Source organism: Juglans microcarpa x Juglans regia, chromosome 3D (genome assembly GCF_004785595.1).
Source record: "Juglans microcarpa x Juglans regia isolate MS1-56 chromosome 3D, Jm3101_v1.0, whole genome shotgun sequence".
NCBI lineage: Eukaryota > Viridiplantae > Streptophyta > Magnoliopsida > Fagales > Juglandaceae > Juglans > Juglans microcarpa x Juglans regia.
Window position 1 is genome coordinate 28,743,548 of NC_054598.1, and position 72,089 is coordinate 28,815,636.

A 72,089-nucleotide genomic window follows, 5' to 3' on the forward strand; every position below is an offset into this window, starting at 1 on the left:
TTATTTTACGGCTTTGATTAAAGTATTCCCAACATCCGAATTTCTATTTTAAGAAAAAGATTTAATAGATAAACAGTAATTTTTTAAATATAGATAGTCAGTATTCAATATTTTATTCTATTATATAAAATAAATTAATTCTTTCAATCATGTGCACTTTCTCTTGTATTCATATTTGTTATAATTTTAAATAATAATTTTTAAAATAATTTAATTAATTAAAAAAATATAAAAAATAATTTTAAAAATATTATCATATCCAAAAAAAATAATTTAGATTTTTGTTTAAAATATTCACTAGAGTAATATTTCAAAATATAAGAAAAAATAATGACCAGTTAAGATCTCGTTTATTTTCAGAGATGAGATGAGTTAAGATTAAAATTAAAAAATTAAATAAAATATTGTTAAAATATATTTTTTAATATTATTTTTGTTTTAAAATTTAAAAAAATTAAATTATTTATTTTATTTTGTGTAAAAATTTAAAAAAAGTTGTAATGATGAGATGAAAAATTCTTAAAATTTTCAAAATTTATAAATAGAAGTAAGAAAAAAAGAATAAATACATAATAGTAAAATATTATTTTTATAGAATAGGAAAAAGATAAAAAAAATGAGATGTATGAAGTTTGGAAAAGATAAGTAAAATTTAAGAAAACATTTTAAAGAATGTACTTTTTAATTAAATTATAAGTAATTTTATGGAAAATGAAATAAAAATGCTCATACTGTTGTAATATTATTTAGCAAACAAAAAGTATTATTTATGACTTTTTAGTCACTATCATTTGATATCAAATTAAAAACCACAAAAAAATTAAATATATATAATAATACAGGTAATGATATTTTAATTGGAGGATAATAAGACAAAGTTTGAAACTTAAATTACATTTTTGATGAAGTGTTTATATATATATATATATATATATATATATTCATATAATTGCTGAAACAGTATAGCTAGCCTCCAAAACATGAACTGTTGAACAAATTAGTCATGTAATTGATCCCAAACAGGCATGAACAAGATCAGGGATCGAGGCGCAGTGACATGATTAATTGTCTGCTGCAGGTAGATGTTACACGACTCTCTAATTTGAATGTAATCCATGCATCAGGTATTTTAAATGATTTAAAATAGGGCCATTGCGACTCATCCCTACCAGGGCCGGCTCAATAGGTTGTGGGATACTGCTGTCCATTCCTAGATTCGTGCTTCGTATACTATATTTGATTTTTTATTTTTATTTTTATTTTTTATTTTTTGTTATATTCTAACTAAATTAAATGAATTGTTCTGATTATTATCTATACATCACATGTTTAATAAGAAAAAAAATCGCGTGTGATATATATATATATATAGTGTAGAGATGATGATCAGCAAGATTTTTCTTTTAAATATCACTCGTTTAAAACATGTAAAATATAAGAGAAATAATAGTTATAATTATGAATATATAAATATTATACAATTATTTTAAAAAAATTGAATAAATATAAAATTTATATAAAAAAATTAATTTTTATAATAAATCATATTTAAAGAGACAACTCTTGTACATTATATAACTACATGCAGTATTACTGTTAGGAAAATAGAAAGGACTGTACAGTTGAGTCATGAAAAGCTTTTGGTGAAGAGTACTCTTCGTAATGACAAAAAAGGGCCCTGATATATACAGTTTCCTTCAATTTGGTAAGTTTCAACCGGTAGGGAATTTCTATGGCAACGAAAGTTTACTCGTACAAGCAGCTAGAGTTTTGTGATTTCACTGATTTTGAGCTATTTCTCAGAAAGAGGTACTTGGAAACTTGCACTGATCATTGAAAACCTCATGAACCCAATTAAAATTCAGGAGGATTAACCCTAATTTTGGTCTGTGTTTTGTTGGCTCAAAAAGCCAAGGAAAAGTAGTAGTCTCAAGTACCAAAACATCCAGGAAATTAAAGAAGAGAAAGAAGCTGCTGCGATCAAAACATGGCAAAAAAGGAGTTTGGATCATGAAACTCACAACATAGCAGCTAGCTAGAAAGCTTGGCAGGGCATGCAAGAACCCTAAATATGGCTGGCTATATTTTTGCTTACTTGTTTGCCCAGCAAGCATAGTACTATCTGACATCATGAAGAGTTCATCATCAAGAGCTTTGCTTTCTGGAGCCAGCCGGAGATTTAAGAAAGATGAGGTAGCGAACGCAAAAAATTTCCACTTTTAACATTGCTTGCTCAAATGAGCATCTCAGAAACATGCAGCGGCAGCAGCATGGTCAAATATAGAGATCGATCATGAGACAAAGATCATGATCATCATCAATATTGCCATGTGTGTGCAGCTAGCTCATGTTGGTTGGAATACTCATTTGAGCAAGAAAAGTTACAAAGTGGATTCCAAAATTCTTTCCCCCATCCCATCCCATCATCTCATCTCTGTCTCTCTCGATCGAGTATATCAGCCATAGCTCATGGCCTGGTCATATATATATAAGAAGAAGCTGGCCCCAAACCAACACGAGAGGATTAGTTCAAATGGCAAGGGCAGGGAGGAAAGTAAAATAATATTATATCATGGTTTTCCCCAAGTTCGTTGGGATGAGTACTGACTCACTAAAGAGAGTGGTGTATGTGTAATGCGCATGCAATGGGACAGTCCAACCCGACGACCAAAGAGTAAAGAATTGTAGTTGTTGATGGAATGGCAGCTAAAGATCGCTTGAGCTCAACAACCAAAATCCAATAAATTATGAATTTATGTGTACTCATTATGATATATTCCACTTATCATTCATCCCTTTGTACCCTTTACTACTACAAATTTGTAGTACTAAAACCCATGATCTTTAGTTTGCATGATCTTAATTTATAATATTTTTTTTTAAAAGGTGGTTTTGTTGTCATTCCATAAAGCATATTTTTGTGAAAAAACATATATAATATTATTGAAATTATTAAGTTCTTATAAATACATACAAATAATTATTTTTCAATTGTCTGTGTATATATATATATACTGTTCTCTTTTTCAATCATTAAATAATTCAAACATGCGAAATACTTTCATGAATAAATGAATTTTTCTTTAAGCTAGCACTTAATAATTTTGTCATATATGTAGTTTGGTTATATAAAACCAAACTATCTCATCTCATCTTATATAATCATTATAATTTTTTCAAACTCACACACAAAATATAATAAATAATTTAACTTTTTCAAATCTCAAAATAAAAATCATATTAAAAAATTAGATTATAACAATATTTTATTCAACTTTCAACAAAACATCTAATATAAACTGCATAACCAATCGAGATTCTACTAACGTTTGTAATTGACTTGTTGTTTGAAGTCAAAGTTGTATGTCCTCTTAAATAAATGGAATGAGATCCTTTTTATCAAAAAAAAAAAAAAAATGTTCCATCTAATTGTAAAAATTCTTCTCTTATCAAGTTGATATGAAGATCTGATTTGTGTGGAGATTATACTAATAAAAAACTTGGCATATAATATTAAATGCTATTATATATAGTGTATCTATTTTTTTTATATTATATGTTAATAGTGGTATGTATCACTTGTTGTGAAATCTGCTATAATTATAAATAAAATAAAATAAAATAATATTTCTTAATTGATGTGACATATATACCTCTACATCTGATCTATATCATTATTAATATTTATCGAAAAATGAGTTTGCAAATATAATTCTCCCATGCATGGCTAATTAACTCAAAATGCCACAACATAATTAATTAAGCAAGGTCAACCTTTCCTACCTACCATACCTACCTACCTACCTTTTAATTTATCTTTTCGGTGCTAGTTTCTGGCGTTGTCTCTTGCTCGTGGTAATTAGGTTCTTGATTTTCTTTAATTTCTTGAGGTGGCTTTTGGACCACGTACTCAAGGAAAATGATAGATCTCGTTTGTTTGTTATGCAGATGAGATGTATTTAAATAAAAATTAAAATTTGGATAAAATATTATTTTTTTAAAGTTAAAAAAAATTAAAATTTTTTATTTTATTTTATATAAAAATTTAAAAAAATTATAATGATTAGATAAAATAAGATGAGATAAAAAATTTTATAAAAATAAACGAGATTAATTGGCGTCTCATTTAACATTAATATTTGTCAAAATCAATTAAAAAAAATTATTTTTTTTTAACATTTTTATAATTTTCTAATTAATTAATGAAAATGATTTTTCATTTCTAAAACTCATAAATTAAAAATATATATTTTTTTGGATGGTTGTTAAATAATGGAGTGCTCCATAATTGTGTGCATGACTCAGTACCATATACTTGATCATCTTAATCAATGTTCCCTTGTCAATAAAGTTTCCAATAAGTATTGATTAAAGTACTTCCTTGTATTATATAATAATTATTTCTCAATTGATAAGTAACATTTCTTTTATTTGATACCCTGTCATGGATGTTTAATCATTGTGATTATATTTATACTATGTTTTTATCATAAATAAAAGTAAATATTCATATTGTTTCCCTTCTTCTAGAAATTTTCTAATTTTTTTTAATTCAAAATTAAACCAAACATCTTCAGATTAAAACGAAAAATACATTATTTTAATTTTTCACCAGATCATGATAAAAAAATAAATAATTTTTACAAAATTCAAAACAATTTTAAGGTGATATTGCTAATTAATCTTGTATGGTATATATTCAGGAGTACTATTGATAGCCATAATTATTTGTTATAATTATATTTTTAAATAAAGATATTTTATTAAATCATTAAAAAAATATTAGTTATTTAAAAAATAATTATAAAAATATTGTGTGTTAATACATTTGTTAGTACTAGTAGGTAAGTAATAAAGGTAGGCGGTGGCAGAAAACTGTAAAATGGAAAATTGACAGGACCATCATACCTATTTATTTCCCCGCCCAAACTGTAGTGTCACCCTCCACAGCCACTGTGGAGAGTCATGTGCGGTGCAGCATAAGGCTGATATAAATCATTACTTGGGTTTATTTTAATTCATTTTAAATTAATTATTAATCAGATTTATTATTTTTTTAAATATTAAAATTTATCTCAATTTATTTTATATATTTTAATTTAAAAGACTAAACTCATTTTAATAGAATTTACTTAATATTATTATTCACAATTCAATTCATTTCAATATTTAAACACAGAGGATTACCATTACATATATCCCTCATGTCATTTTGGAGGCGCAACTTTGGACGGTGTGGTTGGTGCTGCAATCTTAAGTTGTCGTATATAATAATGATATCTATACAATACATCTTATAATATTTTATATAATATATATTTTAAGATGAATATATTTTTGTATAATAATATTATTTTTATAAGATATTTTATAAAAATATCTCTTATTTAAAATATAATTATATAAAATATTATAAAAAATAGTATAATTTATATAATATGTTAGATTTATTTTATAATAAAAATATTTTTATAATATAACATATTACATTAAATCTTATAAATTTATAAGTTTATTTTTTAAAAATATATCAGTAAGTAAAATATTTCTCAAAAAAAAAAAAAAAATTGGATACAAGTAAAAAGTTTCCTTCCAATTGCCCATAAATGAAGGCAATCAAAGCAAATGGTAATTGGAGCCTATTTAAGTCACCGACATACACATATATTGTTTTTGATATGAGTATTTTTTTATAGAGTAATGATATATATATATACAATATATTAGACAACACATTATATAATAATGTTATAAAATATAGATATTTTTATAAAATTATTTAATTTAAAATATAATTATGTAAAATATTATAAAAAATATTGTGTATAAATCATTTTTCTTCTTGGTATAAATCTGTAAGAAATGCTAGTAGTCACATGCAAAAAACAGCCAAAGTACACTTTGTTATTCGAATAAGAGTTTTGTTAAGTACAAGTAAGTTTACGTACTAATTTGCGTATTAATATTATTGTTTTTATATTCTAAATTTAAATTAATACTGTTTTTAATAAAATTTACTTTCTGACCAATCATATTAAATGAGTACACATATTAATATGTATAATCGTTTATAATTAAATTTTTCTTTCGAATAAAAAAGAAAGAGGTAAAGTTGCAGATTAATGCATATATCAAACTTTGTAATAAATTAAACAAGAAACAAACTATTAACTCCTAATAATATATATTAGACATGATGATTTGAATCGTAGATTAAGATATGGTGCAAATTTAATTCAGGTAGGTAAAGTAATTTTTTTTTTTAACTCTTATGGGGACCCGTCTCGTGATAGCACTGCTCAAAAGTAGGTGGCCTTTGCAGAGACTTCAGGGTGTGTGTTGCTAGATCCGAAAAAAGGTAATAAATAGGTTTGCCTTGGGACAGCGCGCCCACGCCACTCGGCACTCATGCATGCATGGATAATACTTTACCCTTCATGCTGCTCACTGACCACTTTGCAGAGCGGTGCTCAGCTCGTTTATACAGTTAGTATTTTTGTGTTTTTATTTTTTTTAATATATTTAAATATTTTTAAAAATAAAAAATATATCAATATATTTAAAATTATTTTTTAATTATTAATAAAAAATAAATTTCAAAACAATGGTCAACTATAGGCGGCATGATTAGCTAACGATGGCATGATTAGCTATATATGGGGATTTGGGATTAGCTACACTTGTGGTCGTACCGACATAGTAGGCCCTTATCGAGCAATCTCTACATTTGGACATTTGAGGGTTTCGATTTCGCACTTTTATTGAAACTTGCTGTGCTTGACTTTAAGTAGTACGTACGTTGTTTGGTAGCTAGGTGCAATTAATGAAGTTTAAGAAGAAGGATTGTCACGAGATTTTTATTGTATATTAGTCTTTAATTACGAAAATCAGAAAAGCAGTACAGGAATGATGATCTACCTACCTTTCATGATTCCTTGTTTCCTTTTGGTTGTTTCTTCTTCTGTTTTTCTACAACCATGCACACTCAATCAATGTCCAGGTTTAGATCAATCACTTTTGTCTTTATCGAAGACATAAAGCATCTAGTTTTGCTCCCTTTGTTCGGTTTTGGTTTTTTCTTTCGGTGGAGTAGTAGAAGAAAGAATTAAGCAAGATTTATTTTGTCATTAAATCAATTATCTTTATAAATATATTCATAAAAAGAGCTGCGCATCGGGATGTGCAAGTTATATATAATATGAAAGAGTCTGCTCTGCTGTCTCAAAAATATTGCTTGATTTGATCGCTTGGTAAACTTTTTTTTTTTTTTTTAACCGAATGACAAAAAAATAATTTTAAATATATTGATATATTTTTTATTTTTTAAAAATATTTAAAAATATTAAAAAATATAAAAAAATTATTTTTATAATTAACAGTAACACCAAACGGCGGAGTATAATATTATTCTATAGAAAACAAATCCAAAAGGAATCATGAGATATCAAGACCTATCATTTCATGGGTACTGTTGCAAGTTGCAGATGCATTGTGAGCTCTAGGTTACAATTAATACAAGGGGCGGCTACTATGCCGCCCCATTTTGACCGCTGGTATACCGTAAATTTTTTTTTTTCTTTTTACATTTTTTTACATATTTAAATATATTTAAAAAATAAAAAAAATACATCAATATACTTTAAATTACTTCCTTAACCATTAAATAAAAAAAAAAAAAATTTGACTAATAGTCAAATAGAGGTGTCAAATTGAAGAGACAAAGTAGACTTTCTCTTAATACAGTATGCATGTAGATCCATTTGACAACTACAAGTTCGGTACTTCATTTTGGATTCAATTAATGCTTGTTTTCTACGGAAAGGGATATTTAGGATCTCGGAGGAATAAACTCATCGTGGATCCAAGTATGAGGTTTTAAGAATCAGAGTTTGATTAGAAAGCTCAGAGATTGAACTCATGGACACCTAATGGATAATATAGAGAATAGATAACGTATTTGATAGATCAAGAAAATTATTCTATCAATTTATTTAAGGGTTATTCAAGATAAATTTTGAACCTAATCGTTATCAACATCTTCATACTTCTATAAATAATACCTAAAGGTAATATTTTTGTCATTCATTTATATACTTAAACATGGTATACAATCCCGCACGGGTATAATGGTAGTTTATAACCTTACTATAGGGGTTAAATATTATATTTGTCCAGATGTGATACTCTGATCTGATATGAAGATGATGTATCAGTTTATGATATGCCAAATAATTTTTGAATAAAAAAGTTTTCTGAAAGTTTTGCTCTTATATCTTGAAAGAAAAATGCTAAACACAACCGGTTGGAGAAACCGTCGGGTAAACGTTGCCCATGTGGCATAGAAGAAACGGTGTCGTTTATATCACTATATATGCACTGAACTTTCTCTTCTTCCAGCCCACTCTTCCCTTAGACAGTTAGACTCACCACTCCTCTTCATCTTCTTCTTCATTTTTGTCATCTTCATCCCTTCGTCTTCCCACGGACCACACAAACTTCTCTGTGCTATTTCTTCAGCGTCTTTCAAGCCTCTCTCCCAAAGTCCTTCATCTTCGTAGCTTCTTCTTCTTCTAACTCGGATTCAGAGCCATGAAGCCAGAAAATCTTTGCCTCACCCAAAAAATCTGCTCTTTTTTTTTTTTTTATATTACAAAAGCATATGGAAGTCAAATGCACGCATTGAGGTCACAGAAGCACAAACCCAATAATAGCCAGAACCCCTAGTCACCAAAATCCTCAAGAATATCCAACTAAAGAAGTTCTACGAAGACAAACTCTGTTTGAAATGTCATGGACTAATCCAACCAACAATACCCAGATGCGCAAATCAGTAAAAGAAATAAAATAAAAAATAAAAACTCCTTAATTCCAAGCATATTTAATTTAGTATGAGAACGATTATTTACTTAAATTTACAGAGAAAACAAAGTTAATGCCAAAATCATAAATAGAGAAAACAAAGTCCAAAAGCTTTTCCATGGACACCCAAAAGCATAAAAGCAGGTAATGTGGAGGGAGAGGAAGAGGGAGAAGAAAACAAAGTGGAGAGGGAGAGGACGAAGATGGAGGGAGGGAGGGAGGGAGGGAGGGAGAGGGCAAAATAGTTAGGAGGATTGATGGACTTTGAAACATAGAACACCGAAACTCAAAATTGCTTTTGATCCACAGGATGGCAAGCCATAGGATGTTGACGTGTCAGTCGGTTGTATTACGGTTTCGCATGGGCGGTTGTACCTAGCAGGATTGATCTTGAAAACATGTTTTGATTCTACATTCTGAAAATAAATGTTTTGTTATGCATTTTAAATTCTGTAAATGTTCATGTTTATATGCTAGTATATATTTTTTACTTACTTAGGTATTGATAACTCACCTCTTATCTCTATAATATTTTTCAGATGATTTGAATATTTCAGCTGAGGATCAAGATTATGGAATATGGGTGAGATGAGTTAAGCATGATGGATTAAGCATAGAAGGTTTATATGAGTATTAAGGAATTTTATTCAATAAATTTGTTGTGCTCTGATGATGTAATATATTGAGAGGTTGGCGTTTATATTAAGAATTTGTGGTAAGATCTATGTGTAGTTGAGAGATTGAAGTTTATATATGTATTGTAATATATGATTTTAAGTCAAAGGTAGTAACTCTTTGATCCCATTCAAGACCGGGGTGTTGCAATTGATATCAGAGTCAGGTTTGAGATTATGCAGACTATAATATTTGAAATTTTGGATATTTGTGGGCTCCAGGTAATAATTTTTAAATTTGAAGTGTAGATATTTGTGGACTGTAAAAGACGATTGTATTTGTATTTAAGGTTTTAGAATCTGGCAGGTTTTTGGAAATATGTTCTAGGAAATTTGAGGTCTTAGATTTTGTGGATTTTATGAACTGATTTGATTTGGTGCTTAGCTTTTGATCTAGTAGGAAAGTTTGTCTTAAGGTCAATGTTTAGAGTAGTTGAGCTAAAGTTTTGAACGTAGGCTTTAAATAAAAATGGTGAGGCTTATTTTTTTTTAACGAAATATTGAGGAGTATGTCTACTTAAATCTGGTTTAATATAAGGGAAAGTATGAGTAAGATAAGAACGTTCCGATTTGTTGCATACATATACTATTTAGTAGTTATAGTTACTTTTAAATTATTATTTTTAATACCCTCCTTGAAACGTTTAATTGAGTATGAGTCTTCCAGGATGGTAGCTCGTTATCGTGTTTGGAATCTTGCAAACCCGAATGCAACTAGTGAGAGGGGCGGATGCACTATAGAGCAGTTTAATCAGATGCACCACTCATTTTCAATGGGCGAGGTGACCCGACCCTAGCAGAGGATTGGGATCAGGACATCGAAGAAATCCTTTGTGTCCTTAATTGTACTGATGAGCAGAATGTATTATACTCCACCTTTAAGCTGACCGGAGAGGCTAAGAGATGATGTGATATGTTGGGAGGTTGATGTTTATATTAAGAATTTGTGGTATTGCTAGTTATTATTTTAAGTAGTTGAGTTAAAACAGTGAGATCTATGTGTAGTTGAGAGATTGGAGTTTATATATGTACTATAATATATGATTTTAACTGAAGGGTAATAACTCTCCGATCACATCCGAGACCGGGGTGTTACACTTCTACAATGTCTAGTCTCTTTGTTGAAGAAGAAGTGTGTAATATAAGGTTACATGTATGCAGTCACCGACATCCTAGATCAATGTAGCCAATAATGGTACCCTCAAAAACTTATCTTCCAATTGAGCTTTTTATCAAAGGTAAGATGGAGGTAGCTAGATGATCGGTGCAAAACTATAAGTTCACAGTATCGTAGTTTTATAGTAAAGTGATGAGAAAAGTATCGTCCTCAGGGATTGGTAACTTACTTTTGACAAATACCGAAATTATACTAATATCGACTTTATTTAGAAAAGTTACTAAAATTTTTGTAATTGCAAATTAAAATAACATTAATTTAAAGAAAATACTCAAAGCAAAAGAAAACTGTTGTTCAAAGATCAAATTAATGGGAAAGAACTTCTAGGAAATCGATTTCACCTAATTCCTCACTATGCTTTACTCATCTATCTAACTAATTGAATTTAATTCTCTCTATTTGTTAGCAAATCTCTACAAACATCCAAAAGCCTCTTTCGATAGTCAATTGAAAATTATTCTTGTTCATCATTATACACAAGAGTATGCAAATTAATAAAGCAAGAAAGCAATAAGACCAATGATTTTAATACTACATACGTTCATACAAGTCTTTCGATCTCTATATTTACCTATGCCAAAATATCCAAGATCTATCTTATAATTTCCTTTTTCGATAACAAATCACAAGATTAAAATCATCTAATTAATGGCCAGTTAATTAGAAGTAATAAGATCAGAATAAATCAGACAAATATAGAAGATAATTACTTCAAATTAACATAGAAAAACAAGCATAGTTTGGAACTAGATTACATCATTTTCCTAGAATAAAGAAAATTTAGTTCATGTTAAAAATTAAATTGAACGTAAATGAATTCACCATAATTTTTCTAAGAGAATAATAGAAGAAAATGAACATTAAAAATGCTCCTCGCAGTCCACACTGTCGTCCAAGCCTCTTAGTCCGCAGTCTTCTTCTCTGCAGCAGCTTCTTCATCCCTTTTCTTTCGTACGCATCCTCCCGCCAATAAAACAAAAGAAGCCTCTACGTCCGTGCGTGCCAAAAAGCAAATTAAATTTTTGAATCCCCCTTTTCTAAAAATGCAAATTCAAACTTTCTGTCCCGTGCGTTCAATAGCCAAAAACCAATTTGAATTTGAATCTCATCCAATCCATTTCATGTGTTATTACGTCTAGCCCTTCCAGCGTCCAAGAGTCTAACTAAAACTTGCTTCCTTCACATTGCATGCCAAGTCAAACTCAAAGAGGGCCCCAACGTATTGCTCCAAAGCCTCCAACGTCTAATGCTCTCTGTTGATTTTGTTTTTTATTTATTTTTTTTTTAAAGTATCAAACTCTTCATTTAAATGAGAGAGTTTCTAGACAATAAGTTTCTAAAATTTAGATCTTCATTTTCTTCAAATTTGAAATAAAATTTAATGACAATAATAAAGCCTAAAATCAACAAAAAATAAATAAAATTAGACTAAAAGTTGAAGTTAAGAAGTGATAAAATATAAGAAATTATACAAGTTATCACTAGACAATACGTGCGTTCTTGTTCTTGAATACAACTCCTATGAGATTAGCTTTCCTGAAATCAAGACTACATAAATTAAGCTGCATTCTGAAAAATTTACACCTACAAACAATGAGCTCGCTATTAGTCGACATATATTTATACACCTAAAACATTTATATCGCTCGTCTTGGTATGATCAACACAATATTTGCTATCTTGACACAAGGTGAAAAGTCATTTATCACTTGATATTGGGCCGTGTCAGCCAAGCTTTCTATATCGTGCCACTCCTAACTGTATTTTGCTTGTCCAACTATTTTCTCATTGCCCGCCTTTGTTGAATCTCTTCCCTTGCTTCGGCGTGGTTCTCACAGTTTCTTCACTCTCTCCTATTTTATCTTCTTGTTTTTTTTCAATACAAACTTGATAAGAGAAAAAAAATAAAAGATAAGAGTCCGAGAGAGAGAGAGAGAGCCCAAAAGCCAGCCCCCCTTTTCTATATATAATACATCGTAGTATTCTATATATCCATGTCTTTTAAGCTTGTCCCTTTTTCTTGTCTCATCGGTGAAGCTTGTTGGTTGCTTTAATTGGTTTGGGTCCCATAACTAGGTTTTGTCCCCCAACACAAGCTATAGTATAGACGATTTTCATACGCTTGGATGATTTCAGCGATTCCTGCTTGAAAAAGTACTTTTAGAGTAACATTGTTAAATTATCTTTTATTTTCGATTTTATCATCTCCATTATACAATTAATGCTACACATTCTAAATAGTTTCACAAGTTAACTATCTAAATAAAATTCTAATATGTACGTACGTGTTTCTTGATTTTATGTTAACCAAAGTTAAAATAACTCAAAAAAGCTATAATTAAGGTTGTAACCACATCCTCAAATTAAGAAAAGCCAGCTAAAGCAAATGTTTAAAAAGTCTTATTTTAATTCCAAGTCAAGAGAATTAGTAGCTTCAAAGTGCGGTTAGAGATATCAAAATGCAATGGCTCACATGATCCCTTAGCGGCATTCATCACTGTACTTCCACTTGACATGACCTATCATAATGATAAATAGCTCGTCTCGCCGTGACATTTTTTAGAATTCTAGTGCTAATTTAATTAATGTTAAATCTACAGACAAATTATATACTCTAAATTTACACAGAAAACGTCTAAATATTTTCATTTTGTTCTTCATATGGGACTGTTTAATTCACACAAATGAACTCTAAATATCCTTAGGTAAAAGATTGCATGAAAAATAAAGTATATGAGATGAACAATAAATAACTGGACGTCTCATTTGTGTATCACTGACTCGGAGAGCAATTAGCTTGCCATAAATACCATCCGCCTGGCTAGATCTAGAATTGAGATTTCCTACAATTTTTTTTATAAACCAATCACATTCTATAATTTAGAGAGATATAGACACAACATATATATGGATCCCACAACATTAAATCCTAGAGTCCACATTATCTATTGGCAGTATTTAATGCAATGAGGTTCACATTAGGTATCTATCTCACTACAAGAAAAAGCCATTTATGCGGCCAAAGAAAATTGTGGCGAGCAACAATTGGATTGCAGAAGTCGTTTTTTTAATGTAGCCGTGTTTTTCTTCTAGAGAGCGAGTAAATCACTGCTAAAAAGACTATTTGCGGCGATAATATGTCACCGTAAATAGAATCGCTAGATACAACCTCGACATAGCACGTTATGGGTCTTTAACGGCGACATTTTCGCTATATTTGCGGCGATTGTTAACGGCCACAAAATGTCATGATAAAATCCTATGCGAATTCCCCCATCTTACTTTTTCTCCATTCTTTCTTTTCCTTCTCCCCCTTTTTTCTTTTCCCCCAGCTTGATACTCCCTCTCTATTCTCTGTGAGTTTGCTGCCGCCCTTCCCAAGCCGTGCCATCATCACCTCGCCGAGGAGGTGAGTCTCTCAATCCTCCGTCTGTTTCGAATCTCTATCTTCTTCTTTGTGTGTGCGCCTCTCTCTCTCTCCCCTTTATCTCTCTTCGTCCATTTCTCCCACTCTATTTTGCCCTAATAATTTCTCTCTCTCTCTCTGTCTCTCTCTCTCTCTCTTGGTTCCATCGTCGTATGTGGGGGATCTCGACTGGAGCATGGATAAGGGGCTGCTGCTCAATTAATGGGTCTGTGTTTTTCAATTTTTTCCCTCCCGTTTTAGATATATGTATTGCAAGCATTTCATCTGAGCATAGTGCAATTGCCTTCATTTGTTTGTTTTGATTTCGTAGATTTGGAGTTCTTGTGTACTGTTTGGGTAAGTTCACTTTTTTTTGGATATTTTTCCTGATTGGTTGTGAATATGTTACAAGTTGATTGTGAATCTATTACAAATTGTGGTGCTTTATCTACATTACGGACTTTTTGGTGCTGAATGATGGGTTTGGATTAGTTTTTAGACACTGATCTACAATTGATTTGGGGTTTAGGGAGCTTTGTCAAATGTTGTTTTGGGTGATATACATCTGAGAGTTCATGAAAGTGGGTTTTATCTGTATTGCTGCAGAATTTCAAATTTTAAAGTCAGCCTGTTCTATGGTCTATAGTGACTGTAATATTGCACAACAATTGGATAGACTTTTGCACTCTGTTGTCCCAAAATCGCACTATCTATATAGTTTTTGGTTCAACCTCGGGATCTCTTTTGCATGATGATGCACACAGCTTAGAGGATCAAATCAAAGATGAAATCAGGGGTTTCCTAGATCTTATAAAAGAAATATTACTGCAATTTGGTTTTAGCAAGTATGAAGTAATCTCTCTACAAGGCCAGAGAAAACTATTGGAGGTGATGATATATGGGAGAAAGTAACATCTGCCCTTAGCAACATCTTTGGATGATAAAGGGTGGAGCTATGAACTTGATGAAGATGGTAGTGCTTTTTATGGCCCAAAGATAGATCTTAAGATTGAAGATGCTCTAGGAAGGAAGTGGCAGTGCTCAACCATACAGGCAATTTCTGAACTCAAAATTTGCAGAAATTAATGTGTTTATGGATTGATTGGTTAAGGTTAAAAACCTAATTTGAATTTTATAAATGACCTCTTATGGTTATTAATAAATCTTTTTTTGGCAAACTTTACAGGTTGATTTTAATTTACCGTAGCGGTTTGACATCACATATGTTGATTCGAACTCAGAAAAGAAGTGGCCCCATCATGATCCACATAGCAGTTCTTGGATCCTTGGAGCGATTCTTTGGAGTTCTCATTGAACATTATGCAGGGGATTTTCCTTTATGGCTTTCTCCTGTCCAAGCTCGAGGTTTACCAGTTACAGACATCCAGGTATATATTACACATGCTTCTGAATTTCAGAATCTATTGGGTAGATTTATTGATCATTTTTGGTTGCGCATTTTGAATTGCCCTTTTTGTAGATTGCATAATTTGAGGCATAATTTCTTCATAGTAAATGGCGCAAGGATATTTGAGAGATATTGTCTCAATATTTAGGAAATTTGAGAGACGTTGCAAGGATGAAGATCAGGGTCCAAACAATGACCTCCATTGGGTCACAATGCTAACTACTCGCACTTTAAGTAATTCCCTTTAACATTTGACAAATCCTCTTATGCCACTTGATCTTTATTGATGATCTTGAGGATTTTAAACAAACAAGACTTTGGTTTAGACTCTGAAGTGTGTAATATATAGTAGAATAAGCTGGTTTTTTTTAATGTTTGTATCATTCAGTTTTTATGTTGGAGCCTAAAGTTTTATGTTTGTTTTGGTTGGACTCATTACATTCTGTCACACTTGTTCATGCAAGAATCATAAATAAGACTTGTTCATTCTCTCAGACTTGTTCATTCGGTTATATGTCATATTTGTATCTTCAACTTTTATATGATGTTTAACTTTTAAAGGTCATTTATTTTTATTCTTTTGGCTAATTTTTATTGTGCTTGGATTTTTGTTAATTTTCCTCGAAATATAAAATTAGTACATGGCTTGGATTTTGATGAATACGGTTTTATTCTTTTATATTCTTTTTCGGGATAATTGTTCTTTGCGGTGAATTAGGATTTGCCGCATATATTTTTTTAAATGTTTAACTTTATTTTTGGCGAGCACTACTAGCTGCTAGCCGGAAATAATTATTTTCGACTAGTACTCGCCGGAAATAATTATTTCTGGAGAACTAATCTAGCGCCAAAATTGTTTATATCTAGGATGAAACTATTATTTCCAATGGAATTTATTTGTGGCAAAAGATATTCTATGCGACGAAACTGAAAGGCCACTGCAATTGATCAACCCAGACTTGTTTTTCTCAACTAGTTTGCCGCAAATGAATTTTGATCAGGTGAAATATATTGCGACAATTTACATGCTTTTTGCGGTGAACTTACGTTACCGCAAAAGGCCATATTTCTTGTTGTGTCTCTCTCCGAAAAATATAAAAATACACCTGTTCATGTCATTTACATGTAGAATTTGTATTCTTCCATAAAATATATCCTAGTTATAATAAGAGTTCTTCTACTCAGCAGCCCTACATCAAACACATGCTAATGTGGATTTTTTTTCCCCCTCAATAAGTATGTGGTGTAGGACTACTTACTATAATTTTTCTAGTTATAATCATAGCCTTGCCAAACCAAAGCAAGTCTACCGAAACTACTAGTAAAAAAAAAAAAAAGAAATTCACGGGAAATGATTCAACCCATCACAATATGAAGCAATATTACCGGCCTACTTCTTAAAGGGAAAGCTGCGAAGTTTACTTTGTGCTAATAATATGTCAATCAGTACGTACTGTCCCAATAATTATCACAATGAGGGAAGGATCTCCATCAGCACTAAGTAATTCGATGATTGTTGTTAAGAGGTCTGAGGACCATCGAAGTACGTAGCAAGACACAATATCAGAGATATCATTCAAGGTAGGGTAAGCAATTCACACCGTTTCTCTTGCAAAAATAGCAATTACAATTTCAATAAAAATGAGGCTCATACAAAATCAACTGGCTGTAAAGAGGAGCATGCATGGGACTCATGTTACTAGGACCAATGTGTTGCTAAATCATCCAAAGGGATTTCAAAGGTGAGAATGGGCCATGAAAGAGAGGCCCATATGTATTCTTGATATGTGTGTGTGAGGCCCATATGTATATATTCACTAAATAATTTTTTAAGCACAATGTTCTTCTCTTGTTAAGCTATGCCCTTTCTATTTTTTTCTTTTAAATAAAATAAATTGTAATAGTAAGAATGTCATAATATTATCATTCATCTTCTTACCAACATTACGTGCTTTTTATTATTACTTCATTATACATTTAGTATATTTCTCGTCTCTTTCACTTTTCGTTCGTTACTGCTTTGCTCATTATTTGGCCAACCCTTAACTACAACTTCTTTACCCTTCTCTTGCACTTCATGTGGTGCCTTGTTTCTTGGAAGGACCTAGTAAGGATCCATGGTGTCAAGGGTGCCAGTCAATCGGCTACACCTAATGTTCAAATTGGGTTAAGCATGCAATATTCACTAGGAAGTGCATGAATAGATATCTGGTTTGTAGAGAAAAAGTAAAGGTTTAATTTGAAAGCTAAATGTTATAGTACCAGAAGTCTAAAAACTATATATATATATATATATATATATATATATATATTCTTAAAAATATCCACAAGTCACTTCATACCTTCAATAATTACACACATATCTAGGTGTTCGTTTCGTACACCCAAAATAAGGCCAACCGACCATATATGGTCGCGTGGCCATTAACTAAACATACATCTCCCAAAAGTTCATAGGTTTATATGATAGGAACATGCCTACGCGTCTATTGCTTGGGTTGAGTTGGTTATTCATCCTTAGGTATCACTCCTGGATCTACCTTTGCATGCATCAAAATCTATGATTTTCACATTGAAATCATAGGTACATTAGGCAGCTATGGCAATGCCCCTAATGAGAAGCAATGCTCATGAATATGCAATGAACAGTTTCACGTAACGAAATTGGTGAACACATATATTAGTGCATGACAAGGAATCACCCTCATAGACAAAAATATACGTATTCGTAAATATGGTGAGGAATCACACTCTCAGTAAAACACAATTATATAAGCATGACGAGCAATCAACCTCTGAGGAGTTACCATCTGTACAAAACTCAGTATATATACATATTGTCGAGGTTAGGAATCATCATCTTCTTTAGCACATATAAAACTTATCATATTCATCACATAGATGTTCACATCCATCACAAAGATATTCATAACACAGACAACCATCGCTTGAAGGGCCAACATGGGAAGCCGCTCCACTATTTGAAATTGGGGAATCACTCCCATCCGACCAACGTGCAAGCTAACTCACCTGTCCACAAACAGGTTGACACTCAAACAAAAATGTGCATGTTGTACCGGGGAACGTCTACCTGACTAAGCAACTCAAAGACACCACATGTGATATGCTTGGAGGATCCTCCTCTCCGTCTACCAGGTGAGGACAAGACGATATTGTCTCACCCCAATCATCATGGAGACTTTCTCCACCCGTATTAAGCCCATGGAAATGGACCACACTTCAAGAATGTTCTAAGAAATCCTCATTCTCGTCCATGATGATTGACACACGATAAGATTACTCACAGAGATACACATAAAAAACAATCGAATTCAAAATTTCAGAAAACACGAAATAAAAATAATCATAAACATAATGGCAAAAAGATTTATTAATTCATAATCAAAAAGGGGGAGATTACAGAGTATGCATTTGCCAAATTCCATAACATCCTCACACAACATTTACCAGTCATTGTTTAACATTGTCTTAAAAGCAAACCTACCTCACTGCTTTAGAATTAAGGTGCTCTGCATTGCTTCTTTCTTTGTCTCCTTTAAAGTCACTTGTTTTCATCAAAGAATCTAATTCCAAGGGCTCTTAGGGGTTTACATCTCAAAAGTGAGGTTTTGGCTTTTACCTTAAGTCTTTTTATAAAATGGCATCATCAGGTGTCCTTTTGGATCTAGATGTGCTTGAATATGAGTCATTTAATCTCGATCTTCCTACTACAGGATTACAAAGATAGACTGGTAGGGCATGGTTCGCATCTCCTTACAGCCTGCTTTACATCCAATCCTTAGTCTCATTCGAGTGAGGGTCTTCCACGTGGTGTTGGACCGTAGCTCTATGTTTAGACTTACGATCTGTCGGGTCGTAATATTTTCTGCAGACCCATTCCGGATGTGACTCTTCAGATGGAGTATGGGCTTCTGTGTACGACACTGCCACGTTCTGAGCGCTTCCGTGTTATCCCGGAAAGCTTGTACGTCTACAAGGGTCTTGTCCTTGATCGTTGCTCACATTAGGCTCGCTCCTTGCCTTTGTATGAATGGGGCATCTTTCTAGATCTACAGGCCTCTTCAACTCCTCGTTCTCCCCTAAGTGCGTTGGGTCACTTTTGTAGCTCGCCTACCATAAGGTGAAAAGTTCTTTATCATTTTGCGACAGGACGTGCCAGCTAGGGTTTATACATTGTGTTGCTCGCCTATATGTTGGACTAGCTGCATTTCGAAGCACCCACGACTATTTCTCACCATTTGAGATCGAAACATGAGATGACTCCACATGTCTTTGATGTCTGCTTCATCTAGGTTGCCCGCTGGTTGTGCTCTCTCGTATCCTAGCTCCTTCGATAGGTTCAACATCGTAGGACTTTGTTGAATCCTCATCCTTGTCCTTTTCCTTCTTATAACACCATGCTCCTCACAGTTAATAATAAAGTCATTTTTAGAGATTTGGGGAGCCGGGGTGCTATTACTAAGCTTGACTTAAAAATATTTTTCTTTTATTCTAAAGGAAGCACTTGGTATAAAGATTTCTTATAATAAATACAATGTTCTGTATTAAAATACTGAAATCATGAAAAATATTGCGCACAAGCATTTATTAAAATTTCTTGAAGTTTGTGCTATAAAAATCATAACTTAAAATCTCTATACATGATCTAGGCCATTGTCACGCCTCTCGGGACCAAGTCTCGTCCTGCAGCCCTACCTTCATAATTATTCTGGCTTGGGGTGGTTTAAAAACATAAAACAAATTAAAATGAGTCAAAGGCTCAAAAAATATTTCATACTAAGAATTAAAATATGATCAATCATATGTATGTTTATGACATGCATGACTTATCTTGACTTATCTGACCTATCTTAGTTATCATACTGGCGCACACACTTAATTGTATGTGCAAGGTTGTGCATCGGTCTCACATCTTGTGGCCACAAGGGCAACTGCTTATATAGTATTCTAGCATAATATGGTGGACTCAACTTAGATCTATGGTTTGCACATACATCCATAAATTGAATTGGTACCATGCATCTAAATAACCATCTTATTAACTGATCTGATCTGATCTTACATTTTATCTTATAAAAGGTTACGTGTCTTATACAACGTGAGATGCATAATATCTACATAACTGTAAAATGCAGAATGAAACATGATGAATGACGTGCTTGCAATTATCACGACATGCGTGGTACATAAACATTAGCTTCCAAAGAACTAGCTTTAATAATAATAATATATATAACTAGCTAACATGTACTAATCCAATATTTCAAGCACGTAATCGGTCACCTATAAAATATGCACGTAATGCATAAATTTCTAATTAAACACGTACTTTGTAATTAAAATCCTAAATACATTAATTAACCTATATTTCCATAAATCTAAAATCCTTGAAACCTTAAAATATTATTTCTCTCCAAACGTTGATATAATTAAACCCTAAAAGTATTTCCCCCTTCAAACTTATATTTTCTGATCAAAATATCATAAAACTATCAATCCTACTATTAACACTTATTAGACACATGTAATTTTATAATTCAGATATAAGTCACTTGGGTTTTAAGTGAGAAAGTTTCAAACTAGCCATTTGATCTATGTACATCGGAGGGGGAGGGAGAGATAACGCGAAGAGAGAGAGAGAGAGAGAAAAACTAACATGAGGGAGCAACCAAGAGTGGTGGAGGGTAGGGGTGTAGAACCAAGCCCGATTTTTTTCCGATTCGGTCTGAAACTTTGAATCCGGGTGTATCCAGACTCCCGCCGGGGGGGGGGGGGGGTAAGGTAAATCTGGATCCCGTTACGGATCTGGTTTTAAGACTCGGTTATCCGTAACCGGATTTGGTATTAAAAAAAAAAAAAAAAACTCTACAATGATTTCAAAGGGAAGGGGAATTTGAAATCTCCTACAAATCAAGGTTGATTTTGCCGTTTGTGCAAAACAAAATATTGGGACCTTGGACATAAGCAAAACATTAGTTTATTTTGCATTATTATTAATTATGATGTATTATTATTTATTTTACTCTTTGTAAATTAATATTTTGCATTGTGATGTAGCAACAATATTATTTATTTTACAATATTATTTATTTTTTTCTTTATTTTAAAAAAAAATTTTAAAAAGTCTTTAAATTATTATTTAAAAAATATCTGGCAATTTAAACATGATATCATAATTTTTTTTTTAAAAGAGCTATAAAAATATTTTTTAAAGTTTCAAACAGTTTTTTTTAAAGTATTAATATTTAATCCAGATTAAATCCGGTTACGATCCAGATATCTAAATCCAGATTAAATCCAGTTATAACCAAATATCCAAATATATAAACAAAAAAGGAAAAAAAAAATCCAAATATCCATTTACAACTCGGATATCCGATTATCCGTCTTTCTAAAAAACATTGTTTTTGTTGCAAATTTGATGATACAAGTTGTTTGATCAGTACTTGTACAGAAAATATTCAACGATGTTATTTATTTTGCATTGTTATGTATTAGTTTAATTAGTTGTGATGTATTATTATTTACTTTGTTCTTTGTAAATTTATGTTTTGCATTGTGATGTAACAACAATATTATCTATTTTTCATTTTTATTTATTTTGTTCTTTAATTTATTTTCTTTATACAAATCTTTTAAAAAGTGTTTAAATTATTATTATTTTTTTAAATCTAGGCAATTTAAGCATGATATCAGAATCTTTTTTTAAAAAAAAAAACAAAAGTGCTAAATTTTTTTAAAAGTTTTAAAGTCTTCTTTTAAAAAAAAAAATTAAAAACTCGGATTAAATTTGGTTATAATGCAGATATCCAGATTTATATTAAAAAAAAGTGAAAAATCCAGAAATCTGGTTACAATCTGGATTGAATCCGATTATCTGCCTGGACTTTAGCATTAGAATCTAGTTATGGCCAAATATCCGGATCCGGTTGAACACTCCTAGTGGAGGGCTAGGCATAGTGGTTGGCCACAAAGTGCAACGGCTTCTACGTGCAACTTGATGCCTGAGCTAGTGAGTTGCGTTTATGTAAACCGAGTGTGAAGCATGGAACGTGTGGCTTACGGTGGTGCACTGGCATCCTGTTGAGATGCGAAGGTAACCCACGCGGTAGAGGGAGTTGGCTAAGTGTCGTAGTTTCTCGAGGTGCAGTGGCAGCTGGGTTATGTGTAGGGGTGCTCTGTTTCTGTGTAGCAAAACATGGCCTTTCCGTCAGCTATTTCCATGGTGGTTCAAGGTTTCGAAAGGGGCAAGAACAAAGGTTGCTTTGGGTGAAGGTGGTTGGGCATGGGAAGGGGTTTTCGTCGGTGTGGTTTGCTATTTGCCTTGTGGATGGTGGTTGTGTGGTGATGCTCTGTCAAGGGACGTATGGGTTGGGTAGCACCATGATTTATGGTTATATATTGACTCGGTTTAACACACAGAATGGTGGAAGCTTGCATGTGGAAGGCTTGCTAGGCGTGGGGTTTCCTTTGGGGCTGATTCTGTGCAATGGAGACTTGTGGCTTGAGGAGGAACTGCCGTGACTTACAACAAGAAGGAACCTGATAGGTAATATGAGAGAGGTGGTTTGTGGTGGAGCTACTTGTAATGCGGCAGATTGGTGGTCTGGGTATCTCGGATTTGACAAATGTCATTATATAAGGTGATACGGTTTGGGTAACTAATAAAGGGAAGGAAAAAGTTTATATATAGCGATTGGAAGATGGTGCCAAAGAGTTTAATTTGGACTCAGTTAATGATTGTTGTGACTAATCTACTGAAGACTCGATCGCGATCAACCGAGAAGAAAGTTTGAAATTAAAAACATAATCTAGCAGTTCATTTAATATAGGATTGGGAGTGACTGAGACTCTATAGGGAACCCCAATCAGTGATGATTTTAAATTGAGAAAAATTCTAGCCTGAAGATTTAACTATGCTTATCTTTTATAATAATAATCTAAATTAAAATGTTTATAACAATATCAAAATTAATTAAGAAAATAGAATAAAATTAATTTTAAGTCTTATTTTTAGACCTAATAAAACTATTGCTATTATTGTGGAACCCAACCTTAAGATGCCCAAGCCCAACCCGCAACTAAGGCCCCATGCCTTTAGAAGTCAGCCCAATCTACCACCAAAACTGCATCATTTTGGACCCCAGAAAATGGCAAACCGTAATTTCCTCCCCTCTCATTCTTCTCTTCTCTTTCTCTCTTTCTACTTCTCTATCTTCCCCGTCGTCCTTACCTCCTATGCCGACAGCTTCTCAGCCCCTCTATTCCCCGCTCTGCACACCAACCTCACACACCAACACGTATCCGAGCCTTAGCCCCCCATTTTCCACCTAGCTGCTACCCACCTGAACCAACCATAGCCAAGGATTGTGCCGCTCGTGCGAGGCGTCCAGATTTTCGCTTAGGATCGGACGAATACTGATGCGTTGGTACATACCATACAAGGTTACATGCTCTCGTTCATAACAATTAAAGATGTAATGCACTTGGCACGCATCTAAACAATATGCAATATTCACAATGGATAATTTTTTTTTTTTTAGCAATACATAAAGTAGCAGAATGCTATATCCCAAAACATTAAAACAAATTTCGTAAACTAAAGATAAGAGACGTTTAGATTACAACGTAAGTCCAAAAGTTCTGCAACCATAAGAGTAGTGGAGATTGAGCTCCCTAAGTACATGCAAAACTAAGGTAGCTACTAGGCTAGTCCATCGAGTAGTCCGGGCAACTCGATCAAGGATGTGATAATACTATTAATGGAACGGAGCATCAAAGCAATGAGCTTCGACTTGTGCCATCACTGTCTGGTGGACCGCCTCTAGTTGATCATCTACCGCTTCTCCTAATCGTGGCACATGATCTACCATTTTTGGGAGATTGGTAGCTTGGACTACCATGATGAGATTTGAGTACAAATCTTAGCAAGTTAACAAAGAACTTAACTGATTGTTTAAAGATGCATGCATGACAATAAAAACATGAATGCATAACATAATCATCAATAAACTTGACGTGACTTAACAAATAACATGACATGTGCTTACATGACTTGAATTGACATGAGAAGAACTTGAACATGGACCGAATTGAACATGAATTGAATTTGAAATTGAACGTAAACTTGAGCTGAAACTAAACATAAGCATGAACGTGAAATAACATGAGCTTGAACTGGGATTGAACATGAACTTGAACATAAAATTACATGAACTTGAACTGCATTCTTGTCGCATTGGGTTTCCACGATGTCCTTATCTCATGGAGTTGCCACGATGTTCGTCTCATGGAGTTACCACAATGATACTCTTGTCTCCTAGGGTTACCATAATGATACTTGAATAATAATGACTTGAACAATAACTTGACTGTATGTGGACGTAACATAACTAGACTTGGAAGATACTGTTTTGAAGATATACTCCGAACTTGAGACATGATGTGACGTGACATGAAATAACATGTGACATGACATAACATAATGTGACATGTATGTGAGATGAATGACATGGCATAATGTGTGATAGATGAAATTTTGTGACATGACATAACATGTAACAATTGAATATTTTGTGACATGGCATAACGTGTAACAGATAAACATTTCATGACAAAATAAAATATGTAATAAATAAACATCGCGTGATAGAATATAATGTGCAACAGACATATGTGTAGTGACATGGCATAACATAGCACATATGATAACATAAGAACATAAACACTTGTTCCCTTACTAACAGACATACACAGTAATCTGACAGTAAGTTAGAAGCTAACTTATAGTGATGTGCGTGATAAATAAAAATGCACGAAATTCAAGAAACTGTAAGTAGAGATTTCTAAACATAAGAAACTCATCACTAATAATTTAGAAACATAAAAAATACTATTATAGGGTAAAATTACAATTTTACCCCTCTATATGTGGGAAAATGATCATTTTACCCATAACTTAAAGAGTTTACATCCTAATTTCAAAACTCACAAAAATTTGCATTCCTCATATAAATTTTTAAGCATCTCCAAGGACTAACACACTTTATTCTAATATGTTCATAACACACTTCTAAGGACTAACACACTTTGAATCATCAAGTAAAATTCACAAAAGTTACAAAAATCAATTTTGAAGTACTCAGCCTCAACACTTTCACCAAAACGGATTTCCTCAAGGCTTGGTTTCGATCAAACACACTTTCTTCTAACACAACACTTTCACCAAAAAGGATTTCCAAGGACTAACACACTTTCTTCTAATATGTTCATAACACACTTCTAAGAACTAACACACTTTGAATCATCAAGTAAAATTCACAAAAGTTACAAAAATCAATTTTGAAGTACTCAGCCTCAACACTTTCACCAAAACGGATTTCCTCAAGGTTTGGTTTCGATCAAACCACTTGATCTAAAACATTTCATGAAAACATGAAAATAATCATAAGTAAATAACATCACATAGTTTAAAATCATGTCCTAGAGTAGATCCAAACATTAAACTCAAGATCACATGGCCAAAATTTAACCAAAACATAGATCTATCCAAAAAAAACTCAAATCTGTGACCTAACCGAACATTTTCATGTATAATAAATCATATCTTCAAAGCCAACACAAAAAATCCTTAAAATAATATCCTAACATATAAATCAAAGTCTTAGGATCATCATATAAAAATATCAAAGCCATAGGATCACATTTTCTCATCAAAAGATTCAAACTTACATAAACTAAAAATTGTTTTACTCCTTCCAGTTTTCAGCTTTTTTTATCTAAGTAAAAATTTCATCAAAATCTTGTAACATGCAACGGATACGCATCACAATTTCATATAAGAATGTTAACTATCCTAAAAAAAATGAAAAAAAAAAAAAAAAAGAACTAGAGCTTGCCAATAACTTGGTCAAAATGATCAAAATATCATACACTATCCAGTTTATCGCCCAGACTGACCTTTGCATGCTTAAACCAAATTTTGTCCGATCCAATAACCACTAAAATCAACATAAATCATACCAACAAAAACTAAACTCATAGAGGAACAATTTTTGTGAGGAATATGTTATGATAAAATACTTAAAACTGCTTAAAAAAATTCGAGAAAAGTATCCCAGAAAATCTGCCCAAGAGTCTCTCTGGTTTTCTCTCCAAGAAAATGGTCGCAAAGTGATCAAATGAAGGGGAAAAGTACTTTGAAGCCTGTTACACATTTGAGGGGTGATATGAGGGGTGTAAGCGACACTTATAATGATGCGTTTGTCAGCCAAAACAAGGGGCAAACCAACCTATAGTTTTTTGCCTCAAGCTGAGAGATAGGAGTGTGGTGGCCTTTGGCCTTCACATCATGTACTATTTGGGGCTGCTTTGGGCAGTGTTTGGACTACCATGGCAGGAGAAAACTTTCTCCACAAGCCTTGCTTAGGTGGATGAAATTCATGGGCCTTAATGGACCTTAACTAAATGGGCTTCCATTTAGGGTTTCGATGAGGTTTGGGTTGTTATCAAGCCCAAATCTAATATTTCTCTACCCAATAAAGTTTTATAGATTTAAAAGAGTAAATAATTATGTCATAATATGAATTTTAGTAGTTAATAGTATGTGAAAGTGATTAAATCAAGTGATTAAATACTAAGCTAAAACCGGGTTCAATTAGGGTTTGAAGGCAAACTTTGGGGTTTTGGGAAACCATTTGGGGTTTTGATTTCAACCAAGATTTTAGGGTTTCAATTGGATTCCAAGTTTTTAGGTTTTCTCTAGGGTTGACACCCTCTTTGGTTTGACACAAATTGGCTAGTTGGATCGAATAGGGTTTTGTTTAGGTGGCATGATCACAAAGCTTGATTTCCTTTACTTTTTCCATCTCATGGTTCCTCTTGGTGCCAAGTGTCCGATACTATTCACCAAGTGTGGCTAAGATCTTGCCAAGTGTCTAAATAAAACTTCTCTAACCTAATTGGGACATTCCACACTGTGATTTTAAAAACATTGCTCTAGGTGCTATTATGGAGGTTACTATTCAATTCGAAAAGGTAAAAAATAAACTTTACACTGTAAAATCCAAAGTAATCATATTAACCTTAAAGTCCAAATCTTTTATCAAAATTTGACTCCAAAGTGCCTCGAAAGAATCAAAACGATCATTCAGATGTCAGTACCAATCCAGTCAGGGTGGTTGTGCAAGCGTGGTCTATCATAGTATTTGGGACCGGTACACAACCTTGCACACAAGGTTAATGGTGTTAGTCAGTCAGACAAGTCAGTTAATTCAGATCAATCAATATACCAAAAATATTTCCAAACTTTAAGTTATGATTTGTATAACACAAACTTCTAGAATTTTTAATAAATGCTTTACCGCTCTCCCTCTTATGATCTCAGTATTTTTAATAATGAACGATTTTATAGAATCTTTGCATCTAGTGCAATTATAAGAAAATATAAGTCAAGTTCAGTAGTAGCACACCGATTCTCCAGAATTTTCTAAAAATGACTTTATTTGTAACCATAGGGAGAGGGGTGTTACATTTTCCCTCTGCATTGTAAGTGGCTCTAGAACTAACCTTGTAAATGAGATTGTTGGAAAATGTGAATTGGGATTTGTGAAATTTAGTGACGTGGCTATGTATTTTTTGAAGAGTTGGGATGATTTGTTGTCGAATCTCGTGTGAACTGTTGGGGTGAACTGCTTTGTTTGTGATGTGGCTATGTAGTTGTTGAGTGTTAGACTTAGCTATACTTATTGAAATTTTGTAAAATCCCATCGTGGTAGTCCACTACGTTCGTACTCCTTGACAATATATTTTGATGCTGAGAAAGAGTATGGTGGTGGTTAAGAGCATGGAGATCCGACACCTTCAAAGGACTGAGGATTGGGGCCTTTCCCCCATTTTATTAAATTGCTAAGTTTATTTTATCGTAAAATGATGATTATAATATTCTTTGTTTATGTTTTGGGAACAAGTGGCTTATGAAAATTAATAGTGTAATGTAATTTATATCTTTTATGGTATTGTTAACTAGAATTAATTATTTCCATTTTTCTTTAGGAATTAATTATACAATTATTATTGGTCATGTGAGCACACACTTGTTGTCACATTGTGCAAGGGGGGTATGACCTTTTGGCCAACTTTCGGACGCCACGGATTTAGCCAAATCATAAAGGGGACTAGGGGCGTCATAGATTCAGTGTTATCAGAGTTTTATGACTCTAGATAAATCCGTAAGTCACGTAGGTACAGTACTAGAGCCATAGACTTTTAATCTTAGCATTGTGAAATTTTGGAAGAGATGTGATTGGACCTTTTGGCAGATAAGACATAATGGTGCAACCTAGACTACCTCAAGATGAGCCTTATGACTAGGTTCTTGAAGATGACCTACCACATGGCGATGGAGATTACGCCTTGGTGCTAGCCTTAAACCGCCTGACCGAGATGTTGGGATGACAACAGAAGTTTTTCTAACAGATTTTTCAACAACAACAACTGGCTGAACAAAGAGGTTGCTTGTACAAGTGGTTCCTGGCCTATAAATCCCCCAGATTTTCTTGAAAACAAAGGACCTATGAGAGCGGAAAAATTGAAGATTACAAGGTTTTATATATGGGCTATGAATTGAAGATCAGAAGGTTTTATATGCAGGCTATTTGCTTCAAGATGAAGCTGCAACATGGTGGGAGACGAAGAGACAACTTCTGATCATGGAATTGGGATTGATAGCAGCCATGACTTGGAGGCAATTCAAGGAGTTTGACAACTGCTTCTTTCCAAACATCGTGAGACAAAAGACAATCAATGAATTTTCCAGCCTGATCCAAGGTGGTATGACTCTGGAGTAGTATGACATAGATTTTACAGGACTGGGGTGGTTTGCCATGCATCTTATATCCACTAAAGAGATGCGAGCTAAACTCTTCCAGGAAGGGTTGCAACCTTAGATACGTGCTTGTGTTGCCTGTCATCAAATTCAGAATGTAAGCACCACAACCTCGTTGCCGTGGCAATAGGTTAAAATGGGAGAAAACTTACCCCAGGGAAGGAAGCAGCTCAGGGTCACCCCAGAAACTCGTGTTTAGATTTGGGGCACGACCACAAGTAGCCATGGGGCTTCACATTGGGGCAAAGCACTTGTTTGCAGCTAATGCAATAGGTCCCGTGAAGGAGATTTCTGTCACGGCAGCATCAACTATTTCAAATGTAGCCAATTAGGGCATTTCACCAAGGAATGCCCAATGCAGCCCAATGTGGAAGAAGGTCGGGCTAGAGACAATTTACACAGGTGCAAGTATATGCACTGATGCCTGGAGAAGTGGATGAAAAGGCTTGGAGACCCAGGAAGTAAGAGTCATCACAAGTACAAACCTGCCTTAATTTTTGATAAATTACGACATTTTATAAACTATTTTTTTAATATTAAACGCTCTTGACTTGAAGAGTTAAAATGTATGAGTTTTTTGCTTATACCTTGTTTGACTCAAGTGCTTCCCAATCATTCATATATGCTACATTCGCTCGAATGTATATTTTATGAATGGAGTCCCTACAGTAAACTATGGCAGTGGCTCTACTGGCTGGAGAAGTAGTAGAGTGTTAAGGGTTTCTTTAGGTTGCCCTTTGGACTTGAGAAAGTGTGGAGTTTGTGGGCAGTAGACTTAAGACAATCCCTACAATAATATCAACAATCCAAGCTAAGAATGATTTAGCCAATGGAGTGGAAGTGTATCTAGTTCAAGTGGTGTTAAAACCAATGGAGAAGAAGTCAGTAATGGGGATTCCAGTTGTTGAGGAGTTCCTAGAAGCTTTCGACGACGATCTCCCAAGGCTGCCTCCTATTCGAGAGATTGAGTTCATGATCGACTTGGAACCAAAAGCATCTCCGGTACACAAGGCTCCATATCGAATGACACCATCAGAACTAAAGGAGTTGAAGGCATAACTGCAAGAGCTTATATGGACAAGGGATTTATTAGACCAAGTTCGTCACCATGGAGAGCACCGGTGTTATTTCTCAAGAACGGAACTCTCAGGATGTGCATAGATTACTAGGAGCTTAATAAGGTGAATTCAAAGAATAAGTACCCCTTGCCTAGGATTAATGATATGTTTGATCAACTGCAAGGAGCAATAATGTTTTTTAAGAATGACCTAAGGTCTGGGTATTACGAATTGAGAATCAGGCAAAGGAATGTGCCCAATACTGCATTCAGAATTAGATACGGGCACTATGAGTTCAGGGTAATGCCTTTCTGACTGGTCAATGCACTCGCGGCATTCATGGATATGATGAATTGAGTCTGTAGGCCATTCTTAGATTCATCGGTGGTAGTTTTTGTAGCAAGCCACTTAATTAACCATTGGGATTAACCCTTAAATGCTCTAGATTAAGCTTTTAATTTTGGGTTATTATAAACATCAATGTTGATAGTGATGTTAGTTTTAACCTTGCACTTAGTATCATTAAGCAAAATATTAGAGAATCAAGCTTATTAGAGAATTTAGTGAGGCCTATAGGACCTTAGAACATTCATGGGCCTAACCTTAGAAGTTTTGAACCAAGCCCTTAGGGAATTCAAGACTTAGTAGCTAGCTTTGGCCCAAGTATAAGGAAGGCTTAAGGCCTTTGGGCCAAGTTAAGCCCTTTCAAGCCCATCTTAGTGAATCTTGAGATATCTTTTCAACTCTTAAAATCTTGGAATGAGACCCCCTTTCATTCAAGCCCATAAGCCATCAACCCATACACTTGGTCCTTTTAAGCCCACAAGGCCCAAAGTCATGTTTAGGTTTATTTCACTATTCAAGTTGAAATCTCAATATACCATACTATAGGTTTCCTTAAGCTCATATCATACTTTAAATGCCCAAATTAAATTTTGAAGGTTGGCTAAAATCATTAATCAACATACAAGAGGTTAGTGATCTTTAAGCCATGTTTCGAAACTTAATTTCGTCTTAATCTTTTCTTAACTTTTTAATCGGAAATTTTCTTAATTTATTATTCCATTTCATCATATTTAGACCTTACTAATACCTTAGATAACCCCCCCCCCCCCACATGTCATTAAGGAAAATGACATATCAAATTCCAAAACTTCATCAATCGTCTAATGTGTATCTCCTTTGAGTGCATGGACTGTTTTGCCATTAGGCTCAATATTTTTGTGCAATTTACTCAAGGTTAATATGGTCCTTAGACACCTCATGAGATCTCTTCAAACCCAAAATTAGCCTTGGACGAAATTCGTTTCACAAACCAAACCAATTGACCAAACCGATTGCACCTTAGTCTAGTTTGAGTGAGAACTGGTTGGGTTACGATCTAACCAACCATTTGCCTTGGTTGAGCCACCACCCCATGCCACCTCCATCACCACCCATTCCACAAGAGGCCCCACGACCATCATGTGAAATCTGACTCAGAGTTTCCCACCCAAAACCATCCAAAACCGAAGCTCAAATCTGCCAAGTTAAAACCACTTGAATCTGCCAGTTTGCATGGGTGGTTTGCTTGAATTTTTGTCATCTGAACCATGCCCCACAACCTGTACACCTCTACAAGACCATTATAGCCATATTAATGAGGAAATCATGGTGGTTTTAGGCTACTATCCCCCTGCATAAGGTGACATAAGCCCATGGAAACATGCTGGAAAAATTTCAGACTTGTGAACCACCCACTTCACCCAATCACATTGCACCAAAGCTAACGTCTCACACCCTCTTGAAGCCTATAAATACCTCCTGCACTTTTTCATTTCCTCCACACCTCAGCTCCAAGCTTTCTCTTGAGTCTTGAGAGCACTTCTCCCCCTTAGATAGCAATAGAGTGAAACCGAGTGAGTTTAGGTGAGTTCTTGAGTAAGGTTGTCTTAAGTGCTTAGAAGGCCACAAAATTTGTAAGCTTTCTTGCTCTTGATCTTAGTTTGTGATAAAGTTTCAAAACTACATGATTAAGCTGCTAAAGTGAATGAATTATCCAACCAAAAAATTAATTAGGCACTTAATTATGTTGTAGTTTTTAGTACTTGACTCAATGTTAAATTCTGGTATTTTGCACTTGAAAAGAGTTGTAATGCAGCTGGTCCACACCAAAATTAGTACCCCAAAATTTTACTCCTCTCATATCTTATTTATGTTGCAGGGCATTATGGGAAAAATGTTAAAACACATGGGTATTCTTGGAAATACCCAACTGACACGGCAACACCCAAAAGAAGGCTCTGGAAACTCATGCACAATATTAGTGGAAAGGAGAGCAGCTCACACAGGATGCAAAACGCTGGGCTGGAGAAGAAATGAGGGGCAAACGAGTTCACGCACAGACAACAGACTCACGCGGGCAGGAAATGTGGAACAAAATGCACACTGCAGAGACGTGCAACGCAGTGGCTTCAACGCTGGTGCAGAGCGACTCGCAACGGCAAGGAAATGTGGAATGAAATGCTGGGTTGGAGACATGAAACACACGAACGAGTGGGCTGAAGACCAATTGCAGGACCTGGAACGATGCAAAGTGCAGGGGCTTGAACGCACGATATAAAAGAAAGGGAATTTCCGTGCGGGAGCTTTCTCTCTTTTTTCGCATTTTTTTTCAAAGTATTTGTTGAGGGATTTTTATTTTCTTAGGGGTAGTTGATCTGGAATTTTTTTCGGCAGCTTTGTTTTGCACAGAGCAACCATTTTTAGTTGGAGTTTACTCGTTTAGTTTCTATTTCTTGAGAGAATGATGTTAGGCTAAGTTTTCATCTTGAGCAACAAGATATGGATTCTCTTGCTCTAAACTATCGATTAGAGTGATTCTGATATGATAAAAATCCATTTTAGAGCTTTGTAAGTCGATTTTGTTGAGATAAGTCAAAATCAGAAACTCTTGTTCTTGTTCTACTGTTGACGGAAGGCACAACAGAAACTTGGTAATATTTTCAAGGATTTTCATGGTTGGTATTCATAGTAAATTTATTTGCATTCTATAGATACTTTGGACTGAAAATCTAGTTTTAAATCTTCATTTTCCGATTGTTAATGCTTAAACTAGATTGACAATTGAGTGGTAGAGTTGGACCTCTTAATCAGAGTTTGAAAAAGGAGGAAACACTCTCGTAGCACAAGTGTTCGACATTTTGTGTCACTAGTTTTGATATTTCTGCAATCTCTATATTTCTTGCACCCATTTTACTAATGCTCATATTTCTCATTTCTTTTAATTTGACAAGCAATCAGAAAATTAGGTTCACTTCACTCTTCAACTTGTTTTGTCCAAAAATCAAAACCCTCCTTATCATTAGTAAACTCTACATCAGTACATAACTATCTTTCTTACTGTTTCTCTTTGGCCTTATAAATAGTTCTTTTTTTTTTTTCTTTCAAAAAAATTCCCCACCCAAGCGTAACTCAATACAAATTTGCTCTGCGTGAATGTTGTTATCCCTGTGGAAATGACCATGGAACTCATCCATGTACTACTTTGATAGCTTCTACACTTGGAAGATTTAGAAAGCCATCGGTTTGCATGCAAAGCTTTGTTTTCAAGTATTGGTATGAGTTTTGCTTGAGTTTTGAGAAGATTATCATGCTTAGTTCAAAACTTGGACATTAAAGGATGGTTTGTATGTTTAAATGATTTTAAGTAGAAATTTAGTTATGGCATGTCTTAAGTATGATTTTATATAATTTATCATTGTCTTAAAATGATTATGGAAGGCTTAATTCTTTATTTAAAGTATGTCATTATAGGCTTTAAATCTATCTTGTTTTGATCATCAAGCATATATCGATTTTGAATAAATTGGATATTAAGGATTTCGTAGCCATGATAAAGGGTTGGGATGAGCTTAGTTATACAAGAATTAGCCTTAATCATGTCATTAAAGACTTTAGTGATTATTTTTTATTAAAGAAAATCTCATATGCATGCATTCATATGGATCAATAGTTAAAAATACACTTAGACATCAACTAGAGTGCATGCCACGGGTTGGGACTGTTTGAGCAAGTTTCACTTTGATTTTTAAAAATTCAAGAATATAGATGGTTTTAGAATGCCAAAAATATGAAGTCAATGTAGTTTGGTTAAGTTTGGAGTTCGTATGCAATTAGTGAAAAATTAGGGTCTTAAATGCAATTTTTGAAAGTCTAGAGATATTTTTGTAAATATCCATTTTTGAAACCTTTGTTTATGAACCTCATCCATAGAAGTATTAATCCTAACTTAGTACACACTTGATTTCAGCAGCTACGACATTTTTTTCGATTACTCGGGAAGTTTGTAAGTTGGCCTCTAACTTACACCTTGATAGATTATTTATGAATTATTGATAAATGTCTCATTCATATTTCAATTATCATTTTGAACATAAAATATCATGTGATATGATACATTGAGTGCATACTTACATGATATGTGATATTTGTCATCATTTTTGTATATTGCATCTATAAATGTCATTTTTGCATTAAAGCTTGCCACATATATATATGTCATAAAAAATATATTTTAAGCATAACATGTAAATAATTTTTTTCATGACCCCAAAAGCTAAGATGAGGAATTATCTTAGTAGAACTTCTCTGTCCACTCTAAAGTGTTTCTAGGTTGACGAAGAACAGTCAATAGGCTTCGAATGAGTTCTTTTTAAAAAACGCCGGAGCAAAGTCAATATGTTATGATACCTAATGCTAGTGGATTTACATGTTATAATGTTATGTTATATTTACCAATGTATTGAGAACGAGTCTATAGACAATGTAGTCTCAACATGAGTTGTACTACGATCACCAGCAGGTACTCACAATACATATGGGAAACTGTGACGTTACCACACGTTATGATGTTATATGAATTGTTAATAATGATGAAAGTTTATGATGAAGTTATGTTTTCAATAATGGAAGTAAAAATGTTCATTGAATGAAAATATGTGTCTCCATTTCTCTAAAAATGTTAAGGAATCTGAATGGGAGACATCCATACTAGGGGTGTAATCGATCCGGTTCGGTCCGGTTTTGGACAAAATCTAGGACCAAACTGGTATGTACCGGTTTTGTATTTTCTAAAACCGATTACGCACCGGTTACCCTCCTAAACCGGTATTTCCGGTTTTACCAGTTTCCGGTTTGGTCCAGTCCGGTTTTTCAGTTTTTTTAAAATGTAAGTTTCACAATTTGTCATTAAAAATTTGTTTATAAGAAAAAAAAAAAAACTGATTTAAAAAAAATATGTTTTATACTTTTATTAATATATTAGACTATATAATAGTATTAATATTAAACTATTGGTATAGTTATAAGTTATATATTAGTATTAGTTATAAACTTTTAGTAAAAACTTGTAGTATTAATTATAAGTATAACTATAGTCATTAGTCTATATTAGACTATTAGTATTAGTTATAAACTTTTAGTGATTTAGTATTAACATTTTATGTAATAATTTATAAATTATAATAAGAAATTATTTCATATATGAATATATATAATTATATATATATTATATATAAAAATTTCACATAAAAATTTATAATTACACATAATATATAAAACTTATATATATTAATATATATATATAATATTTTGTATAGAACTTATATATACAATAACACAAATATTATTTTTTATATATATTTTTTATCAACCGGTCTGGCCCGATCTGATCCGAAAAATCCTAAAACTAGAACCGGACCGGAACCGGCCAGTTTTTACATTCTAAGAACTGGTCCTGGACTGGACCAATTCAAAACGGACCGGTTTTCCGATTTGAATTTACACCCCTAATGCATACTGATTTTTCTGCATTTCATGCATTACGTATTTATCTTTCTTCATGCTTAATTTATTTTTGTGCATGTTGGTTATTTAACTTGTTGAGATTTCAAATAAATCACACCCTTTGTGGAACCACTATTATATCACTCAGAATGATAGAAGTTATGTCAGGTCTCGAGGAGGACGAGCTAGATGGAGCACTAGATCCGACTGATTGAAGAGGAGCAGGACCTTGAGAGGAGATTGGACTTAATCCTGATGTTTATAGCCCAAGTCCGTCATACTTTAGAACGCATGAAGTGGATGATTTGACTTTGACCCTTAGTTGTGCCTAGATTATGCTACATTTGGTACTTTGAACTTGAAGATCATTAATGAATTGTGATGTTTTTAGTTATTTTGGCATAAGTTACACTTTCACTTTTATTTCCGCTGCGATTATTACATACTACTATATACATACTAGAGTGCATAGTATATGAACTGTCATGTACGCTCCCTCTCTTCCCTCTCGCTGCCAGTGCACTGAAGGGCAGTTTGGGTCATCGGGTGAAGGTTCTGGTTTTCCTACTCAACGGCCTCCTGGCCATCCACAATAAAGCCCGCTAGTTGAGAGGAACCCTGACAACAAGAGATGCTGACATGGAACGGTCAACAAAGGGAATTTAGAAAATAGTGAAAGAAAGGAAAAGGACGAAAAAAGGAGTCATCGAACCTTGTGGAAAAATCCAGACAAACACTTGGTGACCAGGCTTATAGCTTCCGTGCCGCATATGAGCGATTATGTTGTCGTCGGAGAGGGCCAAGTCGATGTGCGACTCGTCAAGATGGGCCCTCACCCAAGTCATCATGGCTTCTAGTCGGGCCTCTTCCATCCAGTTCAGCAGAAGGCCCAGGCTTTCCGAGGAAGGGAGAAACCCCCAGACCGCCTGGACAGGATATTCCTTGTGGGCTCGGTCCCCCTCGAGGTATTCCCAACCTGAGACCGCCACGAAGAAGTACTTTCGGGACCACTCCATAATGCTCGAATGGCGCTGCTCGAGTGTAGCGATCTTCTGGCCAGGAGTCCGAGCCTGTAAACTACATATGCTCCCCGGCTGACAGTTGATGCGATACACCAATAGGAACTTCCGAGCTGTCAGGTCGAAATACTCCTCGACAGTTCCACTGAGGGCCATTGAGAAGATGACGCAGCTGAACACCAGGAGTCACCAAGCATTAGGATGGGGTTGCGTCGGGGCCAGCCCTAGATAGTTGAGAACCTCGCAAATGGGGTGGCAGAACAGGAAGTGCAGGCCATTTGCGAACATCAAGGGAAAAAAGGCCACCCAGGATGCCGTTCCGACAAGGTTCACCGCTTGTTCCCCCTGGGGATCTCCAGGATGGTGGAGGTGGGAATGTCGTATTTGGCCTGGAACACCCTGAGGTCCGCGCCGTTAATAGTCAAAACCCAGCGCTTCCCTACAAAGTATGGGGCGACAGTTTGGGAAGAAGACGACGGAACTTTGGGAGCCATAGTAAAGACGGGAAGTGACGGGAAGAAGACAACGATGGGCACGGTTTGGGAAGTGGAGAGGAAAATGGTGGGGAAAGGGAATCTAGGGGCAAAGGAGGAGTAAAAGCTTGGGAAGGGGAGGAACGCTCGACGGCAGGAGAAGAAGTTGAGAGAAATGCCTAGAGAGAGAGAGAGGGAAATGGAGGAAGTGGAGGTGAAGGGGGCCTTATATAGTCGAGGGAGGTTGGAAGGCACGCAGGAAATGAAGCAACGCTAACTGTGATAACACCAACAAAACGCCACACAGACCCTAATGGTACGTCTGCACGAGTGGCAGCCGTCATGTCAAGTGTGTGGGAAGCACGGTCCAATAGGATCCTTTAGGCGTGGGGAGAGGAGCAGCCAGTCTGTCCAATCAACCGTTTGGAGATGGAAGGGCCGCAGGAACCGAGGAGACGCACTTATTGGATGGACAGGTAGCCTCGGGAACTCGATCAATGGGAGCCGAACTGATGACCTCGAGAACTCAACCAATGAGCAGCACCATTAATGAGAGGAGCAGCCAGCCTGCCCAATTGACCATTTAATGGGAGCCAAGGTGGGCCTAGTCTTAAAGATCCTTTGTAGGTTCCAAATGAGCCAATTACATGATCAAGAGCCAAGAAGATCAAGGAAGCAATGCAAGGATTGGTGCAATCCACTTAGGATGAAGCTAACAAAAGCCCAACACTCAAGATGGGCTTGAAAGAATGAGAACCGGTTTTGATCCACTTGATACAACCTGTGGAAGACATGACTTAGAGTTATTGTTTGGGCCTATTGTTATTGAAGGCTTTCAATTTGTTTAAGTCATTTAAATGATTTATTTTATTAGTTATAGGAATTAGTCTTGAATAATCGGGCTTGAAGATGCTTGGCCCACATATGTTTTATTTTATTGAACTAAGGTTTCAAGAGTTACTGTAGTTGCGACACTATTCATCTAGGGACATTTTGGGTAAAAGGAGCCTTGTTTTGGCCTAGGGTTAATTGGGGTTTAGGTATTGAAATACCTTGTAGCCGTCCAACATAAGCTTTTAGACAATATTGAATTTTCATTGTGAGTTGAGTTTACTCCTCTTATTTTTTATTGAACTTTTGAACTTATCAAAGGTAAATCAAAACATTTGTGGCATTCCTCCTTGTAATCTAGGTTCTTAAGATAGGTTATTCAACGAGTCTAGATTTTAATATAATTTAAGTTCTTGAAACGAGTTCTCAAGAGGTCTAGATTCTCCATCCATTTACTTGACTTTTGACTTTCTTAGGTGAGTTTTCAAATTGATTGTGGGTTTAAGGGATTCAATTCCCACGGGCATTCAAGGGGATTCTACCCGGGGGCCTCTTACTTTTCGCCCATTACACGAACAGGCACTCAAGGGCTGAACACTGCTTGAGGGGTCTCCAAGTCGGCGAGTCCTATCCCCTTGCAGTACACTTCCTCATGGAGGTTGCATCCAAGAGAGTCTACTCGTGGGCCAGACCGAAGAGTTTATTTGTTCTGGATTAGGCTTTCGCTTCTTATTCCCTTGGTTGCCTTTCTCGAGCCTGCTAAGACAAAAGGGGGAAAACCCCTTACACATTTGATACACATTCAAAGAGTATTGTGATTTTATTTCAACTTGTGAATGAGGTAAGTGGCCATTTAGGCCTCGTTTAGATAGTTATCTCATGTCATCTCATTTTCTTTTTAAATATCAGTCAAATACAAATATATTTTAATTCCAAATTTTTAAAATTTTCATATAATCATTACAACTTTCTCAAACTTCCAAACAAGATACAAAAACAAAAATGAACTTTTTCAAATCTTAAAATAAAAATTATATTAAAAAAATTATATTCTATCAATATTTTAACTTTATAATATTTTTGTTCAATTTTTTTCTCATTTTTTAAAATCTAATAAAATATTTTAACTCAAATCATTTCTTAGTTCATCTCATGCAAAACTTAAAATTCCTTGAATGTGCTGTTTGGATTGGTGTACACGAAAATTTCTAATATTTTTGTACGAAGTGATGTGGTTTTTTATACTTCTGTGTGTATACCTTCGTAGTGCCATTTTGAGCACAATTATGGGGAACTGTGCAAATTTTGTAAATGTGATACATTGGAATAAGTTTGGTATATATGGCTTTACTAACCATGAATTATTAATGGTACTTGTTAGTGAGCATGTTAAATAAAAATAATCCTTTCAGCATGTGATGTTGATGTCTTTGTGACATGGTGATACCCCTCGTGGAATGTCGAAGTTTGTGTGACCATTGTTGATTTTCCTTGTCATGTGATCTTGCATGATTCTTTTTAATTATATTTATATGGTTTCGAGATGTTCATTGCTCGCAATCTTTGATGTGGGATTATTTATTAATAGATAAATGATGTTTACAGTCATAGAGTACCCAAACACTACATATTCCTTTTGAAAAAAAGTAAATAAATATGACACCTGCATGAAAATATGAATTTTTTAATGGTGGATCTCACTCTTCTTCAAAAAGAGTGTGCGGCGTTTACACAACCTATAACTGTATCTAGCATTACCCTTTTAGATAGTTTTAGCATGTAGACATATTTTTAGTTTTGATAAATTTTGTTTGAGTGTATGTCATGTAAATATTCAAGATTTAGTTGCTCTTATTGAACCTTGAAAATGGAAATTTCAAAATTTAGAATATTTATTATTGGGAATAGCTTGGACATTATGTACAGAGTAATACCACTATGCTCCATAATTTATACAACTCACTATGTAAATGGGTAGAGGGAATTTAGGGTTTTAATTTTTCTCTTTTTGAGTTCTCGAGTGCTATTTTGTTTTAAATCATCTAGCCATTAAATTATTAAATAAAACTAACATATGTAATTAAGTTATGTTTATTTAATAAAAATAATATATCTAAATAGTTAGTAAATTTTATTTGATTTTAGTTCAGCCTTTCACTATTCTTAATTTGTGTTTCTTTGGTTTATCAACTCATTATATTTCTAGTTTTGTAACAAGAAAAGAAGTTATTCAACATCCTTTTAATCCACAATATCTCTTTGGCTTTTTTTATTTTTCTAAAAGAGATGATATCTCTACGTGGGTTAGAATCTATGACCTCACCCTTCTATATGTTACTAAAAATAAAAAATAGAAAATAGAAAAACATACTAAATTGACTCCTTTTTTGTGTTAAAAGTAAAAATTGTCATGATTTCAAGTTGTGGGTTGTATGGTATGGGCTCATTGGCCCTTCTATGTCTTAGTTATATGATTAGCATCTTTCACTATCAGGCTTCAATGCATTTCCACTCTTTGTTTAAATGGTTCTCTACTTCGAAGATATATATATATATATATATATATATATATATATATGAACCTTAAAATGTTTAATATTCTTCTTATGAAGATCTCAAATAATGTGCATTTGATATTGTATCTCTCTATTCAAACTAGACCATTCAATTCAGTAGAAAATTGAAGAGGATCTCGATACTTAATTTTAATTAATAATTACCATTAGAGAATTAAGGAGAATCTTCATCCTTATTTTTTTTCTTTTAACTATCAAAACTGTATGCTTATGATGACAAAACAGATATCATTAACTACTGAGCCCTTTTGTAAACTTGTTGCCTTATGACATCGTTCTTAAAGTATTAAGGTTGCGTTTGGTTCCTAGAGCTGAGTTAAGTTTAAATTTAGATTTCTTCTAATATCTAAACACCTAACTCTCAAATTACTAAATTCATTTCAATTCGAAATCTTTTTACATGTGAAACTCACAACTTTTTTCAACTCAACATATCTTTACACGTGAGACCCATAATCTTTTTTTAACTTTTTATAAATACATCTAAATTCATTTTAGGTGAACTTCACAAAATTTAATCAATTATCTTAACTCACTATTATTTAAAGAGAACTTAATTCAACTCAATATTTAAACGCAACCTAAATATTTGCTTTCACTGCCTTTAATGCATCCACCTTTTTAAAAAGAAGTTAACTTTTATATTATTACCCAAGAAAGTAAACATCAAATCCCATGAGTTATTCTGCCTATGTGCAATGAATGAGTACAAAAAACTGTGGAAACATGCTCTGATGAAACTGATTCAGCAATGGCATTCCTTAAACAATGATCTCGGGATTGTTAACAAGATCCTACTAAAAACCTTGATAACTACAAGCTAGCTAGATGTTAGGTAATGGTCATATGATCATTGTCGGGGAATTGCATTTAGATCTCTGAACAAAACTCTACCAAGTTCATCAGCACTTGTTTTCTTGTCCTGCCTTATTGTTGGAAACAATTTCTGCAATCTAAATATTTGCATGGACATTTTTTTATTTTCTTGGTTGGCATACTCCTTGAAGAAAGATAGTAAAGAGATTTACGCGTCTTAAAACTTATAAGTTTATACCCTTTTGCAACTCATATGAAGGTATATGAATACAACATCAAATGCTTAGACAGGTTACATACTTTCTGAAAATTCTACAGACATCATTAAATATTATATGACCCACATCAAATAACGTTGTCTATCTCTTTATATATTAGATAATTAAATTTGATCAGACGAGTAAAAAGGATATCTATTCTTTTCACGTCCCATGAAAGCAGGTTAAGTAAACCCAACAACCAACCCTGAGAAATTGATGTTTGTCCAGTGGTAACTAATCATGCAGTTTGCTCCCAGTGTCTCCTAATTGCACTACCTCAGTGCCTTGTAAATGTTTCATTATTTTGCTCTTTTTCATGTGACCTGCCTTGCCTGTTCATGCTTTTTATGATCATGATGCCCATCTCCATCAAATCAAAGTTAATCACTTTGCTTTGGCTTTACACACAAAAACTTCCTGCCTCGTGAGTGTCATATCAAACAGAGCTGCATTTCAACTAAATCCATCAATATTGGTAATGATCGATCCCTAGAAAGAACATATACCAATTCATCAACGCCACAACATTTCATATCATTGTCAGCTTTTTCCTATTCTATATAGAGTAATGCTATATACAATCGCAGTCACAAAGTATGCAAGCGTGCGTAATCGTTTTAAAAAAATTAGGGACCACTACTAAAAAAATTGATTTTTGACACTTATGCACTTCACGACTACAAATATAATTTCTCTTCTACTTTATGCATACTTCTATTATTAACAACTGTTTAACAAACACTAGGTTGTAAATTAAATGTGGCACACATTACTCAGAACCCACGATTGGGATTTTGAGGTGGCCATCTTGGTGCTTCCTTTTCAAGGATAAAGTTATATTTGAAACCTCTGTATTGAATCTAAACCTCTGTTCCATAAACATTTATCAACAGTAACTCTCACTAGGTAACCAAACATTAGGTTAATGCAATCATAAAGCACAAGTACTGCAATAAAGTGAAGTCTATGAGAAGATCAGGATATACCCATTCCAAATTTATATTGATGTCTACCGTCCAAAGTGGGGAGGGAATCCAAAGTGCCAAATTGAAAGATGGCTCTCACTCACCAAACAAGCAATGGAAAAGCAAAAAACCCATATTCTTGGTTCTTTTCACTTTTATTACTTCCTAATCATTTTGCTACAATTATAAACGTGTAAAGAACTACAGAAAAATCTGTATTTACATAAAGGAAATTACAATTACATATATGCTATTGAACGGCAATCATATGGAGCTTATAACTACCAATGGTAACTCATAAACAGTGATGTTAGACAAAAATTGGGAGTAAATTTGTTAGCAAAACAATCGCTATCTAAGAAGTGGAGTTCAGAGTAGAGATGTTTTCAGCAACCAAGCATATCAACATATTGCACTCAACCACTAGTCTGAGCAAATGAATCCATTTGGTAGATAATGGCCCGCCGCGCGTCCCACGTCGACCTGAGTCATGACTTGGCCCTACCATGAGATGGATTAGAAATGGCAGACAAGTAATTCAATCATTCAGAGCAGCCAAGACATTATCATGGCCAAGTTCCCCACCATTTTTCCTAAATGAACTCCAACCACCAGCTTTGGAATCCCTCTTGTAGTCTAAAGAACAAAAGAAAATGGTTATACAAGGCCCCACAGGCACCTGCATTATACATTGATAACATCTCAAATTGGCACCTTCAAACACATGACTTTACACCTCTTTTCTGGGCCAAGCAGACAACACTTCTCGGAGTAGCAAATAAGGTGCAAAATTGAGCGAAGTCTCCAGATAAGCTCGCCTCAGCCACTTGCTCATTCCATTTGGATTTTATATTACACCCATGGAACTGATGCCACTTGTCATGGACTAGAGCCCCCACGATACACCAGATATCTGAGAAAGGGCCAGCTGGAAAAACCCAAAATTGTCAAGATCATCCACATTGCACATGGCTACTAAATGTTGAAAAACCAGAACCTGTTGCGGTGGTTGACATTGCCAATATAATCACTTACTCTTCTTTCCCAACATCAGATTTGCAGTGTGTGGTAGTCAGCCAAAGCTATCACTAAAGGTTAAGTGACTTTACATTTGAACTAAACATTTTTAGTGCCCAACCAAAGAAATCAAAATGCTGATTCTCTGAAAACCCCCTGCCAAGCGCTAGAATTTCAAAGTGGTACCGGTAACCCATAATTGTGGAATGACTTTATCCGTCCATCCCAGCCTGCAGTCACAATGACCAGACCCCACGCATGAGAACTGGATGTGTTCTGGCAAGAAGTTTTCAGAAACTTGTATTGAGATTTATGCAATATAGATGGTTTAGCCATTGGACTTGAAGTAGGAAGCTTCTCCTCTGGCCAAGTTGCAGATCCCTTTGGAAAAGACTCTAAGAGGAATTCTTGGCTCAGAGAGAAACAAGCAGGAGAAGAAAAAGGGAGGGTTTCTGCCTGATTTTCATCCAGGACAGGAGATTGCCTTCTATTTACCGAGTTCTCACATTTCAGACCACACCAAGGTATTGCAACAGATACATTGGTAGAGAACCGTTCACAAGACCTTATATTTTTGGCTTGGAGTCGTCCAGAATCTTCCTGACTACTGCAGTTCCATAAGTATACATTAGAATCCTCGCAAGCCGATACAATGTGTTTTCCGTTTGAAGTGAAAGCCGCAGATATATGGTTTCCAGCATTATGATGGCCTAAAGAGAGAAGACATGGAAAATTTAGAACTAATACAACATTGATGGAGGACAGAACATCATAACGAAGACATTGGAGATCAGAGTTGATAAAATAAAAAAATTAGAATCGGCAATTGATATCACAAGACTGGCACACTACCATTTTAATTGGACATTTAGGTTTCCCAACAAGAATTCAGCGAGGCCTGATTTAGATAGTGAGATGAGATAAGATGATCTGTGAACAGTAGTGAGATGGTATATGAATATTAGTGAAATGGTTTAAGTTGAGATATTTTATAGAGTTTTGGAAAATGAGAGAAAAAAATGAATAAAAATATTATAAAGTTAAAATATTGTTAGAAATAATTTTTTAATATTATTTTTGTTTTGTGATTTGAAAAAGTTGAATTGTTTTTTGTTTTTGTTTGGAAGTTTAGGAAAGTTGTAATGATTAGGTAAATGATTAGATGAAAAACTTAAAGATTTGAAATTGAAAAGTGTTTGTGTTTGTGGTGTTTGGATATTGAGATGAGATGTGATGAGACGAGACAAGACGGGATGGGATGGGAGGCTCTTGCCATCCAAACCATGCCTAAATAGAATTCTGATTTTGTAATAAAAAAACGAATTAATTTATTGCATAGCTTACAGAAGGTACTCAACTGCCTGTAAAAGGCCTCAATGTTGTAAACCATGAAAATCTACCATCTTGAATTAATTTGAGGAAAACACGTGAAAGAAGTACATACCCTTGTATTTGCCAATCACAGTATAGCCATGAAGAATTCGGACTTGTGAATCAGCACACGTGACCATGATTTTGCTAGAGTCTTGAGGAAAGAACTGAAAGCAAACTACACATAATAAGGGACAACTGTGCCTTATAAGGGATAATTAAAAGAAAGAATCAAAAGGAGCGAACCAAGAGCAATGTTAGTATAACTACCTGGAAGCCAATTATCCTTTTGCAGGGTGATCTTTTTTTATTGTGCAAGCCAACTTGAGCATCCAACTCCAAGTGATTATCTGATCCAAGTAAACAGAGAGCCAATTGGTTAATTGAGCCTATACTCCGAATCTTATCAAATGTGAAGGCCAGCCATCCAAATTCTACAACGTAGTTATAAAGCCAATGTCAACCAGAGCAGTTTCAGCAGAAGTCAAATAAGTCCAGGTTGATATCTAGACATCTAGACCCTATTACTTCCTTCTCAAAAGCAGATTTCTCAGCCATCCAAATGCAAGATGTAACACAAACAATGTAAATCATTCTTCTAAATGCCATGATAACCATATTAATGAAGCTAAGACTTAACTTTGAGAATGAAGTAATTCACACTGTCTTCTCCTTAATCAGCTTAGTTTAGCTAACCCACCAACTCACAACCCTAAGTATTGACACGTTAACAGCAAAGGGCATGTCCACAATTTTGAGAATGTATCTGGACTGCTTTGTAGAGTACTGCACATGCATCCTGACTAGCTAACTTTCATCAACCACAAAAGTAACAAAGTCTTCTTAATTGAAGGTTCTAAAAACGGCTCCAATCTTCTATAGTTGGAAACTCCACACCTTACCATAAATGCAAAATTCTTTACTTGCATAAAACAAACACATTTCTGAACCTAAAACAACCCAATTATATTGTTTCTACCAAATCAATTAAGGTCCTTCGCATAACCTTCCCATCATATAAAGCATACCCATGCAAGAGGTTAGAATGCGTACTTTTTTTTTTTTTTTTTATAGGTAAGAGGTTAGAATAAGTACTAATATAGAATCACCAAACTATCATAACAAATTAGAAAGGCAGCACACAAATTATCATACAACTCATCAATTTCATACAAAAAATTATTTATAACTAACACCTGTAACTCATACACAGAGGAAGAAAAAGTTAAAAATAGGGTACGGGTGCAAGCAATAAATAACTGAAAAATTCTAGGATACCTGATATGCTGTAAAAGCGGCAAATGCCACTCAGAGAGCCAACGATGCCACCCTGCAGTAGAAAGAAAGAGAGTCTTAATAAAATATCTGTTACCATTGATCCCCCCTTTCTGAAAGAAACAGGATCAAGAAAATCACCAAACCTTTCCGTCAGGGCGATAACACACTGCAGTGACAATCTCTCTTATATCAGACCAACCAACAACTTGACAATCGGGAATAGCCCAAATGCGAACTTTCCCATCTATTGAACCAGTCATGAAATAGTTGTCATCAACGGGGTTGAAGTGAACGCTGGTCACTGCATCAAGTCAAAATTAATGTAAGATAAAATCAAAATTAATGTAAAAATAGTGTGAATACCTCGTACATATTTTCTATTTAAAAAAAAATTAACACCATATAATAACACATGGATACTGCCACGATATTTATTCAACCATGGCTAATTCCTCAATTGGCAAGATAGATTTAGTATGAAAAACACCTAAAAGCGCACCATAATTACTGTGTGAAAAAACTTTGAGGCAATGATCACATCCCACTTGCCATAGACGAACAGTTTTGTCGATCGATGACGAGAGCAGATGCTGCATAAAAACAAACATCGCATTCAGCTAAAAAAAATAAAAATAGCCTTACTTCATTCAAAAAATTAAATTTTGTGAGTACATATAAAATTACATTGCCATTCAAATAATCACTTACATTATTATTTGACCATGAGAGATCCGAGATCTCGCCACTGTGCCCATGGAACTCATGCAATGGTTTCTCCAATATCCGGAAGACTTTAGGGGGGAAAATCACACATGCTGAGTCTGAGGTTTTCCTCAGGCTCTTCAATTTACCCATTCTCTCTCTATCCACAGAGAGGGCTTTCAGTTCAGAGAGATGATCTACTGTGAAATATATGCAGGATGGATCTATTTCTGGGATGTCAAGTTCATTGGATCTCTCATCTTCCACCACCTGCCACAAACGCACAATCCTATCTTCACCAGCACTTGCAAGGTACTGCCCATCAGGACTAAATTTCATTGTCAAAATTGGACCCTCATGGGCTTGGATATCTTGTCCCATATAAAGAGCTGAAAGTTCTTTCAATCGCTTCCTGCATTGGTGAACATTAACCCTTTGAACTCTCGACCGTGGTATTGCCTCATTCTCACGTCTTAGTTGATCAGCTTTTGCTTGACTATTAACAACACATGCCATGGAACGTAATCGACTCCACCACCCATTCTTAGTTCTCTTCATCGAACCCACCTTTGTCTCCTCAGCTTCCCTCTCTATCAGTTGTTGAAATGAAAGGGACAACCCAGAAGTGTTCTCGCACTCCTCAACCCTAACAGATTGGCCCAGGCCGACTTCGCCAAAGTTCACATCTTTGCAAACAAAATTCTCCTTTGACCGATAAGTCATCGAAGAGTGACTCGAACAACACACATCTTCGGAACCTGAGGTCCTCAACACAGCACCACTACTCTCTCTGATTCTATCAATCACTTGGTCTGGTACATCACTACGTACATCTGCTGAATTCTCACGTGGAATGCCATCTAAACCCAATCCCATCCAATCCAAAAACTTACTACGACGCTCTGTTACACTTCCAGGGCTCCGGTTCCATATGTCATAAGGACAAGTATCCAAAGCTCCGAAGTTAAAACTAGAAGAACTAGACTGAGATATCTCAATGCTATCGGAGGTTGCATCAGAGATCGATGCCATCTCCTCTTGAGCATCGAAAAATCGATATTCTTCATCTTCACTCAAGCTACCCATTATTCTTTGTGTTTAATCCATGAAATCCCACCTCAAGAAGCCAACATTTAAAGCCCTAGGCAATGTGCCGAATCCTAAATTCCCTCCGAACAAGCAACCCCTCGAAAAACTACAGAAAGCAAAAAAAAAATTGGAAAAACACGAAAACCCAAGATTAGTGTGATATAAATATTATATTGAAATAAACAGCAATGAGAACGATAACCATGAAACAAAAACCAAGAGATCCAACATGGATCCCAATCCACACCCATTGAACCTGGTCTGCCACACATTGAAAACCATAATTTCAATACACAAACAAGACCCAAAAAAGGTAAAAATATAAATAAATAAATAAAAGAAAAAGTCATTCGAACCCAAGAATTTTGCAGCAAATTAAGGATCCAAAACACTTCTAAGAGCACACAGAGAAAAAACCTACTAACGAATCTGAAGATCTTACAATTACGCTTGAAGAAATAAATCAGACAAAACGTGTGTTTATGCCAAAGAAAAGTTACTAAAAAAAAAAAAAAAAAAAGTAATAAGAATGTGATTTTAGTTTTCGAAACTCTAAAATTTTTCTTACATGGGACTGTTTGTAAGAGATTTCTTTGAAACTGAGGAGGACGTAGATCGAAGCATCCACGGATATTAAAGCTTTGAGTATATCTCTCTCTCTCTATGGCTCCCTCTCTTTCTATCTCACGAGGAAGCAGAGAAGCATCGCAGATAAAATGTTAAACAAGAATAAAAATAATATTTATATCTGAACAATAAGCTACTCATAAATAAATAGATAAATAAACGAGACAAGGGTAAAACAGGAAAGAAGATTAATTTCCTCGATATTCGTGAACGGATGGCCCGAGAAACGAGATTTCGAGAGTAGACCGTGTTCGTGCTTGTGTTTGTTTTTTGAGAAATGCTTCGGGACCCAAAAAATGTCCGGGATTTTTTTTTTTTTTTTTTTTTATCAAATGATTAAAAAAATATTTTTTAATGATATTGTGAATTTTTTAATTTTTTAAAAAATATTTATGATGATTAAAAAAAAATATGAAAGAAAAAAAATTAATCTATTCGGAACACTTTTTGGATCCCGAATTCAGGACCCATAGCAGTACTCTTATTTTTTTAATTTATTATTTTATAATAATCCTTTTCAACAAAGTTTTCTAAACTTGACCATTCTTAATTTTTATAGAAAGGTTAGATGTTATAATTTTATTGATATTATGCATTTACTATATGTTTAAATAATAATTTTTTTTTATCAATCACTATTCATCTTCATATTCTACATTCTTTGAAGAAGAAAAAAAACTGTCGTGTATAGAATGTGGAAGTAAATAGTAACTAATGCATAACAAATCTCATTTATAAATTGATAAATTACCCACTTTTTGAATGGTCAATAGAAAATATGTTATATGAATCTAGGTTAAGAATTATTTTGATCTATAAAAAAAAAGTATTATTTAGAGAAATTTATCATAGAAATTATGCACATAAATAATAAATAAATGTTGTAACCAAATTTAAACATCTTTAAATTGACCATTAAAAACCCATTATAATTTCCAATTTTTTTTTACTATACCGATTCAAGACTTTCTCATAATTAGATTATTTACAATCTTAAAATGAAATTAAAGAATTTTTTTGGTAGTAAAAAATTATAAAAAAATTAAAATTAAAAATTAGAGATTCTCTTATTAATGGTAGAAATGACTCTTAGCTGTAACAATGTGAAATTAAGATATTCTTGAATCAGTAAGATATTGGACATTCTTTTGAAGATATATTTTTATAAAGAAAAATTCTATTCATCATTTTTAAGCACTACATATTATTTTTTTTAATTTTTTTCTCTTACTAAATATGTGATATATGGATAATTAGTAGAATAATCCAATTAGTTTAAGAAGAAAAAAATCAAAAAAATTAAAAAAAAAAGTATGGTGTATGTTGTGTTGGAGATGATGATTAGCAAACATCTTTGATAAATTAAGATTGCCATTAATTATCTGATTATTTTTATTGCCAAAATCATGAATTAGGATAACATTCAATACCCAAAGAAGGAAATTTTCCATAATTACCCTAAAAAAATAGAGTGAAATCCTGCTTGATCTTAGAAGATGTTAGAAAATATTGGGTGCTAGGTGGCAATAATTTTATTCCCACTTCCTTCCATGAAATTCAAGTGGGGGTAGGTCACTAGTCACTACCCCTACACTTTCCACTTGAAGAAGTCAATGAGAAAAATTTTGACCCAATTTTTCATGTTGAGGCAAAAGGGAAATTATTTAATTCTCCGAGGAAAATACATATAATTAAACTATATATAAGCAATATATATGTATATATATATGGGAAATTGATCACTGTCTCATGAACTGGTCAACGGTCAGAGATGACCCCATACATTGTTTTTATTCTCTTCTAAAATCAGTGGTCTTTTGGGCTATGAATGTCAAATTGTCACCCTCTTTCTTAGCTCATATTACATTTGGCAAGCCATAGACTATAGTCATGGTCATTTTCTATATGTCACAGCCTTTACCCTATTCAGTCTCAGTATACTCAAAACATTACACACTTTCATGGGTTTTCCTTCAATTATGTGGAACATTCTTAATTATTGATTAATCCCGTATCACTAAAAGAGACCGATAATATTATAAATTGACGTAATTTAATATGATGAGTTAGATTGTAAAATACATTTTATTGTTAAGTAGATCTAACGTATCACTTTAAGTCACACGTCAGCATGTAAACTTAATTTTGTAAGATTTTTAGATGGATCTAACACTTACAATTCTAAATTACTCCCAAATAAATTTATATGTATATATATATATATATAATATAGCATGTGTGTGTGTTTTGTGATATCCTAATCATAGGAGTTAAGTAAACGACATTGCTAGTTAAGCTAGTGGCTAGTGAAGCACTAATTAGGTTTCCTTGATTAGGTTAATGTCTCCCTTAAAGCCATAAATCCCCAAGAAGTCAAAAAGTAAAAAGAGGTTGTTGTTCCCAATTAAGCAGGCAATTTACCACAAACTTGCTTTGATGATGATAACCCCAGCAGGCAGCTATATTTATAATCATTTTTCCCCCCTCATAATTCAAGCAATTAGCCTTCACTTCACACTTTATATCAAAGTTCCGGCTTTTGGTCTTTGTCTTGATGTACAAGAGCACAAACTTTCTTTGTAAAGGCTGTCTACAGCCCACAAGAAAGGTAAAAAGAAAGCAAGCAAAGGATTATTTACACGGGATTAATTAATATCATCATCACTCTCTCTTTCTCTGGTTATGAGAGATCTATAGCCCTTAGGGTAATGCATTCTTTCAGCAACTCCTTTTGTTTTGTGCACCTTCACCTTTTACTTTCATGACTTTTTTGTGTGATTTTAGGCTGTACAAGTCTCTCTCAACGCCCAACATTCAGACAAGGTTGCTCGTACATGCATTGTAGAAGGACAAACATGCATTTTTCTTTCTTTTTTGTTAGCTTTAACTTTAGGGTGATTATGTTAACTCTTTATGCTTGAATCACACTTTATCACCATTAAATATTATTCTATTCTTGAACACAATACCGACTATATATATATATATATATATATATATATATAATTCCTAATAATTAACTTCTAAAGTTTTTGTAATTTAGCGGGAAATTAATGTAGCGAAGAAATGAAATGATTAAAATATTGTTAATTTTTTTTTTTTTTTTTTTTTTGGTCAATATCAAGAACATTTTGGTCATCTTATACAATTGTAGTTTGGTGGTGCATTGGGAATGTGGTGCTAATTTAGGTTGATAAAGTGTAATTTAATCTTTTTCTTTTTAATCAAGTATATTTTAGTGCGTCATTCTTTTTCTTTTTCTTGTTTTTTTGTTTTAACCAATTTGAGACATGAGCGCAGGATGGCAGCAATTCAACTCAAAATGTATTACTAGAAATCATTAAGGCAGGTTTGGATAGTGAGATGAGATGAAATAAGATAAGATGATTTTAGATGAGTTGAATAAAATATTGTTAGAATATTATTTTTTAATATTATTATTGTTTTGAGAATTGAAAAAGTTGAATTCTTTATTATATTTTATGTGGAAATGTATTAAAATTGTAATGATGAAATGAGATGGCTTCTGAATCCAAACGAGCCAGGCTCGTTTGAATTCAAAAAGTGTTTCATCTCATCTCATCATTACAACTTTCTCAAATTCTCACACAAAATATAATAAATAATTCAATTTTTTCAAATCTCAATTCAACATTTTCAAATCTCAAAACAATAATAATATTAAAAAATAATATTCTAACAATATTTTAACTTTCATCTTTTATTTAAAACTATCTCATCTCATCTCATCTCATCTCTGAATCCAAACCAACCTAATTGTTTAGCCTAAAATATTCTCCTAGTTGTCAATCTGAATGATGCAAGGATGAGACTTAAAATACATCACATTTGTGCTTTAACATCGTCATGCATGAGCAAATTACTTGCCTCGTGCGGCCCTAGCTGCCTCTACATGATGAATTAAGCAAAACTCCCATAGAAGTCATTATACAACTTTTTCTATTCTTTTTTATTAAAAAGAAAAAGAAGCATTCAGTGATTCATATATGCAAGCATGCATATGAAAACTTTTGTAGTTTTTGAGGGAATAGATGAGTTTTTCCATTCACATCACATGGCATTGGGTCAATACAATACATGTTGCTGTTTCTGGCTTTGGTGCATTAAAATGGTGCAAAAGTTGGTGTTTGTACCAAAAACCAAAACAAGGGTTTATAGTTTTGCTAAGAAGAAGTCTAGGTTTAAAGGGGAAAAAAATTAAAAGACAATGACAAGATTCATCTACTTCAATAAAATGATTTGTGCAAGTCTCAATGCATGGCATTTGAAAAAAAAAAAAATAAGACAAATATTCACTTTTTATTTATCAAGAGCATTATCAAGAGCATTAAATTAAATGGGTTACTGACCTATACGTATCATTACTCTTTACTTTATAGCTTAGCCAGCTTGTCATTACCCTCATGATGAGTATGAGTTGTAAGTGCAAGAAACATTACTTGTTGGCCAAAACATAATTTATTTTTAAGGTGGGTATGCCTACTTCTTAAGCAACGAAATAGATATCTTGAAATTTCCCACGTCCACCCAAGATTCTAGCCCTACAAATAACTCTCTCATGCTCAATCCATAGTATTCTTCTAAATTCTCTTCACAGTTGACTCCCCCCACCCCTATATAATATATATATTATATATCATTCTTTGTTTTTTATGTTCTACATTTCTATTGATCATAATTCATAGTTCCCCATAACTATGTATAAGTGATAATAGTTGGCATACATTGGAGATTGCTGGATGCATCTCCTTTAGCCAAAACTCTCTCTCTCTCCCCATAAATTGGCTCACAAATGGATGGTAATGTATGGAGCACATGCATGATTGCTGTCTTAATTTACTCAATAAATTGGAAGTTGACTGCATGTATAGATTAAGTAAGTGAGAGATGTTTGGTTGGTAGCTGGATTATTCAGATATCCCCATTTATTAAGTTTCTTTGAATTTTCTGGCCGACAAATCTGAATGTCTTAACTAACTGTTGATGCTGGAGAATTATAAACTAATAGGAAGTGATATTTCTGCATTAAATTAATCTACAAATTAGGAAATTCGTCAAGACTTCTGAACTTTATCTGCATTATTGAAAAGGGAATTTCAAAAGAATATCAGGCTTGATCATTTCCTCTTGATTTGCTTTGTGGGTAGAATTAATTTGGAGATGAAGGTGACTAGCAGTATGAATGAGAAGCTAACTAAAGCTTACAATGAGGAATAAGTATATACGGGGTGTAAATTCAAATCGAAAAATCAGTCCGAACCGGACCGGACCGGTTTTATTGGTTTTGAACCGGTCCGGTCCAAAACTGGTTCTTAAAATGTGAAAACCGGCTGGTTTCGGTCCGGTTCCGGTTTTAGGATTTTTCAGACCGGACCAGTTGATAAAAAATATATATATAAAAAATAATATTTATATTATTGTATATATAAGTTTTATACAAAATATTATATATATATTAATATATATAAGTTTTATATATTATGTATAATTATAAATTTTTATGTGAAATTTTTATATATAATATATATAATTATATATATTCATATATGAAATAATTTCTTATTATAATTTATAAATTATTACATAAAATGTTAATACTAAATCACTAAAAGTTTATAACTAATACCAATAGTCTAATATAGACTAATGACTATAGTTATACTTACAATTAATACTACATATTTTTACTAAAAGTTTATAACTAATACTAATATTAAATATATAGTTTATAACTAATACTAATATATAACTTATAACTATACCAATAGTCTAATATTAATACACTATTATATAGTCTAATATATTAATAAAAGTATAAAACAAATTTTTTTAAATCAATTTTTTTTTTTATAAACAAATTTTTAATGAAAAATTGTGAAACTTATATTTTAAAAAAAATCGGAAAACCGGACCGGACCGGACCGGAAACTGGTAAAACCGGAAGTACCGGTTTAGGTGGGTAACCGGTGCGTAATCGGTTTTGAAAAATACAAAACCGGTACATACCGGTTCAGTCCTAGATTTTGTCCAAAACCGGACCGAACCGGACCGGTTACACCCCTATATATACGGCTTTAATGCAGATGTATCTCACAAAAGCGCTTGCTCCAGATGGTATGTCACCAATCTTTTTCTAGAGATACTGGCAAACCATTGGCAAGGCAGTCTCAGCAACTGTTCTTAAAGCACTCAATTCAGATGAGTTCCTCAGTCTATAAATCATAATTTTATCACTTTAGTGCCAAAGAAAAAAAACCCCTCTTAAAGTGACTGACTATAGACCAATCAGCCTGTGTAATGTCATCTACAAACTCATATCAAAAGTGCTTGTAAATCAACTTAAAGTGATTCTACCACATGTCATTTCTGAGTCTCAAAGTGCCTTTGTACCTGGTAGGCTCATTACTGATAATGTTTTAATTTTTTATGAAAAGATTCATTACTTGAGACAAAAGAGAAAGGGGAAAAAAGGTTCCATGTCTTTAAAACTAGACCTAAGTAAAGTCTATGACAGGGTGAAATGGAGATTCATTGAGGCTGTAATGGAAAAACTAGGATTTTAGAGTCTAAGACTTGTTGGGTCCATTTGATTATGAAGTAAATTTAGACTGCTTCCTTTTCAATTTTGATAAATGGAGAACCCAAGGGTCATATTGTTCCTACTAGAGGCTTGAGACAGGGGGATCCCCTATCCCCATATTTGTTCCTTCTTTGCACTAAGGGTCTTATTGGCCTCTTGAGGAAAGCTGACAAGTCTAAATTAATCCCAGGGATACAAATCTGTAGAGGGGCACCAAGTATCAATCATTTACTCTTTCCAAATGATATTGTCAACTTCTTTAAAGCTGAGATAGAAACAAATAGAAGGTTACAAGCTTTGTTGCAGCAGTATGAAAATGCATCAGGCCAACAAATTAATAAGGAGAAAACTGCAATGGTTTTTAGCGGAAATATACCTATGGGAAACTAGCAAGAGATTCTATCATTATGGGGTGTAAGTCAGGCACATCAGTATGAAAAGTATCTTGGTTTGCCACCTGTGATTGGCAAGTCAAAGTCTCATACTTTTCCTGAGATTAAACATAAGGTCTAGTTGAAACTTCAAGGCTGGAAAGAAAAGTTATTTTTTCAAGGGGGAAGGGAGGTATTGATCAAAGTTGTGGCACTGTCTATTCCAACTTATGCCATGAGCTACTTCAAACTACCAAGTAACCTATGTCGTCAACTTGAATCAATGATGGCCAAATTTTGGTGGGGGCAAATGAAGAGAGAAAGAATCATTGGATCAGTTGGGCTAAGATGTGTGAATCCAAATATAAAGGAGGCTTGGGTTTTAAAGACCTACGTATGTTTAACATGGCCTTACTAGCTAATAAAGGATGGAGAATTTTACAAGAGAAATGAAGCTTGTTGCACAAAATCTATAAGACCAAATATTTTCCAAAAGGTCAGTTATTTGATGCTCCATTGGATGCTAATCCCTCTTATGCTTAAGAGGAATTTGGGAGGCAAAGCATCTTCTTCTAAAGGGGGCAGATGGAGTATTGGAAATTGCATGACTATCAAGACTTAGAATGATTGTTGCGTCCCAGGCCACTAAGTCTTACAAAGGGATACTACTTGTACAAAGTTTGATTCAATTGATGTCAAGGTGGGTGATCTAATTGACGGCAACACAAAATGGTGGGATATCAACAGAATTAGAGCTCTATTTAATCCAAACTTAGCTGCAGATATCTTAAAAATTGCTCCAAGCCCAAGTGATGAGGAAGATAAGTGGATTTGGGACAAGGAAAAAAGTGGCAAATTTAGTGTAAAGAGTGCCTATAGATTCTTCAAAGCTAGCAAGGAGGAAAATTATGGAGAACCATCGACTGCTAATCACCACAATCCACTATGGTCTGCTCTATAAAAGTTGAAGGTCCCTAACAAAGTTAAAGTTTTTGTATAGAATGTAGGGACGGATTGCCAACCATGGAAAATCTGAAAATAAGAAGGCTTGATCTGGAGGACAAATATACTTTCTGTAAAGACAAAGTGAAAGATCTGCAACATGCCCTACTACATTGTCCTAGTATTCAAGCTTACTGGACTAGATATCTGCCTGTGCTTCAAAATGTGGATCAAACTTTATCCTTCAAGGAAGTGGCATTGAGCATAAAGAATAATGGTACAGTAGGTGAGTTGACTACATTTGTACTAATTGCATGGGGTTTTTGGTTTAAAAGGAACAAAATGGTACATGAGAAGGCATGCATGGAACCTGCCCAAGTGATTGATTGTCTTTTCACTGAAGAAGGTGCCTTATAGCAGAAAACAGATCCCAACTCCCAAGCAGCAACATGCAATCAATGGTTTCCTCCACCTGCATGTTTCTATGAACTCAATGTAGTTGATGCAGTATTCTATGGCCAAAAGAAGGCTGGGATAGGGATTATTCTCAGAGATTTTAATGGAGATGTTGTGCTGGTAGCTAGCAAAGTGGAAGAAGAAGTTTCTGATCCATCTACTGTTGAAATCCTTGCCATGTTTAGGGGGTTGTAGATATGTGCAAATATGAGGATTCAAAACCTCATTCTTGAAAATGATTGTTTAATGATGTTTTCTGAGCTGCAAACTAATTGTGATTCTTTTGTGCCTCAACGAGTGTTAGTGCAAGAGACTAGAAGATTAATGCAGCTGTTCCAGAATTATAGAGTTCAACATGTCAATCGTCTTGATAATGGGGCTGCTTGTAGGCTTGCTAGAGATGCTTGGATTGTTGAAGACATAGAGATGTGGTGGGATGGCGTTCCCTTTCATGTTTCCCAAGCCGTATGGCTAGATAAACATTCTTTGTAATACCTTTTTAATGAATATGAAGTTGTTTTCCTATAAAAAAAAAAATGAAAAATTCTTGTGCGCTTTATTCCCATTGTCCCACTAGTGTTAAGTTGTGCATCAATTAAATAATCAAATCTATCTCGTATCATGCGCTTAAATTTTTAAGACAAGTGGTAATTTTATATAACATCAGAGTAGAGATTTTTAGTTCAAATCTTAACACTACACTTAACCCAATTGATTAAATATTTTACATGTTGAATCCGTTTAATAAATAGAAGTTTAGCCCACATATAAGAAGAGTTTTAGAAGTATAATTAAATAATCAAATCTATTCATTTTCATCAATTTAAATTTTTTAAATAAATGATTATCATGTTAGCTCAACTTAGTACTGTTGAAAATGGACTGTCATTGCAATTTTTTTCCTAATCAAGTAAATTTCTATTAGAAACGGAAAGGATGATACATGAGGAGGGGGTGGGGTTCCCCAACAAATGCGTCAGTACAATAACCACAATGTAAAAGTGGTGGAAAAAAAGAAAAATAAAACGGATTTTGAGACCAATTTATTAATCCCCACCCATGCCTTACAAAGAGGATGCCGTCTTAAAAGAAGATAGCTAACAGTTTGTAAAGTCATGCGAACTATGGAACCATCGCTGATGGCGGTGGAACCTCCGTTGGAAGCAATGAAAGTTGTGGGTGCACTGTAATTTATTGTGTTAAGATGTTTTTTGAAGAATTCCGTAGTCCCTTTTTCAAGATCATCGATTAAGAAAAGTGATAACATAAGTACGACATCAGATAGACTAATATGTGGCTGGTCATCTTAACCATATTTCTCAACATGGAGTATGATATCTATCAATATCCATCTTAATAGATGTTTATAGGTATGCTGTAGTTTTAAAACACGCCTAGGGCAAGAACCCTAGGTAGAATTCCAACAAAGGATATGATAAAAATTAAAAATTAAAAAAAAAATGTCCAAAAAAGTGAAGACAAAAGTATAGGTGGTGGATATCATAAGGAAAAAATTGCTAAATACAGCATTCTTTATACAACATTTTTTTAGAGGAAAAAATTTATTTATCATTTTCACACTATTCACTAATATATGATTTGTTATTTTTATCATGTTTAAATACACATATTTATACATCAATATATGTGTTTAAATAAAAAGATAAAAAAATAACAAATCACACGTTAATGTGTAGTGTAGGAGATGATAAATAAAATTTTATTTTTTACAGCCATATTTTTTTTTTAAAAAAAAATGAAACTTTAATTAAAAAAATCTCATAAAATAATCGTAAAAGTATGATATGCAAAAAGTGCGTAGAAGGTTCACCGTCATTACTCATTCACTGGGATGATACTGATGTTGATATTTGTGCTGATGGGCCTCACCATCCAAAGTTTTTTCAGTACCACGGCTTGGATAAAATCTATTTGAAAATTGTGTGTTTGTTGAAGGTTAGGGTGGTGCAGATAGATTTCCACCAAACAAACTCAAGAGGTGGGCCTCTGATGGTTGGATTTCTCTTCAAAGTGTTTAATAGGATGGGCATCCACCGCCCATTTTATCTTCAACAATGGACTTTTCCGCTTTTTCTTTATTTATGTTGAGTTGTACTAATATTTTTATTGGATTATCTGTTTTGAAAATTGGTCTTGCTTTATTCTATCAACATAATATTATTAATATTATTGTGGAGAGTATTCTTTTTTAATTCTTATTAATAACTTCATTCTCGCTTGATCTTATTCTAATATTTGGGATGATATTCTTTGATTTACTTCGTTTTTCAGTAAGGTTTAGATAATGAATTGAGATAAGATAAATTGATATAAAAATAAAAAGTTGAATAAAATATTATTAGAATATTATTATTGTTTTAAAATTTAAGGTCATCTCTATATCCAAACCTAGCTACTATATTTCATGTTTATAGATAAGACAATATCTTGGCAGATAATCTTATTCTAACATTTGAGATGATATTCTTCAATTTAAACTCATTTTCCCTTTTAGTATCTTTCATGTTTATAGATAAGGTAATGCCCTAACAGGCATCCTTACTTTTTTTTTGGCTTTATGGGTAATAAAATTAGTTTCTCTTCTCTTTGATTTACCTGAGCATATGATTGGTGTTTTCTCTATAGGTCGTGCAGGTATTTCCTCATTTAGTCATTAATTTTATCTTTTTAAACCTTGGTCTGAATGTATTTAATCTGGATTAGATTTTATTAGTTTTTATGAGTCTAGGTTTGAGATTTTCTCCCGTAATTCCTTCCTCCTCTTTGCATAAGATAATAACGCCATAACTGAAGCGTTATCAATAAAATTAGGATGATGTAATCCTTTTTGAAAAAAAAAAAAAAAAATTGCCCCTCCCCTTTATTTTTTTCTTCTATTTTGTTAATAGATGGGAGGGAACAGAAATGCTTGTGAGGAATAGACAGGTTTCTCTTGGCATTAAGCCTACACTTGAAGCAAGCACAAGTTACAATCTTTGCTAGTAGGTTGAAAGTTTAAAGTAATCAAAACATGTTTTGCACCAAAATCTTCTTGATCAATGATCATATATATATATTTGAAGATTTTACAAAAGATTTCCTCAATGATTTCAAGGAAAATGTTCATTCCAATGGGTTAAAACAAAAAGAATGCATGCACATGCGATTAATATCTCCAACCCGCTACAGTGCTCAGGTAAAAGATCATTGGGATCTCAGTCCTGCTGAAAAACGTCTGGTTAACAATGCACTAACCTGCTTTGGCAGACAACATAACGCCCAAAGGTGAGAAGTGAACAAATATACCAGTTCACAGTTGTACTAGGACCGCAGCCTCTGTGGTCTGGGGTGCATCTGATCCAAATCTAATGGCAGTCACATTTTCCAGAAGAAAGTGGAGGACCACTCTTGCGGGGGGGCTCATCTGATACAAATTTGGACCATCCTACTATGCTATTTCTTTCTGAAACAATAGGGTAGGGACCCACAGTGATATTGAATGTTACCACCATGTAAATAAATTTGTACGTATATATACATCTATGTATAAGCTTAGCTTATTTATTGACACCCAACACACTACTAAAACTCATAATAACAAGCAATAATAGGATGGGGGGGGGGGGGGGGGGGGGGGGGGGGGGGGGGGGGGGGGGGGGGGGGGCATTGCTGTGTGGGGTCTGGCCTGGAGTTACTTGACAGATAGTTGTATTCATACTAAGTTATGTACAAGTTGGAATTAGTCAATAGTCATTGGCTTTCACGTACCGTGTGTCATTGGAGCAGAATGCCCTTGGTCATCACAGACCTAATTTGGTAATTAGAGGTACTATTATTCGCCCAGTTCTAGAACATAGTTGAAGCTGACAAAAATGCCAAACTACTGTGTTATGCTTTCTGGAAAAGCGTATAAAGGAGCCAATCATAATTACCAGAAAGCTATCACTGATATGTTCTTATCCAATCATATTGTTTCCAAGGAGTGTAATGCAAAGAAAAGCTATGCCTTATGTGCAAGTTTCAAGGCACAAAGTGCACAAAAGATCACAAAACATGCAATTCTTGAAAAATGAAAAGATAGTGGGTTTCAACTTTTGACTTGAACAAAGATTATAGACATAAAAGCACAAGCATGGAACTGGTTCGAAATAACTATACCAACTTCTCAGTTAGACGAGTTATTGTTCTTGAACATTAGCGGTTAGATAAAATAATGAACTTTCGGTTTAAGACAAAGTAGCCATGAGAAACTGAGAAGATAAGCCTGTTAGTGGCCAATGCTTTCATTAACTTGTGAGGGAACTGTGAACCAAAAAAATGTCAGACAAAATGCTCAGTTGGGTATTCATGCTCATATCCATTGTAATCATAGTACAATCTCTCTCCCTTTGGTATATCTCTGTTTGCAATCAGTAAAACCCGACACTCACCATTGACATCAAATCTCACACATTTGAGGTTCTGCTTCTTTTTCCCATCCCTGCACCAAAGATCAGTTTCCTTCAGTAGATTGCACAAAATTAGCCCATTTTCTGTCAATAATTTCTGAAATTCAAACAGAAATATGATGCTAAATTGGTTGGCTTTAGAGAATATGCATTACACGTGTATATGGGCTGTATATGAATGTCACATGGTAACTAGACAAGTTCAATGTAGCTTACATAATAATTGAGATGAGTTCTAGGGCTAGAGAGGGAGAGGGGTAGATCTTATGTTTGAATTTAGCCAAGAAAAAAATATATAGTATCTTGTGCTCTACATTTAAATGAGCCAATTCGTTTCTCCGATCACTTGAAGAAAGGCTGTCTAGAGTTACCCAAATAATAGGTTTCTATTTTTGCAACCACTCATGGCACATTGAGACCAATATGTACCAACACTTGCTAGGATGCTAATTAGCGATGACATGCAGTAAATCAAATTTTACGGAACGAGACAAAAACTTGCTCAGAATGTCATAACAGTCCATGAATGACAATCCTATATACTATATAGGGTAATGCATCCATGTGATCTATCTGTCCCAAGATGAAGGCTACAGCAAAGGGTATTATTTATAACTGAGGTTGGCTTGAAGGAAGAAAATGCAAGATTTGAGATGGAAGATGAGCTTACGGCGTATGATTGTTAATGCCATTAATGAAACGAGCAATGTTACTGTGCTTGTCAGGACAAATGACAAGCCTTTTTGAAGGATTGGCAGCAGAAAGCAACGTCATCATGCTATCACCATCATCATTTTCGCGATTCTTCAAGTAATCAACGTCTCCAACATATTCAGTAATTATAGTTAAATCCTTTATAAACCTGTCTGCCTCAACAGTGAACCTGTTAATCAAACAAGATTACTGAGCTAGGAGCCTAGTAAACCAAATGTGTAACAATCAAGCAAAGGCAGAAATATAAACTTAGACATATATTAGAAAGTACACACTCTTACTTATGTATGCTTACCCTTCATGAGGATCAAAAACAACCATGAGAGGTGGCCATTCCCCTCTCTCCATCATGCTCTTGCACAACTTTAAGGCTTCAGTATCTTCCTTTGACAAGACCTGTGAGGCAGTTACGAAAAATTAGTGTTAGACATTGGTCAGTCAATTCCTAAACCTTACCTCAAGCAACAAAGGAGTATTTCATACGTGTCTTTCTATTTCATACCAAAATGCTATAGCCAGCTCATATGCATCAGTAGGCAATTGAGATCACATAAAAGGTTAAAGTAGGACAGTTAATTTATTATCATTGGCCCAAACATTGATACACCGACATGCAGTTCAAATGAAAAATGAGTCGTTCCAGATTAGAGAATCCTTGAATTGCTACTATCTTGCTAGACATCAAAATGTTATAGCATCAGTATGCCTATTACAAATTAGAATTTACATGGACCAAGTTGTAAAAACTCATCCAACTGCTTTCCCACTTACCTGCATTCCTCCCTGCTCAAGGGCTGCACAATTAGCTGACCTCGGTGCCATGCCTGGCATGTAAGTGAGCTCATTACTAAATTCTGTCCCAGTGGCTGTCAATGCCGTTGCAAGTGACGCCATTTGCTCCAATCTCCTTGCAGGATCCTCGCTCGGATTGAATGGTAACAACCTCCTTTTCTTTTTTGATATCACTAAGCTACCAGCCCGCTTCCTTTTCTTCCTATAATCTGAAAAATGGGAAAAATCCTTTTAGTTTCAAACTACTGGGGAGAGAATAAAAAAGACCGCAAATTTAAGAAAGAAGAGTCCCCCTGAATGATGAGAAAATACCTTGACTTAGTTTCTGTGTTGAGTCTGAAGATCTTTGAATGCGAAAGAAATCAACAATTTTGGTTTGAACTAGAGGAAAGGCTGCATATATATATGGAAGGAAAACAATTAGTATGGGAAACTGAGACAAAATACAAAATATATGATAAAAATACAAGTTGCTGAACATGCAAAGAAATTAGAGCTTGTGATTCCTTAATTTCGTTTCCCAATTATGCTCTGAGAAATGATATAAATTAATGCTACTAGCAGGAATGCAAAAGTAAGGGTTGCAGATTTTGTTCTATTATCTAACAAGAAGAAAATAACCATAATATATTAAGAAAATCCAAGTGACATAAAAGCGGCAATGTGATCCTTCAGAGATTATCAGGAACAAAGCAGTGACAATCACGAAACAATTTGGGCATGGAAGGCAAAATGCGAATGACAAGGATGGAATCAACCACCACAATTTCATGAATTAAACTAAACAATGGGATCAAAGCCCATAAGTGGGGAAAAACAGTCGTTCAATAAGATCTATAAATCAATCACCCAGATGGCATCAAATAAGCTGAATACATGAATACAATAAATGCCGAGAAGTTAACCCACTGGAACGAAATCATTGACAGCCCAAGTTAGAATACGAAATAAACAAAACCAAAATAAAAAACGCAAGAACTATTAATAATAAAAATAGTAATAATAATAATAATAATCATCCCTAATATCAATCCGCCATAGTACTACTGAAACAAGCATCGGATAACCCAATCAAAACACCTATTAAAAAAGAAAAAGGATTGGCCAGGAATAACCCATAGACAAGAAACTGAGCATATATAAAATAAATCGATCAAGTTACGAATCAATAAAATGCGATAGATCCGCCGAAAAATAAAAGAAGATCGAAAATCAGAAGCCCATGAACGTACAGTTCAATTTTATCTGGTGCTTAGAGCAAGCGGGACAAAACCACGACCCCTTAGGCACCGAAACAAGAATGGGCCTGAGGCAAAACAGATGGTACCCTTGATCGCACTTGTCGCAGAGAAGAAGCTTGGCAGGGAAATCGCCGGACCCGCATTCCTCGCAGTAAACGCCATCGTCTTCAAGAGGATGGTTTGGGTGCGGCTTCGGAGCTAGAGTCCTGCGCCTCAATACCATTCTTGCTGGTTTGGAAGCCATCGCTCGAGAGCTAGAATGTGAGCGAGCGCGAGTGGAGGGTGTATTATTATTTTTTGTTTTGTTTGTATTAACGAGTATTTGTGTTAATATATGAATGTGCTCAGCCGAACTTCGCGCGCTATTTTGGTTTCGCGGGGAATGGGTTTTTGTTCTTTTTAGTTTTTTGGCGCCACCACTGTTTCAGAGGCTTGGGCCGCGCCCGCCAATTTTGAGCTACTACTTTCGGTTCATCTTTTTAATGGGCCTGCTACTGATCCAGTATTATAACGGTAATTTTTATTTATTTATGACAACGAGATATTCTATTAAGAGAGGCTGGGGGGCACGATGCGGTGAATAGGGTGGATTTACACCCTTTAATAATACAATTCATCTAGGTACATACAAGTTAGCGGACAAATCCGCATACCAAGCTTACATGGTTTGTTGCAGTCAGAGTAATTTTTATTTAAAAAAATGAAAGAAAAGGAAAATACAATCAGAAGAGAATTCGTCTCCCTTCGACTTCTCAGATTCTCTTCGTCTATCTCCCCTTCCCGTCGAAAATGAACAGAGATATAGAACTTGTAGTGGTTCACTAGAGCCCCAGAGTTGCTCCACCAACTGCTTGTAAACCTGCAAATTCATGTTTGAAATGATCAACTAACTCTCTCGTTACGGGGGATAAACTTGGGATCTCTTTAATTTTGGTTGGCTCAATTTTTACTCTGGGTTTTAGCTTACAAAATGAATAGCATTGTGTTTCAGGTTCAGCTAAGAGTAGCATTGTGTTTGTCTTTGTGTTTGGGCAATGAAAATGAAAGATACAATTATTTTAATTTTTTTCCTTCATTTTCTTGGGAACCAAACAGAGCCCTAGACTGTAATTTCGAAGATCTATTGTATTTGTTAATGTCTTGTTTCATGGGCCTGGGTAATACCATGCTAACAGCACTCAAACTCTTCCCTGCAAGGAGGAGAGAAGGGGAGCCTGAGGGTCGTGGTATCTCCGACACTCAAATTAGATTAAGATTGGAGATAAAAAAAGAAAGTGAGAGCTAGAATGAATAAGAAGAAAAGTGTTCAAGAATGTAAGTAACCCATTTCTCAGCAGAGAGAGGGGCATTTATACCTGGTCGGGATGGGTCCCAAAGTGATGGTAATCGGTGTGCGCTCCATACTGGGATTGTGTGTCCTGCCAACTTCTTGCCTCCCGCCAGACTTGCCAGGCCTAGCTAAGGGTTGTTGCTGACACCCAGGTTGGCGTGTCATTGCGTGCTGACCACGGAACGCATTGAATGCAGTGTGACCCTGTCATGCGTACTTGCTCTTGCACCATTAAATGCAGTATGGCTCGGACAGTCTTGACCCTGCTCCATTAAATGCAGTGTGGCCCTAGACGGGCTCACTTCCCTTCCTACGTTATCCAGGCAGCAATGTCGAGGACGAGGATGTCTTTAACGGTTGGTCAGTTTGGGTGTTAGCCTGTCCTGTCATGTTAAGGTTGGAGGCACCTCCGTCAGAGGTGCTAGGTCACATGGTCTTCTGTCCCTTTATCAGAACTCCTGCCTTGTCTCCTTCCTTTTGGGCCTCCTGGGCCGTCCAGGCTCTTTCCAAGTCTTGTATGTGGGCCTAGGCCCGGGGGATTTCTCGCCTCACAGTATTATCTTTGGATTTTGATACAGTTAACTCTCTTTTTCCCATAAAATTCAATTACTTGTTTTTCTTGTAACAATGAAAATGAAAGATACAAAATTTTTCAATTTTCTTCCTTCATGTTTTGGGAACTAAAAAGAGCCTTAGACTGTAATTGCGAATATGTGTTGTATTATTATCTTTGGGTTTTGATAAGATTAACACTTTTTTTTTACCCATAAAACTCAATTCTTCATTTTTCTTATAACAATGAAAATGAAATATACAAATTTGTTCATTTTTTTTCCCATCAATTTTCTGTGAACCAAACAAAACAAAATACTGTAATTTTGGAGATATGTTGTATTTCTTGCCCAAACAACAAGAATGGACGGGTGTAGAGTCCGAAATATGCCACTCTGTCTAGGTGGGGCCGGAGAGGGTAGTAGGACCCCTAGCTTCTATGCTACTTTCAAATGCTAAGAAACATGCAATTCTATAACATGTCACGTCAAAAAAAATTTAAAAACAAACCAATAAAGTGTATGTTATCTCTTTTCTACTGAGACTCAAACTCACTTTTCCACGCTTGCAACACCAATCAAAATTTCACTCTCTTTCTCTCTCCTTTATTCCCGCCACCCTACTCTCTTATTTCTCCCTATGTTACCCTATGAATGCGAATGATCTTCTGTCATCTACTGCGAATCTCCGAGCTATACCATCAACCAATCTCGTTGATTTCATCTCTTTCCACTTTTCTCTAAATTGCCAAAACACTTTGCTTTTATACTAGTTTCTCTCATATCTATTAGCTTCATTTTCAAACTCCCTCTAGTTATTTTATTAATTTCATACATTTTTGTGTGAAATAGTACATGATATAAGTTCTTATATTCCTTTATTGTAATTAGCTTTTTGGTAAATGGACTTGGCTTATGAACATAAAGTTATGATTTTGGTTCCATTTTTGTGCGTCTGATGCTAGCTTTGTGCTATAGGGTTTTTTTTTTTTTTTTAAATGGATTTTTCTGAATTAGACTTTGGTGGGGTTTTACTTGACCTATATATATCTTGTTACGTTTTTATTTAGTTTTTAGTATAATAATTTTTCTTGGTTTAAAAGGTATGCATATTGTTGTGGATTAGATTGTGGATTGGCTTCTAGATTTGGAGAATTTGCTTTTATTTTTAAGATGAAGAAATTACATTTCAGAGTGACCCAAATTAGTCTTCTATGAGTAAGAATACATACACAACTATTTTTACAACTCTATTTCGAATAGAAAGTTATTATTAATAGTTTCAAACTCAAATTATATATACAATTAAAAAAATTAGAAAAATAAAAATTGTTAGTATTTTTTTATGAAGTAACAATATTATATTTGTTGCTTGTAAAATGTTAGTATACATGCAATAAAAAATTATGAGAAAATGAAGATAAAGTGGGGATGTTATAAGTGTTGGCTTTAATTTTTAAAAAACGGAAAGGGGACATCAAACATGCTAATGCAATAAACAACAACAATTAAACATACAGAAACGCTTTTGACCGGTGTCTCCTATAAAGTGGCTTTATCGGAGATCAATAGAAAGCTGCCACATAACCCTTCCTTAATTCTCACTTTGGAGACACATAGCAGGGGATTACATCTTCTCATTCCCACTCAAAGCTCTCTCTCTCTCTCTCCTGAAATCCTCCCAATGTCGCTCGAAGTGCTCTCTCTTTCTCCTTCGATCTGGAAATCCCTCCTAAAACTGATCCTAATCTCTTTCACTACTTCCCCCTCTCTCCTTTGATCTCTCTCCTTCGATCTTCAAGAAAGCAAACTGAGGCCAAAAAGCAAATAGAGGCCAAGACAATACAACCACGTGACCTACAATTTCTAATATCTGCCATGAAAGACATCTCCTTGCTCTCGTTGTTTAGTCCCGCTCCCACGTCTTTTCGGTCTTTACCTTATACAATATTTTTTTCTCTCTCTCTTTTTCTTATTTCAACAAGCAATCCAAACACATTTTCTATTTTTCATTGTCTCTTTGTTTTTTAAAAGTTTAAAAAAAAAAAAAAAAAAGAAGAGAGAAAGTTTCTTTATTAGAGGTCTGCTGCATCTATATCTATATCTGTGTCCACTTTGGCCTTTTGTTTTGGCCTTTGTGGTTTGGTTCTATCTGCATGAGTCATTTTCATTGATCTTTAATTTGTTCTTGTCAAAAAAAAAACAAGAAGATAATGGTATAGGAGTCACAAAGTCAATCTTGTTTTAGGCCAGGAAGCAAATATTCCATGCAAGATTAAATGTGTTATTTTCTGCTTTGTTGCTAATATGTTTATGGTTGTGTCTTGTCTTTCCATATTGAAGTGTATCGTCTGCTTGCACTATCCCTAGTCATTAGAATTGATGATTTTTTGTCACAGAAAATTGAGATTTTTGAAGTCCATATGGTGGATCAAATGTGCTCCTTCGAATTCGGGACGGTCTACTTTCTAGTAAGTTTGGTGTTGAGTTCAAGACTCTGGATGTTCTAGTTGCATGCTGTTTGTTTTTTATCCATTTAAATTTTGCGCTCCCTAAGCACTTTGATTTATCATAGGCTGCCTTCAACACTTGAAGAATCACTAGAGTTTTTTTATGCATCTGCAGTTTTCTCGACTCAGCACTCACATGTGTAGAGAATAACCGCATACTCACATGGTCTCCATTTTCGGATCGAGAGATAGAGAGAGTGAGAGAGGCAGCGTGAGGGTTTGGGTTTTCTTGGGAGGCTTAGGAGAAAGAGAGAGTGAGAGAGCAAAGAGAGAGAGAGAATAGAGAGTGAGAGAATTATTCTCTATTTACGCGGTCGACATTTCACTTATGATCTCCTAACGTGGCAAGTGCCTAGTCGAGGTGGAGGTAGGGATCATGGTAGGGACTAAAACTCCACCTTGTAATTTTTTTGTATTTAAGTTACATTAAGATTATAGTACAAATATATGGGCAAACCATGATCCCTGCCTCCACCTCGACTAGCCTTAACCTAATAATTGGCAAGTGGTTTGCCCAATCCATTGTTTGGGAGCTTGACTAATTAAACTCATAGTTTTAAAATAAAATCATATGTGAACACAACAAAGAAAAATAAATTTGCATTAACGACTTGTGCATGCAAATCTATGGTTATTGGTCTCCATAACTAGGCCTTTGCAACTTATGCTGTGAGGGAAAAAAAAAAAAAAAGGAGAAAGAATGGAAGAAGTTAGGTTGCACATTTGTTGAACTATTTTTTTTTATATGTATGTATATTCAGTATAACTGTATATCCTACCTGCCATCCAACCAATATCTTATAAAAAGTCTCAAACCACCTGTCTATATTATGTGATGAGCAAGTTCCTCGTACTTCTCCCATTCTCAATAGAAGTTACATCTTGAAATCAATGAAAATAAAATATCTTATAATTTTTTGTGTTGTCTTCAATAATAATCACGACTACAAGTGTTATCCGCATCCGTGAAACTCGTAGCCCAAACCCTGCGAAGGATGGGGGGGGGGGGGGGGCAATTTTTTCCCCTAGCCCAAACTCAATCCAACACCTCCCAACCTCATGTGCTTAATAAGCCTTAATATGATGGGCAATTTTTCCTAGCCTCTTTGCCCCAAACGGGTTTCGGCCAATCCAACATAAATCACAACCTCCAAATTTCCAATCACAATGCAACAATATTTAAACATTTAATCAAGACACGACATAGAACTAATACTAAAAAAAATGGTTGATTTGGACCATTATAGATATGCATGATTTTGATTTTCATGAGGAGAGTATTGCAACTTGTAGACAAAGGGAGCAAACAAGGCTATTTTAAAGATATGCTCATGACCTAATAGTATATACACTTACTTTGGCAAAAAATATTAATTTTTAGAAGGTGCCACAAGTAAAAGGTCTGCACAATGGGTTGTTGCCATGACAAAAGAAGGTAAGGCTTGATTTGGTTTCATGATCCTTTTAAACCATCTCATTTCAATATCCAAACACTATTCAAACACAAATTTTTTAATTTCAAATTTTCAACTTTTTTATATAATCATTATCTAATTATTACAATTTTTTCAAACTTCTAAACAAAACACAAAACACAATTCAATTTTTTCAAATCTCAAAACAAAATTATATTCTAACCCTCTTTTTAATTTTATAATTTTTTATTCAATTTTTTTTTCTCAAGACCTCATAAAAATTTTAACTCAAAGTATTTCACTACTATTAACAAATTATTTCACTATTATTCACAAAATTTTAATCTCATGATATGTGTAAACAAATGAGACATGAATATGTTCGGAAGAACTAAACTTGGGAATAAGTTAGATTGCATAAGAGCATGAAAACTGTTGGCTGCAAATGAATCTTCAAGAAAAATGAAAGAATGCAAAGTGATAAGGATGCAAGATACAAGCCACATTTAGTCGCAAAGGGCTACAATAAAAAAAAGAATATGAAATTCAATAAAGTTTTTTTACCACTTTTGAAGCATAGCTCTATTTGTTCGTTATTTGTCATGTCACTTTATTTGATTTGGAAATTTAGCAACTTGATGTTAAAACAACATTTTTTTTTACATGGGGAGGTTGAGAAGACTATCTACATGCATCAACCAAAAGAGTTCACTATTGAAAGTAAAAATCATCATGTTTGTAAGCAACCTCTAAGGCATTAGTAAAACGTTTCAACATATTTATATTTAATCATGGTTATTTTAGATGTAGTCGTTATAGTTCTGTGGATAACAAGCAATTGTTAGATGGTTCTTCTATTTATTTATTGCTCTATCTTGATTACACGTTTATTGCTACCAAAAGTATGTTAGAAATTAGCAAATTGAGCCTTCAATTGGTCGAATGTGATAAACACCTCACTCTTTTGCTTCGAAAAATAAAGCTAGTATTTTCTCAAATAATCATCAATGAAGATGAGAAGATGGAACACAAGAAGGGCTCTAAAGATTAGAATGAATATAATCAAATGTTCCCTATAGTTCTGTGGATAACAAGCAATTGTTAGATGGTTCTTCTATTTATTTATTGCTCTATCTTGATTACACGTTTATTGCTACCAAAAGTATGTTAGAAATTAGCAAATTGAGCCTTCAATTGGTCGAATGTGATAAACACCTCACTCTTTTGCTTCGAAAAATAAAGCTAGTATTTTCTCAAATAATCATCAATGAAGATGAGAAGATGGAACACAAGAAGGGCTCTAAAGATTAGAATGAATATAATCAAATGTTCCCTATATTCGGTGGATAACTGTATTAGACTCTTCGCCTCTTCCTATAA

At 34.3% G+C, this 72,089-nt stretch overlaps 2 protein-coding genes across 4 annotated transcripts; both read right to left on the reverse strand.

Annotated features, from left to right (window-relative positions):
* Window positions 1-43,373: 43,373 nt before the first annotated feature.
* Window positions 43,374-49,441, reverse strand: LOC121253961 (WD repeat-containing protein 44). Of its 3 annotated transcripts, XR_005938540.1 has the most exons (9): window positions 49,280-49,441; window positions 47,629-48,817; window positions 47,408-47,510; window positions 47,064-47,221; window positions 46,921-46,972; window positions 45,913-45,992; window positions 45,716-45,809; window positions 43,969-44,981; window positions 43,374-43,890 (listed from the first exon to the last, which is right to left on the reverse strand). XR_005938540.1 is itself a non-coding variant. In XM_041153906.1 (8 exons), the coding sequence occupies exons 2-8, from the start codon at window positions 48,706-48,708 to the stop codon at window positions 44,446-44,448; spliced, it is 2,103 nt and encodes a 700-aa protein (XP_041009840.1). In that variant the 5' UTR covers window positions 48,709-48,817; window positions 49,280-49,441; the 3' UTR covers window positions 43,374-44,445. The 3 variants fall into 3 exon arrangements, 2 of the variants coding, with proteins under 2 accessions (XP_041009840.1, XP_041009841.1); XM_041153906.1 differs by having other exon boundaries at window positions 43,374-44,981; XM_041153907.1 differs by having other exon boundaries at window positions 43,374-44,981; window positions 47,420-47,510; window positions 49,280-49,440.
* A 12,518-nt stretch (window positions 49,442-61,959) lies between these two features.
* LOC121253962 (histone-lysine N-methyltransferase ATXR6) lies at window positions 61,960-65,195 on the reverse strand. Its single transcript, XM_041153909.1, has 6 exons — window positions 64,895-65,195; window positions 63,975-64,055; window positions 63,642-63,871; window positions 63,166-63,266; window positions 62,827-63,039; window positions 61,960-62,188 (listed from the first exon to the last, which is right to left on the reverse strand). The coding sequence occupies exons 1-6, from the start codon at window positions 65,145-65,147 to the stop codon at window positions 62,029-62,031; spliced, it is 1,038 nt and encodes a 345-aa protein (XP_041009843.1). The 5' UTR covers window positions 65,148-65,195; the 3' UTR covers window positions 61,960-62,028.
* Window positions 65,196-72,089: the final 6,894 nt, after the last annotated feature.

What these genes read in the sequence shown, in the direction of transcription:
- LOC121253961 (XM_041153906.1), bottom strand. Translation starts at nt 48,708, where the DNA reads ATGGGTAGCTTGAGTGAAGATGAAGAATATCGATTTTTCGATGCTCAA. An exon ending in GTTATCGCCCTGACGGAAAG is followed by an intron (nt 46,973 to 47,063) that starts GTTTGGTGATTT and finishes TTTCTACTGCAG; the next exon opens with GGTGGCATCGTTGGCTCTCT. An exon ending in TGTGATTGGCAAATACAAGG is followed by an intron (nt 44,982 to 45,715) that starts GTATGTACTTCT and finishes TTCTCTCTTTAG; the next exon opens with GCCATCATAATGCTGGAAAC.
- LOC121253962 (XM_041153909.1), bottom strand. Translation starts at nt 65,147, where the DNA reads ATGGCTTCCAAACCAGCAAGAATGGTATTGAGGCGCAGGACTCTAGCT. An exon ending in GCACCAGATAAAATTGAACT is followed by an intron (nt 64,056 to 64,894) that starts GTACGTTCATGG and finishes ATATATATGCAG; the next exon opens with CCTTTCCTCTAGTTCAAACC. An exon ending in AACACAGAAACTAAGTCAAG is followed by an intron (nt 63,872 to 63,974) that starts GTATTTTCTCAT and finishes CCCATTTTTCAG; the next exon opens with ATTATAGGAAGAAAAGGAAG.